Raw genomic sequence first — 72089 nt, 5'->3', positions numbered from 1 at the left:
GGTGTCGACAGAGCTTTAGAAGTTCTAGGTTGTGGAGCATCAAGTAAGACGTCATAAAGCATTCCAGATTGGGAATATACCAAATGAGGATACTAAGCATGCATGATGGCTTGCTCTTCAGTAACACATGCCCCCATAGCAATATCTTGGGCTATCAGACCAACAAAAGAGGTAGTAAACCAGTCAGTTAGAAGCTAATCAGGGATCAAAAAATTAATCAAATGAAGTCATTTTCTCCATTCATGAATATGATCAGAGATGTGGGTAGTCGTGTCCTATTTTAGAGAAGTGAGGAGATGCGTTCCCATTTCATAGCGAATCAGTAACTGAAAATGGGTAAGGAATGTCATCGCAAGAGAGTTAAAGTCTTGGAAAGTTCCATGAGTGAGTTCAATATACCATTTCGCAGCAAAACCAGTAAGAGTCCTCTGAAAAAGACAGAGACAGATAGAATCGTCAAGCAAAGAATTAGATGAACACCTAAGGTGATAAGTAATGACATGGACCTGGGTATCTTCTCCAGATTTGCAGTCAAATTTAGGACAATCACCCGGAATCTTGGTCGGAACTCGTGGCCAATATGGATTATGAAGTATAGGGTCATTTGTCAACTTCGACACATCAGGAAGTTCCAAAGTCTCAAGAAAAGGTAATTGAGGGTTGAAAGACATCATGGGCCTTTGATAAGGGCCAGTGTTAGGGTTCCAGCCAAATCCTTGTTGTCCCCATGGATTTTTTCGATAAGGATTTTATCCATAAGGGTTATAGTTGTGCAGATTAACACCAAAACCTAGTTTTTGACCCAGATTTTGACTGCCAAGAAACCATTAGTTACCATCTTGACCAACAGGGGCAACATATGGTTGCTAAAATTTCTGATAAGGATTAACCTGAGGTTGCTGATAGTTTTGATATAGAGTACCCTGAGGTTTCCCTTGGGGTTGCTGATGTACTAGGAAAGTGTATTGTGGCTAAGGTCCAAACTGTTCCTGGGGCCCAGGTTGCATATGATAAACAGGTTGGGCTTGGAATCCAACATGAGTCTGGGGACTGAGTTGAGTTTGGGGTCTAGCCTAAGTTTGGAGACTAGGTTGAGCTTGGAAACCAGCTTGCATGTGAGTGCTAGGTTAACTAAGAGCTGGATTGACTTGACCAAACTGATTTCCTTGTTGGAATTGTGGTTGAACCAACTGACTAGAAGGTTGGCCTTGTTGGAATTGAGGTTGACCTATCTGACTAGAAGGCTGGCCTTGTTGGGAAATAGGTTGGCCTTGCTGAAACTAAGGTTGTCCTACCTAACCAGAGGGTTGTCCTTGCTGGGCATCAGGTTGGCCTTGCTGGAATTGAGGCTGACCTAGCTGACTAGAAGATTTCCCTGAATAAACAAAGGAGGAACCTGTGGGGGCCAAAGGTTGTCCTTGAAAGGGTTGTCCTTGCAATCCTAAAGGTTGTCCTTGAAAAGGTTGCCCTTGAAAGCCTGAAGGTTATCCTTGGAGGTCATGGTAAATAGTGTTATTCAAGGCAACCGAAAGAGGAAAGTAATTCTCAACTGGGACCCCCTAAGGAAGAGACCTAGTGTAATAAATATGAGCTCCACGGTGATCATAGTAGTGCAGAGGGTTATGTGGAATGGACAGTGGTTGAGAACCTAGAGGGTTATGAGTCAGATTTTGAAGAGAAAACAGATACTGCTCATATGACAATCCCGTCGGAATGGAATTCAAAGAGGTCAATACATTACCCATAGGTTGACTGACTCCAGAAACCAGAGGCGAAGGACTGTTGCTAGCGGTTCCAGAAGATATCCCAGTAACAGTAGTAACTACTGAAGATGTGATAACCGTACTAATAGAAGGAGCTATAAATGCCACACACATGGTGGGTATTGATGGAATAGATGTAGCTGATCTAACCTGTGTCTGAGGAATGGAAGTTAAAGCCGATTGAGTAGACATTAAAGGTCCTAAAGTCGGAATTGTAGTACAAGACCATACAGAGCTCTGATGTAGAGATGTAGAACCAAGTATGTCAGCCAGAGCACAATAGCGAAGTGGTAACGAAAAATTTGGAGCAGTGTGGAAAGGGAAACCTTCCAGAGGAAACTGATGTTCCCCATTCGACACAAGGCTCTCTTGACTGCTAATGGGACTTGACTCATCCATGTCGGAAGTGGCCATCAGAATTGAAGCACCAAGAGGAGTAGACGGGAGGTCCTCATCTAAGAATTACCAAATGTTAGGAGTAGTCCAATTGATATCAAAATGTTCCTCACCCGGAGCTCAAGAGGCAAGGGGGTGAACACTCAGAACAATAGGAAGAGTACTAGTAACAAATGATACCTAAGAAGAGACAAGAGAAAGGGGATCTCCGCAACCTGGTAAGGATGACGGATTTGGTGAGTCTACCAGGATGGCCTAAACTCAAAGGTCTGAGAGAAAAGATATAATCAATAGGGTCGAAAAAAAACCCTTCAATATATTACTCACGATGTGGCGAAGATTAACAGGTAAGATGTTATCGCAGACAAATAAATTTTATGACATTGGAATGCAACTTTGCCTTTTCATGTTTAAAGAGTTGAGAAAAAGGAAAAAAGATGACTCTAGTATCCTCGAAGTTTAATGAGCCTGAAAGGACAAGCACTCAGATGATCCTTTTACTTTTAAAGAGTAAAAAAGGAATGAAAGTGACTGCTCTGGAATTCTAGGCAAAAGGTTTACCAGAAAAATCGTAAAACTACATAGACACCTTGGTAATAAAATGAAAGAGAAATTACCAAGGACTTCCTGTACGGTAGTCAATCTTCCTGAATGTTATGTTCAGTGCGTTGCGATTCGTAAGGCGGTAGAATCGGCTTCCTATGGATAATAGGATGATAACCTAGTGGGGTCTCCCAACATATACACGATGGTACAAGGAGCACAAATCTGTACTAGTATCTATTGAATCACAAAAGGAGGAATCACCCAACCTTAGTGAAGACAATAGCAACTAGGTTTAACGATGTCAGAACACGTCTCTAGCCTAGACCTCTAGATATGTGAGTGTTAGGTTCCAATGCATTTTTAAGTTTATTCAATAAATTTTAATGGTTAATCTTGAATTAAGTCTCGGTTTTAAGGCCCTATTGAATGTATCTTCAAAACTCCTAGAATGCAACTAAATGAGAAAAAAGACCATTCTTGTTGGATGAAAAACTAGCTAAGGAAGAGTGAGAGGTTCAATGCACAACAACTGAATGGCAAGAAAGCAAACCAATCAAGGAAAAAAGGAATACTTCTACCATTTATTCAAACTTCACGACTACTTCGCGATTATCAGAAAATAAACAGCAACGACCTCATATTAAAGGCAAAAAATGAAAGTTTGGCTGAGGGAAGGCCAGATATATCACTCATGCGAGTGAGAAGACTACAGGAGTAGTCCAACAACTTCCATAATAGAGCATGTTACCCAAACAGTAAGGGAGACAATAAAAAATCAAAACCAATCAACACAAAAAACAAAAGACAAGATCCGCAGTATGGTCGCCAACTTGTGACACAGGCAAGTTCCCTCTGCAGATAGAGGCAACCCCTCTAGTCGTAGAGTGGATCTAGTCACCGCAAAGACAATACCAAAGAACATTTCCTTAGAAAGTTGGTGTTATGAAGGCCTACCTTCAGTTCTTCATTCAATGAATACCTCGTCGTGTTTCTCCATCTCTTGTTCTTCTAGTCACTTATACCTGAAAACAACATGTAGAGAAACACCAAAAATGCAATAGAAAACGACCAAACAATCTACTTGAAGAGTCAAGGAACCTCAAGCTATCGACATACAATTCAACATACGATATAAGAAACAAGCTATTGATTTGTATTAATATAAATCAAAGTAAAACTTACAACCGAGCCTTGACGTCGTAAGTCTCCTTGAAGGGTCCCGTCGGCATGTCTCTGTAAGCATTTACTTGTGAACCATCTCCCAAGGGAACAAATGACTCTCTCTTTCGTTCAAAAGATTGATGCTATAAAGTTCTCAAACCAAATCTATTCAAACATCTCTTAAGCCAAAATACATGTGAGGCTACTTCCACACTCCAATAACACTTTCTACCTCTACTCCTCTCTTAGAAACCTGAAGCTACCAAATTACATCTAGCTATCATCAAGTTACATCCAAGCTAGCTGATCTCATTCATGGAGGAGACATTTATAGGAGGGAGAGGTTCCATAAGAGATGGGAGGAAGAGCTTATCTCTTAGGGAGGTTTCACAAAAGGTGGAACAACTATCCCAAAGGAGAGAAGCGAGCTCATCTGACCCAACAACCAGCCCTAGGACTGCCCATGAAGACATTTCATCTCGAAGCTTCGACGAGTTGTTGAAATTTTTTCCAAAAGTAGATCTTCATGCATGAAACACAGGGACTGATCTGAAAATGAGATCTAAGACAAATAATAAGGTATTACAGACTTGTGCCTAGATTTTTCTATGTTATTTTATGCAATGGATCGATAAGATTGCAAAATACACAGACAATGAAGCAGTAAACAAAAACATAATAGACAACACATAACACAACAAATTTAATGAGGAGTTCACCCAATACTCTTGGGCTACATCTCCTAGTCCAGCCTTCAGTGGTGGCCTCTCTATTATGTCTTCAAGCAGAGTTTTACAATAGTATGAGCTCAATTTGAGACTTAATACACAATAGATATAATAGTAAGAGTTTTATTGAACCTCTCAAGCCTTCTCTGAGTACACAGACTCTCTTAATCACTCTTTGTATCTGTCTTAGCTCTATCTCTGCACTTCCTACTCTATCTTCTATTTTTCCATGGCTTTAAAGCCAAACTACGTTGCCTGTTCATTTCAGCTTCTCGGCTTTCTGTCTCCCCAACCTCTATCCACTCAGAACCCTTTCTAAGCATTAGAAATCATTGCTAAATGCTTCCAGGGATGGCGGCCACCTGTACTATAACAAAATAGGTCATCAGGCCTTTGAAATCCTTTGGAATGCCAAAAACAATCATTTTATGTCAGAGAGACCTTACAACACTGTGAATTCCACCAAAACACTATTCATTTCGGACTTCAAAAGTCCTTAAATATGGTCTATTCCTCTATCGGATATGTCCTCATCGCTATCACAAGTCGCTTCGGCCTTGCTCCTTTGTATTTTTAAAATACATTAAAAATCATGAAAACAATGTAAAAAGGGCTTATGGTGGATCTGAAATAATATACAATAGCTTTAAGGAACCCTTTCGGGTTTGACTTATCACATCGACACTTCATCCTTTGTATTTCGTTTAATAAACAAAATACAAAAAATACATTAAAAATGCCTTTTTTGTGGATCTCAAATCTTATGAAATAATATTTATATAACCGTCAGGTCTGGTTCATCGGATCACATATATGTATGTGTATATAGCCTGCTCCTTTGTGTAGCCCCAATTGCGATATCGTGATGTGATTGATCGCAATCACACATTGCGATAACCCTGGGCCGTTGTAAGCGCTCTTGTAATCTCCTATAGCGATCCCGCAATGCAATGTGGGTCGTCCATCTGCGCGCTTGATCGATGGTCCTAGTTGACTCCGCTGGTCACCATCACAAGTTTTATATGGTCTGCACCGATATCTGTTATTTTCTTGTGCCGATTGTGATTTTTCGATCAGATCTGGATTGTTGATCGGTCAAATCTGACGGCTACTGTGCATTCACTGTTCACGCCCCCGATACTCTGTTTTACGTGTTTTTGGCCTCCCAATAGTGTTTTTCCACCATTATAAGGGCTTTTCTCATGCAATCATTTTGATCTTTGGCATGATTTTAAGAGGTTTTGAAGACTTAGAGAGAATTCTAGGATCCATTTGGATCACGCCTTCCCACTGAAAAAGGCTTTTGGACCACCAAAAGTTGTTTTTCAAGCATCGCTCAGGTGAGGATATAGTTGTCTCACTTGCCCAATCTCTATCCATTTTGCACTGTTGGGTTTTGAACCTTTGAGCCTGATCCTAAGGTACTCAACATCCCCTCTGCACATGGTTCTCGCCTTCCTATCCAAAACTATATCTTCTTGTAGCTCAATGAGATATTCAGCAACAGATCATCAATGGAAGGCAATTGAATTTGCTTTTCGGGATTTTCAATTAATGAAGGTTCAAACAGTCTTAAGTTTTTTGCATTTACCACTGAATAGATGTGCATGTATGCTGGCAGATCAAGGTGGAAAGCGTTCTCACCAATTTTCTCAAGTACCTTAAAAGGCCCATACCTTATTGGCTTCAGCTTTTTTCCTTCACCTTGCATTCTGTCCTTGCTGATATACAGCCAGACTTGATCACCAACTTGGAAGTTGTGCTCCACCCGATGCTTATCATGCCTTGCCTTGTACTTGGCTTGGCTCTTTTCCAGCTGTTCCTGCACTGCCTAGTGAATTTCTTGGATCTGTTCAATGAACCTGGTTGCTTTGTCCACATCACTATGTCCAACAATTGCTATGTCTTTTTGAAAGACAAAATCCAGGGATACCTTGGTGTAAATCCAAAACAAGTCTCAAAATGAGATCTCTATGTAGAAGAATGTTTAGAATGGTTGTAAGCATGTTTCACATAACATAAATTTTCATCCCAAAGCTTGGGATGCTTGCTGCAATAACCCCTGAGCAACTAGATCACTATCTTGTTGACTACCTCTATTTGGCCATTTGTTTGTGGATGAAAGACTTTGATTTTCTTTAGTCTGGTGTCCATTAATTCCCACATACTTGACCAAAACTTCCCAACAAATCAAGAATATCAATCAGATACTATGGAAGTGGGCAACCCAAAATGCAACTAGACATGCTGAAAGAACGACTTCGTTGTTTGATAAGTTGTAATCTGATTGTTACAAGGTATTAAAATACACATTTTGCTGAACCTATCCACAATAACATATAAATAGTCATGTCCCTTTCTAGATTTTGGCAATCCCCCAACAAATTCCATGGAAACACTTTCCCAAGGATGGAAAGGAATTGGTAGTGGAGTGTAAAAGCCTAGTTTTCTATTGCTGGGCTTACTTTTAGCACACATGGTACACCCTCTTACATATCTAGAAACTATTTCATGCATTCTTGGCCAATAGCAGTATCTTTGCAGTTGTGCAACTATTTTACTTACACCAAAATGACCTGATATCAGAGAAGTATGTGCTTCCCTAATTATGTTGACTCTTTCAGTTTGTGGAATGCATAGCTTTCCCAAATGATACAAGAGTTGGTCCTTAACATAGTAATCCAATTCTTCTACCTTTTTTCCATTACTTAGAGCTGCATATACATATTTAAAGTCTATGTCTTGAGCATATGTTCAATGTAGCTTTCATGCATTATTGAATTATGCTTAAGTATAGTAGATGCATTTATGATTGGTCTAGACAACATATCTGCAACTTTATTGTGTATGCCCTTTTTATATCTGATGACTAAATGAAACTATTGTAGGAAACCCATCCACCTATAGTGTCTTGATTGTTGCAATTTAGTTTGTGAGTGAAAGTACTGAAGTGGCTGATGATTAGTATGTATAATTGTTTCTTTGACCATTAAGTAAAGTTTCCACTTTTTCACACTCTGGACTAATGCATACAATTCTTTATCATATGTAGGATAATTAACTACTGTAGAATTAAAAGTCTCAGAATGGTAGCATATGGGTTTACCATGTTGCATCAACACTGCTCCCATGGCATAGTCACTGCCATTTGTTTCAATCTCAAATGGTTGTTGAATATTTGGCAATGCTAATACTCATGTTGTACTAATTTTTTCTTTCAAGGTGTCGAAGGCTTTCTGCTGTTTGCCTCCCCACTGAAACACCTTGTTCAGTCTCGTCAAAGCATGTAAGGGAGCTGCAATTAAGGAAAAGTTAGCAATAAACTTTCTCCAATATTGTGCTGCTCCTAGGAAGCTTCTAACTTCTGTAGCAGACTTGGGTTTAGGCCAGTTTACAATGACTACAACCTTAGAGGGATCTATCTTCAATTCACCACCCCCTACAATATGACCCAAATAATTCAAAGATGTTTTACCAAATTCACATTTTGATAATTTAACATAGAGATTTTCTTTTTTCAAAACATCTAGAGTCTGCTTTACATGCTTCAAATGTTCTTCCCATGTTTTACTGAAAACAAGAATGTCATCTAGATATACAATTACAAAATCATCAATAAAAGGCCTGAGTACATCATTCATAACTCTCATGAAAGTGGTAGGAGCATTAGTCAAGCCAAAAGGCATAACTAGCCATTCATACAGCCCTTGCTTTGTTTTGAAAGCAGTCTTCCATGCATCTTGCTCTGCTACTCTAACCTAATGGTAACCACTACGTAGGTCCAACTTGGAAAAGTAAACAGCTTCTTTCAACTGATACAATAGATCATCAATGCAAGGAAGGGGGTAATGATTCTTGTTCGTTATTTTATTCAGTGCTCTGTAGTCAATGCACATCCTCCACGAACCAGCTTTCTTCCTCACTAACACGATTGGAGATCCGCATGGTGATGTGCTTGGTCTTATGAACCCTTTCTGAAGTAGCTCCTGTACCTGCTTCTTGATTTCTGCATTCTCTAAAGTGGATAACCTGTACATTCCAATGTTAGGCAATGGAGCATCTTGTTGCAAATGAATATCATGTACAATTTCCCTTTTGGGTGGCATGCCTTTAGGTTCTTGAAATAGGATATCATATTCTGAAGCAACTTTTTCTAAATCAGTTTTCTATTTAGCATCATAGCCCTCAAATACATTGGTTTTATCAGGTTTCTTTTCCTTTACAACCATCAGTAAAAATTGCTTGCATGAATTTACAATTCTTTTCATCTGCCCTGAGTTTATGAGAGTATAATTATTTTTGAGTTTGTGAGCTCTTACAATATATTCTATTCAATCTTTGGTTAGTTGATACTTATTTTCTGCTCTATATAAAATGACTTTTGTATCATACAAGTAAGGACTTCCTCAAACAATTGCATAGATATCCAAGGGAATTACATCTAACTCAACCTCATCTACAAATGTTGAACCAAAGGCAAACATAAGTTTACATTGTCTAGTCACTTGTAGTTTTGCTTTACCACATACCCAACCTAATGGATATGGCTTCTTGTGAGGTGTGGTTAGTAATCCCAGCTTCTTTACAATTGCTTCAGAAATTAAGTTTACTTGTGAGCCACTATCAAACAAAGTATCAATCTTTTGATGCTTGGAAATAACTCTAATATGAAAAAGCTCATGCCTTTTCCTCTCATTTTCTTCACTATCAATAGTTTGGGCAGAATTACTAGTAGATGCTTTAGAATTTTTACCTTGTATACTTGTAGCTATTATTGTTGTTTCATCACCTGAGTCTGAACCCAAATCTTTCTGAACAACAGCAACAACCTTCTTCTTCTTGCCATCGAACTTCTTGGGTTTCAACTTTAGATGCAAAGACCAACAATGTTCATCATCATGCCCATCCTTGTGGTGAGTGCATGAAGGTTTGTCTTTCTGTACAACATTTGCCTTCCTCTCTTTCCATTTCTGCTTCCTCTTTTCCTTGTTTTTGTTTGCAGTGGGTTTTGATGATCCCCCAATTTCTGGGTTCACATTCTTGCCTCTAGCCTCTAAATGTGTAGCCTGGATAGATACCTCATCTATGCTAGTAGGGTTAAACATGAGAATGGTGTGCCTCAAATAACTATGCAGACTACCTATATACTTCAGCAAAGTTTCAAGTGAGTCTAAAGAAATGCCTAGAATAAAATCTCTTTTTCTAAATTCCTGGGTATAGCTTTGTACACTTTGCCCTTTTAATTGGAAAAGAGTTTGCCAACTCATCATAGCTTGTTGCATATAACCTAGTGGATAGAATTGTTTTTTAATTATAGAAACAAATTCACTCCAGACAGAAAGGATTTTACCATGCTTCTTCAAGTCAGCTTGTGTCCTACCTTCCCACCATACCAAGGCAGTTCCTCCAAGGCATAGGCTGGCTAGCTGAATTTTACTCCTGTCTGAATCAATATTCTGCACCCTGCAATACACATCAATCTATCTGATCCAATTATCTTTCTTTTTTGCATTTAACTCTCCATCATATATTGGCAAATCAAATTTAACATCTAATTTAATCAAATATGTTTTCTTCTTTTTATTTTCAGGGCTATCAGGAGGTGTAGGAAGCTTTTCTCCTTTCCCTTTTCCTTCTGGGGCATCTAGAGAAGGTTCTTCAACTCCTTTGTCTTGTTTGGAGGTTGAAGTGCTTTCACCTCGTTCTTTCTTGAATTTTCGATACATTTCTTCTACCATTGCTCTCATGGTCAGGAAACTGTCCATGAACTGATATTCTGATTCCAATGGGATCTCTTCTGCCATGCTTTTTCTTGGATAGACTCTCCCAATTTCTAGGTTAGCCTCAACCAGTTCTCCTTCTCTTGATTTGAGCTTTGACCTAAAGCTCTGATACCACTTGATCTGAAAATGAGATCTAAGACAAATAATAAGGTATTATAGACTCATGTGCCCAGATTTGTCTATGTTATTTTATGCAATGGATTGATAAGATTGCAAAATACACAGACAATGAAGCAATAAACAAAAACATAATAGACAACACATAACACAACAAATTTAATGAGGAGTTCACCCAATACTCCTCGGCTACATCTCCTGGCCCAGTCTTCAGTGGTGGCCTCTCTATTATGTCTTCAAGCAGAGTTTTACAACAGTATGAGCTCAATTTGAGACTCAATACACAACAGATATAATAGTAAGAGTTTTCTTGAACCTCTCAAGCCTTCTCTGAGTACACAGACTCTCTTAATCACTCTCTGTCTCTGTCTTAGCTCTATCTCAGCACTGCCTACTTTGTCTTCTATTTTTCCATGGCTTTAAAGCCAAACAGCACTGCCTGTTTGTTTTAGCTTCTCGACTTTCTGTCTCCCTAACCTCTGTCTGCTCAGACCCTTTTCTAAGCATTAGAAATCATTGCTAAATGCTTCCAAAGATGGTGGCCACCTGTACTGTAATGGAATAGGTCATCGAGCCTTTGAAATCCTTTGGAATGCCAAAAACAATTGTTTTTTGTCTTATATAGAGAAACGCTACAACACTGTGAAATTATGTCAAAACACTATTCATTTCGGACTTCAAAAGTCCTTAAATACATTTTATTCCTCTATCGAGTCTTTCCTCATCTCTATCGCAAGTCGCTTCGGCCTTGCTCCTTTGTATTTTAAAAATATGTTAAAAATCATGAAAACAACGTAAAAAAGGCTTATGGGGGATCTGAAATAATATACAATAGCTTTAAGGAACCCTTTCAGGTTCAGCTTATCGCATCAGCGCTTCATCCTTTGTATTCCATTTAATAAACGAAATATGCAAAATACATTAAAAATTCCTTTTCTGCAGATCTCAAATCTTATGAAATAATGTTTATATAACCGTCAGGTCTGGTTCATCGGATCACATATATATATATGTGTATATAGCCCGCTCCTCTATGTAGCCCCGATTGCGATATTGTGATGCGATTAATTGCAATCGCACATCATGATAACCTTGGGCCATTGTAAGCACTCTTGTAATCTCTGATAGAGATCTTGCAATGAAACGTGGGCCGTCGATCTATGCGTTTGATCGACGGTCCTAGTTGACTCCGCTGGTCGCCATTACAAGTTTTATATGGTCTGCGCCAATATTCGCTATCTGCCTATGCCAATTGCGATTTTCCGATCAGATCTGGACTATTTATCAGCCAAATCTGACGGCTACTGTGCATCCACTGTTCATGCCCCCGATACTCTGTTGTACGTGTTTTTGGCCTCTCGATAGTGTTTTTCCGCCAGTCTAAGGGCTTTTCTCATGCGATCATTTTGAACTTTGGCATGCTTTTAAGAGGTTTTGAAGACTTAGAGAGCATTTTAGGATCCATTTGGATCAGGGATAGAGCAACAAATTCTCTAGGGCTAGTGCAAACTTGACCATCTTCATAGGTGGGACCACTGGTGACCCACGACGACCTAGAAACTTAGGTAAAAAGGGGTCTGCTTCAGGGATAATGAATTGAAACATTCTTCCTGAGATTACAAGGAAGGTATTGACACATAATTGGTAACATGACACAGAATAGATGTCAGTAATATGGACTAGCTGTATCCAGGATCAGGGAATGCGGGGTCAGTGACAAATTACTCTGTAACACGGAGGTAGCAAAGTATGCTTCACTATGGGAAACCAGGGATGCAAAAAGGATAAGGGACAACAAAATATTTTGGGTGCTCATGGAGATGAACATCAGAATGGGGATTAATCGCAAGTTGTTGTTATCACCCACAGTCTACAATAGTCTACAGAGCTTCACGGAGTTCAAGGCAGATTTTCACCATGTCTACATCAGGGCACGGAAGGACCTCATGAAGACGTGGCACGAGTTACCTTATTTGGCGACAAACGATGTCATCTTTGTGGTCCTTGAGTTGTGGTTTCCAGAGTGGCGTGCTCTAGCTGGCTCCGCGGTGGAAGCAAGGAATTCTGCCACGCAGCGAAAGAAGGAAGAGGAAAAAATGTGGATAGTGCAGTTGGGAGAGAAACGTAGGAAGGAAGAAGCAGTGGCAAAGGACCAAGTGGTGCGTGACACTACGAAGTTAGCAGAAGAGTAGCAGAAGACAGTAGAAGAAGCGAGCAAAGGATAGAAGTTGCCTTCACCTGAGCCAGAGACCGATATAGAGCAAGGTGGCACAGACCCACAAACAACGTCCACTCAGCTAAAACATCTACACCCAAGAGAGAAGGTAGGGCTGCGAAAGAAGTCGAAGGCTTCAAATACTTCGTTCGACCCGATCAACCTCACTGAGGGGGGTCTACACAACATTGGTGAGACGGTGAGGGATGTCACCGTGGAGTCCCTCCAACAGTTTAAGGAGGAACACCGGATGGTGTTGGGGGTTCTCCAAGCACAGATATAGGAGTTGCAGGTGCGCACTGCGTCAACCAGCCTCGCAGTAGGCACATCCGCAACCGAGGAAATGCTGTGTGCCTAGATGACCAACACCATCGTGCTACTAGATGGAGCACTCATTACAGAAAATGAGGCCGATAGGCCTATGGTTAGTGGGTTGAAGGGAATCGGATTAAACGTAGTTGCGCTCCCTTAGGAGACACTCTATATTTTGCAGGATGGAGTTACTGCAGAACTACGAGCCAGGGAGGGTCACGCGCTCCAAGTAATGAGTAAGAAGTGCATCAAAATTGAACAGATGAGCCTGCAGTGTGATGACGTAGTGGGGTAGAACGGACAAATAGTGCAGGTGATAGAGGAATCCAGCCAGATGGTCCTGGAGTTGTCCATCTAGGCAGAAGAACCAGTGGAAGAGTGCGTCCAAAAATTAGCAGCAGGGGTGTGTGAGACAAAAGAGGAAATGGCCAGGGTTCAGTTGGAGCTGAACCTTTAGATAGCAGAATTGCAATTGAAGACGCAGCCTTCAACTCCGCCTAAGGTTAAGGAACAACGCGCCATCGTGATTACAGCAGCAATAGCGGAGGTTAACAGTGCAGTGACAGACTGCACAAAGTTGTTCGAGCAGTCGTTCGAGGTTCTCACCACCCTGCAAGAGGACCCAAACATACAGTGCCTAGAGACAGAGGTGCGTGAGCTACAGCAGAGATACGATGAAGTAAAAGGGACCACGCAGATGATTTCCCTTACACAGAGGCTCACAAGGATGCAGCAGGCTAAAGCACTCAAGGAGCAGGTGGACGCTGCTCAGCATAAGGAAGCAGTTTTGAAAGAACGCTTACAATTGTGGATTGATGAGGCATACACCATTACAGCCTCCATTGAAGCAAAGCTCACGCAGCTGCAAGCAATGCAGGAAAGGATCCAGGACAACAGTTCAGCCACAGTGGTCACTGAACAACGCGTCGAGGATGTACCGTAGGTAGTCGCTTAGTGCGGTGTCAAGCTTGCAACAATCCAATCAGAGTTGGGAGGTCTTCGCACAAAGATCTCCACACCAACAAAGTGTCTCAGGGGCGCGTCATGATGTTTGTGTTGGGGGCCTGTTAAGCAAAGGATCCCCTAAGAGAAGTTTTGGGGCTTAGAGCCCAGATTTTGACCAAAGATTGTAATTCCGATGTAAAGACTCCACATTTTGTGGGCCTAGAGTGCGTAGTTTGTAAAAGAGTCATAGTGTTGTCCGCCCTTAGTTTTATTATTGTAATGTTGCTATATAAATATATATCCATGGTTTGTGGACCATGGGATTGTATAAATAGAGTGAGGCTCTAAGAGATAACAAAAATTGATAAGAAAATATGAACATATGATGTATGCGAGATAGATTTGCGGAGTAAAGTCTACTTTTTGGGTCGTAGAGTAGGAGAAGGTTCTGCAGTTGAGTGCGTAGAGGCCTAGTAGTCCACAACTGAGTGCACAAACCCCTGTAGCTGAGTGCGTAGGGTGAGTTAAGTCTGTAATAGTGGAAGTATTAATAAAGAGTAGTTTCCTATCATTTCTGTGTGTTTATTTCCTATTTTATGCATTTGTTATCTTGGGTATTGTTAGCTCTGCTATAAGACTAAGCTTTTGATGGGTAAAAAATAGGTTTGGCAGTTCCGGTTGTGCCTTCAAGAGGTTTGCAGCAGTTAGTTTCATCTTCCCCTTCATTCTCCTTATTCTCCTTTAAACCCCTTTATCCCTGTTTTTCTCCCAAAACCCCGCTTAAGTCCCTTTATTTGGTCAAACCCTTCAGCATTGAATTTCAAAGCCCATACAATTATATTCACGTAACTGTGCGTGTTTATAAAATTAAATAACCCGTGACTTTCCCAGTCACATCACCCCCGTTAACCTTTTATATTTTCCACCGTCCAATCATACCCCCCACACGATCCAACGATATACATGCCTCCCGCCGCCGAAAGCCGCATGCACATTAGTACGCGGGGAAAGTGGTTTCCCGTTGGACCCAACTACCATGCGTCGTGGTTCTATTGTGTCACGCCCCTGCATACGGATACCACCTTCCTTCCGTGAGTGGTGCGGGGAAACCGCTTACCGCCCACACGTACACCCCCCGCTCATTAACGTTCGCACACCTTTCTCGCACGATAACCGTTGGATCTGCCGCGTCCAGATCCAACGGCCCATGTTCTCCCCACTCACATTCCTCCCGATAGCCTCCGTAAACTGTTTTCCACCGTTCAATTACACGATCTGACGACTGATGTTGTCCCGGTCTTGCATATGCCTCCGCCATGAAGTCTACGTCACCCTTGAATGCGCTGCACTGCCAAGGGATGAAGGTGGTCATCTAACAAATCTCTGCATAGATTATCTTCAACTACCTCAATCAAGAGATAGCACGGCCAAGGAAGTAAAGTACAGCCTCGAGCAGTTAAACGCCTTCAGCAGTTATGGAAATTCATTCATACAACACTCCACCTGTACGCGAAGGACGACTGAGTAGTAGAGAATTTCAAATGAATTTATTGAAGTAGTAGATTATATCAGAGACCCATATCAAACAGTTAATGTGGTTGGTGGTCCATTATGACCCCTCCATGCATAGGATAGCAGATATTTTGTAATCAACCTCCATATATACCCAGAAAGAAGATGTAATGAGGGTTGATGGATATTGTATTGATGTAAAGTTCAACTTCTGGAGACTGTAACTACTATGATACCTGCAGCGTCTGGTCTTCATTTTTAGCTAATACAATCTTCTTTTGCTGTTAATTTCTCACTTTCCACTTCTATTTTGTTCCAGGTTGTGCCTGTTATGCATTTATTAATGTGATCTTGATGTTTAGCATTAGAGGGGCTATCATCCCACCTCTGTGTTAGAATTTAGTATGTATTATTGAATGTGTATGCAGGTTTCTGTTATCTTGATACTAGAGAGTTGTCATCCTGTCTGGGCATTAGGAAATAGGTTTATAGACCTTTTTACTGGTTGCAGCTGGCCATCACAGGGTTCTGTGCATCTGCTGGTGTGGTCAGTATTCCCCATGTTCACCTGTTCCTCAAACTGTGAGTAATTGGTGGTCTAAAGCCTTGTAGTTTGGGGGTGTTCACCCATGTCTGGGGTTAAGCATAGTAGAAGTGGTTATCTGGCTTGAATATACATCATTCCTTCCATTCATCCACCATTTTCCAACATTTTTTTTGAGTTTGTAATGTTCCCAAGCATCTTTGAGATACAAGCTAGGAGAGTTTCTTGGGGTGATAACATTAATTGGCGCCGTTGCCGGGGAGAGGAGATTGAAGCTCAGCTTCCCTAGGAGAACAACATAGTTCTAGATTTTGATGATAGACAAGGTCTGGGCACATTTCTGGTTGTAATCATCTATCTGGCGACTCCACTGGAGGAAGACCAACCTTTGGCGACTCCACATTGAAGTTCTGGCTCAGTTTGTGAGACATACTCAAAGAAATCCTTAGAAATCACCAGCTGAATCAATGCCTGACCCTGAGAGGACTGTGAAATCAAAGAAAGCTTCACAGAAAGGGGCATCAGGATCAGGTAAGCCTAAGAAATCTCATGCATCTCTGAAAGATAAAGTTATAACTGAAGTTATACAGTTTGAAGATTTAGAGCCCAGCACTGTTAATAAGGAAATTCCTTCAGAGATTAGTACAGCCCCTTGTCCATCTAGTTCCCTTTTGAATCTCAGTCCAAAGAAAGCTTCCCATACAGTCCAAAACATCCCTTTATCTCTGCCATTCGTCACATTACTTCCTACCATTCAATCTGCTAGTATCCTTCCACATATGCCAATTATGGCAGGCCAACAAGCACCCACGAAGATAGAAAGAATTGTTGCTGCTAGATATGGACCCTTGGTCTTACCTATTCCTTTAAATCCCATGCCTATGGGAGAATATCAGAAGTATATGCCTAAGTTCACTGGCACAGAGGGAGTAACAGCAGAAGAACACCTTGAAGCTTTTTATAGTTATGCTGATAATTTAGATATAAGTGAAAATGATGTGTGGATGAGAGTTTTTGTACAGAGCCTTGATGGAGAGGCCAGAAAGTGGTTCAGAGAATTACCCCAAATATCTATAATAGATATTGAAGCCTTAGATGATGCATTTTTGAAGCACTAGGAGATAAAAAAGATTTGTTGTATTACCATACTGAGTTTCGTAATCTGAAGAGGGAAAATGGTGAATCTTTGCCTGATTTTAACAAAAGATTCAACCGTATGTATAGTAAGATACTAGCTGAGGTAAAGCCTACCCCCACCTCTTCCAAACTCACTTATGCCAATGCTTTTGACTCTGATTTCTGCCTGTTATTGAGAGAAAGGAGATGTAATACTCTGGCAGACAAGTAGGATGCAGCCCTAGAAGTGGAATATAATATCATGGCTGTAGAAAAGCTCAAAAGTCAAGCTGACAGAAGGAGGTAGAGAGGTCAGGCTTCTACTTCCTCTGCTTCATCTTCAGAGCCTAAATTAGACAAAATGACTAAGATGATAGAGTCATTAGCTGCTGAAATTTCTAAGCTAAAGGTTGAGTAGAATTCAGGAAAGACAAGGTAACGGAACACATTTGCTCCAAGAAATCCAAATCTATTCATAAGAGCAAATGAGTAGTTACAAATAATTCAGAGGGGTGAAGAATCAAAAGAAGAATTGAAAGTTAAATCTCCTTTCCAAAACGTAGTCATGGAGGAGGAACAGTTTGAAGATGAGGATGAAATTCACTGCATGGAAGATAAAGGCAGTGTTGCATTTTTTACATTGGCTGAATATGAAGAATCATTGCTGCAAGAACAAGATAGTCAAGAATGGGACAGAGAAGTTGTCCTACAAACTGGTGAATAGCAAAGATATAACCTGAGGTTGAATGCAAAAAATGTCAAGGATAATCCTACCCAAAGAGCTACTATCCAAACAGAGTCACAAAATATCAGACAGAGAAGACCAGCAGCTGAGCCAGTCATCCTCAAAGCTCCAGTTCAAGAGGTAAGAGGTTTTGATAAGTTACCTTCCTCTTTCAGCTTTGAGTCAGAAGTCCAGAAATTAAAAATGTTTGTGCCTCTGGTAGAATTGGTTAATAGTGAAGTATTTAGAAAGCCTATCCTTGAAGCCCTTGAGTTGGAAGTCACACAAACCTCCACTGACTCTGTCAATTTGCAAGATGACAAGCCTGCCATTGTGCTTAGCCCCATGATTGAACCTGCTGATAATAGTTCTCCATAATTTTATGTCTCCTTGACCATTCATGACAAAATCCTCCACAACTGCCTGCTAGATATAGGGGCCAGCCACAATTTGATGCCTAAAGCTGTCATGGAAGAGTTAGGCCTTGATATCACCAGACCCGATCATGATTTATTTTCTTTTGATTCAAGGAAGGTGAAATGCCTAGGATTAATCAAAGACCTGGCCATTACCCTAATTCAGTTGCCCATGAAGAGTATGATGATGGATATTGTGGTTGCAGATGTCCCTCCTAAGTTTGGCATGCTGCTGTCCAGAGGATGGACTAAGAGACTAGGTGGGACATTACAAAATGATCTATCTTATGCCATTGTCCTAGTTTTTTAAGGAGAAAGCAAGAGATTGTACAAAGAAGCACATTTGGCATATATCATCAGTGATGAGAAGAATCCTACTAATCATCCCATATATGCTGTGGACACTGATTTTGGAGCATGTATTCTCCAAATAGAAGAATCTCAGAAGGCCTCAATGCAGCTTAGGAAACCAACAAATCAGGCCGAGGAAGAGCAAGGAAGTCAGGTTTGGGAGATGTTCTTTGATGGAGCATGTTCCAGGGAGACTACAGGAGTAGGCGTGGTGCCAATATCTCCACAAAAAAAAAGCACACAACTGTCTTTCAACCTAGCGTTTCAAGTTACAAACAATGTAGCAGAGTATGAGACTTTGTTATTCGGCCTTAATGCAACAAAAGATAGAGGAATCAGAAGCATAAATGTTATAGACATTTTTGTGCCCTACAACTCCAAGCATGAAATGTCCATAAACCAAGGGCTCCTAAGTCCCTAAAATTGTTGTTCTAACCCCTAAAGGAACAAGGTCAATAGATTACAGCTTCTCCCAGAAGTTCTCCACCAGAAACGGCTCAGAATAAGTCAAAACAGGATCATTTCAGCTGCTCCACTGGCTAGGTGTGTTTCATTGCACCTAAATACACTGTGAGGGTGCATTTCATTTCAAAAGTCCCTTCTGTGGGGTGCGATGGGTGAGAAATGACAAATGGCAGTGTCATTCCGCGAGGTGGAGAGACAATGGAAGCTTCCAGAATATTCTCCTGTGACACTTGCCTCACTGAATTCGACCAAGGATGAGTAAGAGGCCTTCAGTCTCCAAGTGGAAGCAAGAACTGACAGAGAGAAGACACTAATCAAATCACAAGCTGACTCATCCTCCTTACAGATATCTATATATGGATCCCTCATCTCAGAGATCCAGAGGCTGGAATTTTGCATATTGTAAGGAATTGTTGTTGGTTTTTTGAGACAAACATCAGAGTATTGGGTGATCTATGCTTTGTTTGAGGTGAAGAGGGGCTTCTTTGCTGGGAGGTTGATGCTGGGTCAGGAACCACCGGTTGTAACTCCTCCTGGATATTTTCTTGTTTATCAATAAAAACTATTTGAGTTTTTCCTCCATGCTTTTGTATCATTGATGCTTGTTACATTTGTATGGTTAACTTAAATCTGATCCTAAGTTTTTTATGAATACAGATCCATGTCTTTGTATAGTGTTCTTCTTTTGTGATCTTACAGGTACTCTGTGAAGCTGGGCAAGTAAGGGAGCAAAGAAGAGAGGGATTGGATCAAAGGATTAGCGCAAGACACAGGTTGGTTCTTTCTATTCCTCTCTATCTATAGTTAATAAAGGAAATACAAAAGTAGTTTTCTCTGTTTGTTTCTAAGGCAGCTGTCATACCTTAGTGGGATAGAGCAGCTCTAAATAGACACTTTTCCCTGTAACAAAATGGCGACTCCATTGGGGAGTGTCTAATTAGTTTGATTGTGTATCTATTTGTTGTTTGTTTCATAAACTTATAAGTAGCATTCGAACTGCATTTGCCATAACAAATGCAAAGTAGACATCTGTTGCTTCAATCCATTCACTGGATCTGTTTATGATTTGAACAGCTGATTCACAAACTATCTGATTGCCCTTGTGATAGCTCTTAGATCCTCCTTAGATCTACCCCTGATTGTGCATTACTAATTGCTTTTACTCGGCCAAAAACCAAAGACTGAACTGCAAACTGTGACCCGGAACCCGGAAAAATTCTCGTTTCTGGCCCAGCGCAGGTACTGTTAAGAGATCCTGAATTTCAGCGCACTTCCTGAAAGGGCAACCTGCGCTGCATTTCAGTTTCTCTATGTTACAGGTGCACTGATCAGACTAGCCCTGTGCAGCTGTGGTTCTTGTGCTTCAATCTTTCCAGTTCTGTCTCTGAATTTTGCTGCCTGTGATCAGTATATGTCTGTTTAAAACCCCTTTTCCTTGCTGTTATTCTGCCTCCTTTGTACAAAAGAACTGTAGATGTTTTTGTGTGTTTGTTGAGTCACTTACAGTTTTCTATTGCAAAAGTAGAATAGTCGTACTGTCGTCCTTTGATTTGGATCTGTCGCAAGTGTCAATTTCGATTATAGGAGAAAGTTTGATTGCTGCTGATGGTCGTTTATAATGTTACTATTGCTTTGGTTTGAATTTCTGATTTTCTAGTGTCAAGAACAAGTGTTCATTTCAAAATCGCAAGGTGTCGTAATCATCTCTTTTTTTTTATTTCGAAAAAGAGCTTGTTTATATTTGTCGCTTGAAAAGAAATTCAGATTTGTACATCAACTTTCTTTTTAGCATCAATACTAAGAAAGTCAAAAACAAATACATGCATGTGCATTTGCATATAGACAGTCTGTTTGGCTTGATTTAGGAAAGTGCATTTACAGTGTGCTCTTTGCTCTTTGTGAAAAGATTGTGTCTTTCTTTTCCTCTAGTAGCTAGGATTTTCATTGCACAAAAGAGATAAAAGTTTGTTTATCATCTTTAGGTTGCATTTTAGGAATTACATCTACATCTCGTGGTGAACCCAAAAGGCAAACTTCATAAGAAAGATCAACTTAAAATAAATTCAATGAATCTAACAACGCTTTGGAACTTAACGCACAACATTTAGAGGTCTAGGCTAGAGACGTATTCCGGCGTCGTAAAACCTGGTAACTGTTGTTCTCACTGATGGTTGGGTGATTCCTCCACTTTGAGACGATAAGTGCCAGTACGGACTTGTGCTCCACGTACCGTCGAGTATATTTTGGGAGACCCCTATAGGCTTAAATCCTTTATCCATAGGAAGCCGTGTCTGCCACCCTGTCGATTGCAATGCACTAAACACAGCATTCGAGAAGATTGATTGCCGTACCGTAAAAAGTATTCTTCAGTTTTGCGATTGGTTTGGTACTCCCTCTATCTAGATCTCTAGAGTAGTCCCTTTCGTTCCTTTTCAGACTCCTTAACGGAAAAGGTCCATCTAAGCACTTGTCACTTTAGGCTCATTAAAAATCGAAGGCGACTAGAGTCATCTTTTGTTTTTCAACTGCTCTATCCCACTAAGGTGTGACAGCTGCCTTAGAAACAAACAGAGAAAACTACTTTTGTATTTCCTTTATGAACTATAGATAGATAGGAATAGAAAGAACCAACCTGTGTCTTGTGCTAATCCTTTGATCCAATCCCTCTCTTCTTTGACAGTCTCCAGCTACTTGCTCCCTTACTTGCCCAGCTTCACAAAGTACCTGTAAGATCACAGAAGAAGAACACTATACAAATACATGGATCTATATTCATAAAAAACTTAGGATCAGATTTAAGTTAACCATACAAATGTAACAAGCATCAATGATACAAAAGCATGGAGGAAAAACTCAAATAGTTTTTATTGATAAACAAGAAAAGATCCAGGAGGAGTTACAACTGGTGGTTCCTGACGCAGCATCAACCTCCCAGCAAAGAAGCCCCTCTTCACCTCAAACAAAGCATAGATCACCCAATACTCTGATGTTTGTCTCAAAAACCAACAACAATTCCTTACAATATGCAAAATTCCAGCCTCTGGATCTCTGAGATGAGGGATCCATATATAGATATCTGTAAGGAGGATGAGTCAGCTTGTGATTTTATTAGTGTCTTCTCTCTGTCAGTTCTTGCTTCCACTTGGAGACTGAAGGCCTCTTACTCATTCTTGGTCAAATTCAGTGAGGCAAGTGTCACAGGAGAAGATTCTGGAAGCTTCCATTGTCTCTCCACCTCGTGGAATGACACTGCCATTTTTCATTTCTCGCCCATCACACCCCACAGTAGGGACTTTTGAAATGCAACACACCCTCACAGTGTATTTAGGTGCAATGCAACGCACCTAGCCCGTGGAGCAGCTGAAATGATCCTGTTTTGACTTATTCTGAGCAGTTTCTGGTGGAGAACTTTTGGGAGAAGCTGTAATGTATTGACCTTGTTCCTTTAGGGGTTAGAACAACACTTTTAGGGACTTAGGAGCCCTTGGTTTATGGACATTTCATGCTTGGAGTTGTAGGGCACAAAGATGTCTATAACAGTTTCCCCCTAAAGTATGAGGGCATTAACCTTTTGGTGTCAGGTGAAATGCTTTATTATGAGGATCCGAAGTTCTTTCAATGCTGGGAGGAGACGTGTAATAAGATACAATACAATAAATTACCTTCATACTGTTTTCATGATCTAGCTGAGGTGGGCATTCCCATGCTCAGCTTTATAAATTCATTTTCATGTACATAGGACAGACAATCGTCTGAGGGTAGACTGATGATTCTGATAGAGCCATCATCCTTTTGGTAGGATGATTATCTGTGCTACAATGTTGTACATTTGATGTCTTTATTTCCCTGAATATATATCGCAGCCCAGATGGATGAAACTAGATCCAGGGTCTTCAATATCGTCTGATCTTTACTCGAAGTACAAGTCGATCCATGTGAGAAATGTTTTGAAGTCGAACATGGAAAGACATCGCTTGATTACCAGTCAATGATGTAAATTGTTAACAAGCGCGAGAGGAATCACCGATAATGATAATGATCCTCAAGGTACTACAGTACAACCCACGTGGTGTGAATAAAGGACTTGGTGTCGAACACCACACAAATTCTTTCGGTCGAAGGTCATTGATGTAAACCTGTCGCCGGAAGTGAGAAACTTGCCATTGAGGCATGCAAGCTTCAAAGTACTGAATCGGGTGTTCCTAGATCAACTTCTTGGATAATGAGCTGATGTCGACAAGAAGTGATCCGTCACAGGAGGGCCTTAATGAATCCCACATCAATGACATGGAACCGAGCAAATGATTTTGATGGAGGTGAAAACGATCTGATGATATAATGTTCAGGGTGGCAGTCATGAAGGAATGGAGTATAATGTATGGTAGTGGGTGGGACACAGGTGACTTCTCTGGATGACTTCTCTTGAACATATCGGCGACACTGATGTGATGGATTGGTAGCATTAACCCCAAATGTGGATGGTATGGCGTGACCATGGCGATGTGACCGGTGAATGAAACAAACCAACCCGACTCGGACACGGAGTGGAAGTGTCATGTTCAAGAGCGACTTGCTACCAATAAAGATTCTTTGAGTTTTCTTCCCAATTTTTCCCTAGTCATTGCTGATCAGTACCTCTTTATTTTTGTCAAGCTTGAGGAGGATAACATATGCTTGTTCTATAATTTGCCCTTCGGGCAAACCCATCGCTATGTTTTAACGAGCCTAGCGATAGTGAAACTCGTTCTCGTCTAAAGACAAGTTTGTCGCTATTAATCTTTTTAACGATTTTAACGACAAAGATAACTCGGTCCTTTTCAATTTTAGAGAGTCTGAAAAGAACGTAAAGGTAACTCCAAAATTCCTTTTTCTTCATCTAATCCCTTAAGTCCGAAAAAGTATAAAACAATACAGAAGGGATGAATTTTCGATAGCTTTAACGAGCCGAACAAAACAAGCACTCGATCTTTTTGTGCAATAATCCCTCAGGTCCAAAAAGATTAAAATCTAGAGGAGGGATAGCACTTCCTGTCCCTTTAACGAGCTGGAAGGCCAAGGACTCGGCAATCTTTTCATATTTTACGAGTCAGTTGAAAAGAGCTTAAAGGAGACTCGTCTTTTGAGGAACGAGTGATAAAACGGGTAGCAGCTGATTCCAGGTAAGGTTTGGAATTTTCCAATCACGGCAGTGTCACAAGGATGGCTAGTGAAATCACTCTTCGCAGTTGTTCCTCAAAATGGGTAAACAATCAAATGGAGGTGAATGATCGGCCAATGAAAAAGTGGAGGTGACAGTGCAAACACGACCAAGGCTTTAATGGCTGAAGTACTACATTCACGGTGGTTATTTACCGGGGAATAGTTCATTTTTTAACGAGCTTAAACACGGGTGAAAACATTTGCTCATGTCTTATGTTTATTTTTTAACGAGATTGAACTATGTGCTAAAACTTCTCGATGCAGGTTTATTTTTTAACGAGCTTGAACCTTGCGGTAACACTGCTCGATAAGTTTGCATGCCCCCAGCATAATAATGCAAATCGAGGTGCATGCCCCCCAAGCTTCATTGCATTCAACTTGGTGGTTGGAATGAAGGTTTACCTTTGAGATTTGGAAAGGGGATTGTTTCATTTTTTAATGAGGTTGACACATTAAAAGAACTATCCTCATGACTCCTTGTTTCATTTTTTAACGAGGTTGACACGAGATAAGAACCGTCCTCGGAATCCAAATCCATTAGATATAGAAGATTTCATATTCCACTGTGGCCACTTCCGCCAGATTACTCGGAGGCGGTAGGGCAAAAGCACCCATTAAGGTAGGGTCTTTTAGGATACCTACTCCGATATTTTGGAGCGAATGATTGCTTCCATGGATCATTGGAATGCTTCCCGTAACTTATGAACTGTTGGGGAGAAATGTTTGTTGGTCGACTATTGTAATTCCTCCTTGGAATGGAAATGCAATCTTCCTGAAGTAGGTTGACACAATTGCGGCCATGGCATATATCCAGGGTCTTCCCAGTAGGATGTTGTAATCGAGGTTTCCGTCGATTACTTCAACATCAATTTCTACTGTTTTACCCCCCAGTTCAACTTGCAAGTTACTTAAAATCCCGCATGGAGTGTATGATCGTCCATCAAATGATTTTAACATTGTTGATGATCACGACAAAGGTGGTGAGCCTAAAGTTTTCCAGCAACTCATCGACATAGTACATGTAGATGCCCCCTCATCAATAATTGTTCGATGAATAGTTTTGTTGAGGGTTTTCACTTGAATAAGGAAAGCTAGTTGAGCTGGTAACTGAGGGTCATATCCTTTATGATCAAAGGCCACAAGATTGGAATCCGTTGGGTCAATCCCACCTATTGCTGATAATAAAGCTTGCTCTTGGGAGAGGAAATTTTGTGGTACCTCAAGTGTCGACATAGCGGACGGCGATTGGGCCAGCTCCTCTATTATATTATAATTCTGTGCTATTTTTGCACGAGGATTAAATGTCGATTTGTGTACTACTCCCTTTGGTGACTTTATCATTGGTTCAGGAATGACAGGTGGCACAACTTCGGTCAAAGTTGTTGTCGAACTACTAGGTTGTTCATTAGCCTTGTTATTCGATAGCTGTGGATTCCTGTAATCTTTATTCCTTGTCAAAGCATCATTTTGTTGCTTTGAGATAGACAACATAAGCACTTGGGATTGGGAGGCATTTTGATTAGCAACCAGTTTGGTTCCCGGGTTTGGAAACGGATCAGTCAATACTGCTGAGGTTTTTGAATTCTTAAAGAGTTTATTAACTTCCACTTTATGTGGACAATCTCTCGTCCGATGATCCTCATCGCATATATGAAACCCCGTAGGGGGTTTCCTTTGCCCAGAAGGGTTTGTAGAAGGTTTTCCAGGAGATGACTCATCCTGCTTCTTTTTCTCCCTTTCTTTTTCTTCTTGCCCCCTGGTTGCTTCAGTTGTTTGCCCTTGTCGGTCGACACGGCATTTACTTCCGAGGCAAGAAGTTCCTCATTTGCATTTTGACTAGAAATCTTACAAGCCTTTTTAGATGTAGCCTTTCTCGATTTCGTGTCTGTTGCGCCAATCACGCCATTGCCAGCATGAGAGTCATTGTTTGATTTAGGAGGAGGAGGAACTGAGAATTCCGGTCTAGGGGTGTCAGGTATTTTATCGTAGAGCATGCCGGACTGAGTGTAAATCAAGTCCAAATATTGCGCACGAGCGATAACTTGCTCTTCTGTGACGACTCCCCCTTTTGCCACATCTTTCGTGATGGAAGGAAGTAATGACTTAATAAACCATTCAGCTAATAGCTGATCGGGAACATACGTTTTCACCATTCTATGACGACGTCGCCATTCATGTATATGATCAGATATGTGAGTGGTCGTCGTTTGTTTGAAGTTGGTAAGAAGTTCCATTCCCATTTCGTACCTTATCGGTAACTGAAAATGGGTTAAAAAGGTTGTGGCTAGGGTACTGAAGTTGTCGAATGAAGCTCTCGGCAATTCGATATACCATTTTGCTGCCGGACCAGTTAACGTCCTCTGAAAAAGGAGAAACCTTATCGAATCATCATTTAGGGTGTTTGATGAACACCATAGATGAAAGGTCATCACGTGATTCGATGGATCTTCACCCAGATTTCCATTAAATTTAGGAATATCTGACGGAAGTTTATGCGAAATCGCTGGCCACCAAGGGGCATAAGCAATTGGATCATTCGTCAGCCAGTTTAGATCTGGTAATTCTAGAGTTGCTATAAAGGGCAACTGTTGATTCAGGTTAGGCGAAGCATACCCAGGATAAGATGGAATCGCCTGAGCAGTGGGTCTTTGCATACCAGCATAATGTATTTGATGCTGACAACTTTGACAAGGTTGATGGGCATAACCATTATAGTATGGTTGTTGATAACCACTTTGGAAATGCAATTGCCCATTACTGACAAAGACTTGTTGCTCAGGTCCTTGATATGATTGTTGGAATTGCGGTTGTTGGGATTGAACCAACCTTGGTTGTTGGACCATTTGCTGTTGTCCAATACTGGATGATTGACCAAGATGAGGAGTCATAGTACTTGTTTGAGCCTGAGTCGCTCCAGATAGGGAGGCACTAACCTGAGGTAGTGATTGAGTCGTTGAGACAAGTGGCTGTTGTATTGCAACCTGAGAAACTTGGGGTTGACATACAACAGGTAGCGCTCGTACTTGCGATGCAGTCACCATAGCAGGTATAGTGGGAATATTCGACACAGGGTGGACTGGTTGCATTGAATATACAACCCTTGGTTGTTGAGGCAGTATTGGTACCCAACCGCTGGATGTAATTCCAGTTTGTCCTGAACTTTGTTGTAAACTTCCATATGGTTGTTCTTCGGGAGGGAACAATGAAAAGGCATACTTCCCTCCATATGGTGGAAATCCAGTACTTAAAGGGTAGATTGGCCTTTGAAGACACATTGGATCAACTTGTTGAGTTTCAACATAAGAAATACCAGATGATAATCCGGATGACGAAATAGGAACAGACCATGTCGTTGAAACAGTCCCTGATTGGACTCCGGTTTGTTGTTCATAACTTGTCGGGACAGATGGTATACCGGTGAACATTGTTGGAGTAGCAACAAGAGGTTCTGCTGCTGCTGTGTCGGATGACACAGTCCTAGATGTCGACGGTTGTTCAGACATATCTAGTCTATCCAAAAGATTTCCTAGCGATTCTACAAGAACTTGCGATGAAGGGAGACTAACTTCGAAGACCAACGAGGGAAAGATGATGATTATTCCATTTAAAATAAATTTTAGACGCTTTGACACAACTTGTTTTGATACACTCCACCGTCGTGGTATCAATACAGTTCTGAGAAGGTGCCTCACCCATGAGGAGGCCGAAAAAGTCCTGAATGATTGTCATTCAGGCGCGTGTGGGGGGCATCAATCTGGATATGCTACAGCACAAAAAATTTTACGAGCAGGATACTTCTGGCCAAAAATGTTCAAAGATTGCATAACCGCGGTCAGAAGTTGCCATGCTTGTCAAATTTTTTATAGAAAAACCAGAAGACCACCCGCACCTCTGCAACCAATAGTTGCTGTTAGGCCATTCGCCAAATGGGGCATCGATTTCATGACATGTAACCCCACCTCGACCGGGGGGCATGGGTATATCATAGTCGCAGTTGACTGTTTTACCAAATGGGCTGAGGCGATGCCTACATTAGATAATACTGGTGAAACAGCTGCCCTCTTCTTTTTCAATCATGTAGTCGCCAGATTCAGCGTACCACAGGCTATAGTCACAGATCATGGATCGCATTTTCGCAATCACATGATGGTCGAATTAGCTGCCAAACTAGGGTTGTCTCACGACAGCTCTACTCCATATTATCCGCAAGCCAATGAACAAGTTGAAGCAATCAACAAGGTCCTGAAACGCGTGCTACAAAGGATGATTGGAGTTCACAAAAGAAGATGGCACCTAATCCTATACTCAGCTTTGTGGGCTTACCGAACATCGATAAGGAATGCAACTGGGTTCACACCCTTCCAACTGGTATATGGCCTGGAAGCAGTCTTACCAATCTAGTGTGAAATCTCGTCTCTCAAACTCGCAATTGATCTCCTCCCCAGAACTTCAGAAGAAGAGGCTCGTTTCTTGGAATTAATCCAATTGGATGAAACCCGTCATGACGCCGCGTTGGCTAACGAAGCCCATAAGAAATGAGTCAAAGCGCAATTTGACAAAAATGTCAAACCCCGTGTCTTCTCAGAAGGTGACTTGGTCTTGCTTTACGACCAAGAATCTGACAAATTGGGAGTAGGTAAATTTAAGTCTTTATGGATGGGCCCCTATATTGTTAAACGAGTGTTAGCAAAAGGAGCCTACGAGTTAATGGATTATGACGGAATTCCACTGGCGCAACCTCGTAATGGGTCGTACCTCAAGCGTTACTATGCGTAATGGTAACCAGTATGCTTTTGTTATGTTTTTGTTTTTGCTAAAGTGTTTGTTTTGGTCAAGTAATACACTTTTTACATTTATTGCAGATGTCAAACCTATTGGAGTCATGTGTTGGATATGCCGACAGAGCTAGTCGTAGTTTGCGGAACCTGTCCTCCGCAGCCTGGGCCATTTTTTATCCAAGCGGCGAGTTAGTAAGTTTCAGAGGTGTATGTATTGGCCGATCAATGAATAACATCTCTGAGTATAGCGTGTTGATAGAACTTCTCTCTGATGCCATCGCTCATGGTATACGCCGACTAATTGTCAGGCTAGACTCACAACTCGTAATACTACAACTCAATGGTATATATTCCGTCTGAAACCCAGCTATTTATCGCATGTTCCTAAGCGTTAAGATTTTGGAAAGACAATTTGATCTTATTCAATATCAACATATTTCCAGAAACCTAAACACATTAACTAACTCATTAGCAAACTATGTGTTAGATAGACATTTGCAACATTTATAAAAAGAAACACATCATCGATGTTTTGCATGTGGATCATGTAGCTCAACCAAAATAAAACTCCGAAAATCAAAAATATATATAACTGTTTATGGTATACACATAATGTTCTATAACCAAGACAAAATCGGTCAAACGACCCAAAAACTCAAAACGCTAGGGGGCACCCTAGTCTAATGATGCTCATGATAGCAAGTCACAGCCTGTGCAATCATGCGTAAGAGACGAGTCCATCGTCTGGGCACACCAGTAGTATGCTGCTGTAACCGCAAAGGTAGCTCGTCGGTCCTCACATCTAGAATATCGAGAGTGAGGCCCTCAACCTGCTCCTGCAATGCTGTGAGAGTCTCGGCCACATCGAGATCACGAAGAATAGCCCTTCCGACGGCCTCTCCTGCTGGGGCAGCAGCTGGTACTCTCAGGCGGACTACTGGACGAACGAGACCAACATCTGCATGTACACATGAGTTTGATTAAAGTCTTGATAGAGTAAAGCACAAGGACATTATAAGAAAAAATGATAAACAGGAATATGGTCAAACATTTTACCAATGGCACCCCACTGTTCGCCATCCGGTAGTACCAAATCTGGATCACCCCGGAAGTCCATGCCAGCGTATGGATACTCAGAATAAACCATCTCCTGACGATCAAACCACCTGAAGAAGGTATCAGAAAATGAAATTTGAGACTGGCCAGCATGCCTAGACATATGGTCAACCCATCTCTGCATACGTGGTTCAGTAGGAGAAGGTAAATCGAGTGCAATGTACTGTGGCTGCATCAGTGGTATCTTCTCCAAGGCAAAGGCAGTCAAAATAGAACCATACCCAAAGTTCTTCGACCTTCCGCTCTTTATCTTGGTCAATTGTTCTTTCATCCAGACGGCACCGAGAATCATCCACAGAATCTCCCGAAATCAGCTGATGAAAATCGAGGGGGAAAAATTGGGAAGAAAACTCAAAGAATCTTTATTGGTAGCAAGTCGCTCTTGAACATGACACTTCCACTCCGTGTCCGAGTCGGGTTGGGTTGTTTCATTCACCGGTCAAATCGCCATGGTCACGCCATACCATCCACATTTGGGGTTAATGCTACCAATCCATCACATCAGTGTCGCCGATATGTTCAAGAGAAGTCATCCAGAGAAGTCACCTGTGTCCCACCCACTACCATACATTATACTCCATTCTTTCATGACCGCCACCCTGAACATTATATCATCAGATCGTTTTCACCTCCATCAAAATCATTTGCTCCGTTCCGTGTCATTAATATGGGATTCATTAAGGCCCTCCTGTGACGGATCACTTCTTGTCGACATCAGCTCATTATCCAAGAAGTTGATCTAGGAACACCCCATTCAGTACTTTGAAGCTTGCATGCCTCAATGGCAAGTTTCTCACTTCCGGCGACAGGTTTACATCAATGAACTTCGACCAAAAGAATTTTCGTGGTGTTCGACGCCAAGTCCTTTATTCACACCACGTGGATTGTACTGCAGTACCTTGAGGATCATTATCATTATCGATGATTCCTCTCGCGCTTGTTAACAGTTTACATCATTGACTGGTAATCAAGCGATGTCTTTCCATGTTCGACTTCAAAACATTTCTCACATGGATCGAATTGTACTTCGAGTAAAGATCGGACGAGATTGAAGACCCCGGATCTAGTTTCATCCATCCGAGCTGCGATATATATTCAGGGAAATAAAGACATCAAATGTACAACATTGTAGCACAGATAATCATCCTACCAAAAGGATGATGGCTCTATCAGAATCATCAGTCTACCCTCAGACGATTGTCTGTCTTATGTACATGAAAATGAATTTATAAAGCTAAGCATGGGAATGCCCGCCTTAGCTAGATCATGAAAACAGTATGAAGATAATGTATTGTATTGTATCTTATTACAGGTCTCCTCCCAGCATTGAAAGAACTTCGGATCCTCATAATAAATCATTTCACCCGACACCAAAAGGTTAACGGCCTCATACTTTAGGGGGCAACTATTATAGAAATTTTTGTGCCCTACAACTCCAAGCATGAAATGTCCATAAACCAAGGGCTCCTAAGTCCCTAAAAGTGTTGTTCTAACCCCTAAAGGAACAAGGTCAACAGATTACAGCTTCTCCCAGAAGTTCTCCACCAGAAACTACTCAGAATAAGTCAAAACAGGATCATTTCAGCTGCTCCACTGGCTAGGTGCGTTGCATTACACCTAAATACACTGTGAGGGTGCATTGCATTTCAAAAGTCCCTTCTGTGGGGTGCGATGGGCGAGAAATGATGAATGGCAGTGTCATTCTGTGAGGTGGAGAGACAATGGAAGCTTCCAGAATCTTCTCCTGTGACACTTGCCTCACTGAATTCGACCAAGGATGAGTAAGAGGCCTTCAGTCTCCAAGTGGAAGCAAGAACTGACAGAGAGAAGACACTAATAAAATCACAAGCTGACTCATCCTCCCTATAGATATCTATATATGGATCCCTCATCTCAGAGATCCAGAGGCTGGAATTTTGCATATTGCAAGGAATTGTTGTTGGTTTTTTGAGACAAACATCAGAGTATTGGGTGATCTATGCTTTGTTTGAGGTGAAGAGGGGCTTCTTTGCTGGGAGGTTGACGCTGGGTCAGGAACCACTGGTTGTAACTCCTCCTGGATCTTTTCTTGTTTATCAATAAAAACTATTTGAGTTTTTCCTGCATGCTTTTGTATCATTGATGCTTGTTACATTTGTATGGTTAACTTAAATCTGATCCTAAGTTGTTTATGAATATAGATCCATGTCTTTGTATAGTGTTCTTCTTCTGTGATCTTACAAGTACTCTGTGAAGCTGGGCAAGTAAGGGAGCAGGTAGCTGGAGACTGTCAAAGAAGAGAGGGATTGGATCAAAGGATTAGCGCAAGACACAGGTTGGTTCTTTCTATTCCTCTCTATCTATAGTTCATAAAGGAAATACAAACGTAGTTTTCTCTGTTTGTTTCTAAGGCAGTTGTCACACCTTAGTGGGATAGAGCAACTCTAAATAGACACTTTTCCCTGTAACAATAAAGGTATTTGGAGATGCTGATTTGATCATTCAGCAAGTAAATAAAACATTTCAAGCAAAGCACCCAAGGCAGAAAGCATACATAGATGAGGTATGGAGAATCAGAGACTCTTTTGATTATTTCTGTATTTCATATATTCCTAGAGCCCAAAATCAACTTGTTGATTCCCTTGCTGTGTCTGTTAGTCTATTTATTCCTCCCATGCCTCCGAGGCTAGTTTATGAAGTCTAAATGAAGTATAGACCATCTTTGCCTGAAAATGTCCACCATTGGAAAGTTTTTGAAGATGATGATGAATTAAATAGGTTCTTACAAGTCATTGATGAGTTTTTTGAAATGCAAATTAACCAAGATAATGAAGCCTTGTTAGAAAGCCCCAAATCCTAGCTTAGAAATAAAATTGGCAAAATAGCATTGTCCAGCTTCCTACTAATCATATTCCTAAGGGTCTAATTCCTTTAGAAAGACTGTTTTACGAAAATGATGTGCCTTACAACGCTGCCCAAAAAGAAGACCAATCCGTAGTCTGTAAGCATGATATAGGGAGTCCAAGTTAGTCTAGATACATAAATTTGTCTACTCATTTTACTGCTGACCAAAGTTCCGAATACTGCAAGTTAATGAATCAATTTGTTGATGTGTTTGCCTAGGAATATAGTGACCTGAAAACTTATGATAAAAAGATTATTCAACATAAAATCCCTTTAGAGAAAGACACCATTCCTTTCAAACAGAAGATGATACCAATAAATCCTATGCTTCTTCCTCTAATTGAAAAAGAAATTAAAAAATTGCTGGCTGCCAAGATTATAGTTCCTCTTAGATATTCCAAATGGGTAGCCAATTTAGAAGTGGTGAGGAAGAAAAGTGGAGAAATCAGACTGTGTGTTGATTTCAGAAACTTGAACAAGTGCTCAAAGAAAGACAATTACCCTCTACCCAAGATGGAGCACTTACTGCAGAAGGTCTCAGGAGCCAAAGTAATGTCTTTCCTAGACGGATTTTCAAGGTTTAAGAAAATTGTTGTACATCCAGATGACCAAGAGAAGACTACATTCACCACTCCTTGGGGCACTTTTATGTATGCCAAGATGCCTTTTGGATTGATGAATGCTGGAGCAACCTTTCAGAGATCTATGGATATAGCATTTGTAGGAGAGAAGGATGAATTTTTCCTTATCTACCTTGATGACATAATAGTATACTCCAGCAGCCATCAAAATCATTTGTAGCATTTAAAAAAGGTGTTTCTTAAGTGCAGAAGGTTTGGGATTTCAGTCAATCCTAAAAAATCACAATTTTCTTTAGAAGAAGGCAAGATGTTGGGACATGTTGTTTCTACTACAGGTATCCGAATTGACCCAGAAAGAGTCAAAGCAATATAGATTTTGTCTATCCTGATATCAAAGAAGGATATCCAGTCCTTTCTGGGCAAGATTAACTTTGTAAGGAGGTTTATCCTGAATTTTGCTGAATATGTGAAGCATATTACCTCCATGTTGAAGAAAGAAGCAGAAATCAAATGGAATGATATAGCAAGAAAATATTTTGAGTCCATTAAGAAAGCTATTATGGAGGCTCCTACCTTAATAAGTCCAGATTACAAAAAGGAGTTCCATATATTTTCATTTTCCTGTAAAGACACCATTGCAGCAATTCTATTGCAAGTAGATGAAAAAGGCTCAGAGCATCAGGTGGCATTTTTTAGCAAAAACTTGAGGGATGTTGAACTGAGGTATGATATTATTGAAAAACATGCATATGCCCTTATCAAATCCTTGAAAGCTTTCAGAGTTTATATCTTGCATTCCAAGATAATTGCATATGTACCCTCTGCTGCAATAAAAGATGTCTTGACACAACCTGATGCTGATGGAAGAAGGGCTAAATGGATTGCAAAATTGATTGAATTTAATATAGAACTAAAGCCCACCAAGCTGGTCAGAGGTCAGGGTCTTGCCAAATTATTGGCTGAAGAAAATTGCAGATCATTGGATATTGATTTCCCGTGCATAATTGCAGAAATTGATCAGATAGATAAAGAAGAGGAAGCAGCTGAACCAGAGAGAAAGCAGTCAGTGGCCGAAAATCTAGCCTTTTGTGAATGGTATTCTGCAATAATTAATTTCTTGCTGAATCTAGAAATCCCTTTAGGATTCACTCAAATCCAAGCCAGAACTATAAAGCTTAGGGTAGCAAAATATTGTATCTATGAAAATCTGCTCTATTGGAGGGATCCATCTGGAGTGCTTTTGAGGTGTTTGGAAAAAGAACAGTCAACAGAAGTCATGCAGCAGTTTCATTCCAGCATGTGTGGAGGGCACCATTATTGGAAAACCACTGCCCATAAGATTCTTAGAGATGGGTACTATTGGCCCACTTTATTTTGTGATGTATTTTATTTCGTTAAATCTTGTGACAGGTGCCAAATATTTGAAGGAAAACAACAGTTGAAGTCCCTGCCCTTAAAACCAATACTTGCAAAAGGACCTTTTCAGCAGTGGGGCTTGGATTTCATTGGAGAAATAAATCCACATTCTAGTGGCCATCACAGAAGGATATTAGTAGCCACTAATTATTTTACTAAGTGGATTGAAGTAATCCCTACCAGGAAGGCTGATCACAACGTGGTCATGAAGTTTTTATTTGAAAATATCTTTACCAGATTTGGTTGTCCATATAAATTAGTCATTGACAATGCAGAAGCCTTCAGGGCAAAATAATTGGTGGAAATATGTGATTCAATGGGTATTAAACTTATTCATTCCACCTCATATTATCCTCAAGGAAATGGTCTGGCAGAATCCTATAATAAAATCCTGATAAGGATAATTAAGAAGCTGTTAGAGGACAACAAGAAGAATTTGGATTCTAAGCTCAAGTATGCACTGTGGGCTGACAGAGTGACCATTAAGAAATCCACATGGAATTCTCCTTTCAAGCTGGTATACGGCACTGAGGCTGTACTCCCCATTCAATTAACTCTCCCTGTGGGAAAATTCCTTCAAGAAGAGAATGATGAAGAAGAAGACATGGCAAAAAGGATCACTGATTTGGAAGAGTTACATCAGGTTAGAGAGCAGCTGGTTGAAAGGGCTGCAGCACATCAGAAAAGGATCAAGGATGCTTTTGACAGGAAGACAAAGATTGATAATTTTCAGGTTGGAGATTTGGTGCTGAAGTGGGATGCATTGAAAGAAAAGAAAGGCAACCATGGGAAATTTGATGCTTTCTAGACAGGGCCTTTCATCATTTCTCAGATTCAAGGGAACAACACCTTCATACTGAAAAGTATGGGAGGAGAAGTAGTTTTTGATGGCCCAGTTAATGGGTGTTTTCTGAAAATTTATGTGTTTTAAGGTCTTTTGGCCTTAAAGTTGTAAATATTTAATTTTATCAGTTTATTGTAGGCAAAGTAGACTCCATGCCCAATGGAACACTAGGAAATTTTGTATCTTTGTTTTCATCGGAAAGGCATTTATTTGTAGGTTCTTGAGACCTCACAGGGAGGATCTCATCCCCAGAAGGAGCCAGTGTTAGCTCTGCTATAAGGCTAAGCTTTTGATGGGTAAAAAATAGGTTTGGCAGTGCCGGTTGCACCTTCAAGATGTTCGCAGCAGTTGGTTTCATCTTCCCCTTCATTCTCCTTATTCTCCTTTAAACCCCTTTATCCCTGTTTTTCTCCCAAAACCCCGCTTAAGTCCCTTTATTTGGTCAAACCCTTCAGCGTTGAATTTCAAAGCCCATACGGTTATATTCACGTAATCGTGTGCATTTATAAAATTAAATAACCCACGGCTTTCCCGGTCACATCACCCCCGTTAACCTTTTATCTTTTTCCATCGTCCGATCGTACCCCCCGCACGATCCAATGATATATGCGCCTCCCACTAGCGAAAGCCGCACGCACATTAGTACGCGGGGAAAGTGGTTTCCCACTGGACCCAACTGCCATGCATCGCGCCCCCGCATACAGATACCACCTGCCTTCTATGAGCGGTGCAAGGAAATCGCATACTGCCCACACATACACCCCCCGCTCATTAACATTCGCACACCTTTCTCGCACGATAATCGTTGGATCTGCTGCTGTTACAGGGAAAAGTGTGTACTCATAACTGCTTATCCCACTAAGGCGTGATAGCTGCGTTAGAAACAAACAAAGTAAAGCTACTTTCGTTTTTCCTTTATGAAGTATAGATAGAGAAGAACATAGAAGACCAACCTCTGTCTTGAACTGATCTCCTGGTTCAATTCCTCTCTTCCTTGATAGTCTTTTGCTACTTGTTCCCTTGCATGCCCAGCTTCACAGAGTACCTGTAAGATCACAGTAGCATAACACTATACAAGAACATGGATCTATAATCATAAACAATCTAGGATCAGATGTAAATTGACCATACAAATGCAGCAAATATAAATGACACAAGAGTATGGAGGAAAACTTGAATAGCTTTTATTGATAAACAAGAAAGAGCCAAGGGGAGTTACAACCAGTTGTTCTGACCTAGCATCATCCTCTCAGCAAGGAAGCCCCTCTTCACCTCATACAAAGCTTAGATCACCCAACAATCTGATGTTTGTCTCAAGAAACCAACAACAATTCCTTAGAATATGCAAAATTCCAGCCTCTGGATCTCTGGGATGAGGGATCCATATATAGATATCTGTAAGCGAGATGAGTCAACTTGTGATTTTATTAGTGTCTTCCCTCTGATAGTTCTTGCTTCCACTTGGAGATTGATGATCTCTTACTCATCCTTGGTCGAATTCAGAGAGGCAAGTGTCACAGGAGAAGTTTCTGGAGCTTCCATTGCCTCTCCACCTCGCCAAATGACACTGCCATTTGTCATTTCTCACCCATCACACCCCATAGAAGGGATTTTTGAAATGCAACGCACCCACACAGTGTGTTTAGGTGAGATGCAACGCACTTTGCCTATGGAGTAGCTGAAATGATCCTGTTTTGACCAATTCTGAGCAGTTTTTCATGGAGAACTTCTGGGAGAAGCTGTAATCAGTTGACCTTGTTCCTTTAGGGGTTAGAACAACACTTCTAGGAACTTAGGAGCCCTTGGTTTATGGACATTTCATGCTTGGGGTTGTAGTGCCCAAAAATTTCTATAACAGTTGCCCCCTAAAGCATGAGGTCGTTAATCTTTTGATGTCAGGTGAAATTCTTTACTATGAGGATCCGAAGTTCTTTCAAGCTAGGAGGAGACCTGTAATAAGATAAAATAAAATACATTATCTTCATAATATTTTCATGATCTAGCTGACGTGGGCATTCCCATGCTCAACTTTATAAATTCATTTTCATGTACATAGGACAAAAAATCGTCTGAGTGTATACTGATGATTCTGGTAGAGCCGTCATCCCTTTGATTGGATGATTATCTGTGCAGCAACAATGTACATTTAATGTCTTTATTTCCCTGAATATATATCACAGCCCGGATGGATGAAACTAGATCCGGGGTCTTCAATCTCGTTTAATCTTCACTCGAAGTACAAGTCGATCCATGTGAGAGATGTCCTGGAGTCAAACATGGAAAGACATCGCCTGGTTACCAGCCAATGATGTAAGCTATTAACAGGCGCGAGAGGAATCACCGATAATGATAATGACCCTCAAGGTATTGAAGTACAATTCAGGTGGTGTGAAGAAAGGACTTGGTGTCGAACACCACGCAAAATCTTTCAGTCAAAGGCCATTGATGTAAACCTGTCGCCAGAAGTGAGAAACTTGCCATTGAGGCATGCAAGCTTCAAAGTACTGAATGGGGTGTTCCTAGATCGACTTCTGGGATAATGAACTGATGTCAACAAGAAGTGATCTGTCACAGGAGGGCCTTAATGAATCCCACATCAATGACACAGAACGGAGCAAATGATTTTAATGGAGGTGAAAACGATTTGGTGATATAAGGTTCAGGGTGGCGGTCATGAAAGAATGGAGTATAAATGTATTGTAGCGGGTGAGACACAGGTGAATTCTCTGAATGACTTCTCTTGAACATATCGGTGACACTGACGTGATCGATTGGTAGCATTAACCCCAAATATGGATGGTGTGATGGGACCATGGTGATGTGACCGGTGAATGAAACAACCCAACCCGACTTGGATGCGGAGTGAAAGTGTCATGTTCACGAGTGACTTTCTACCAACAAAGTTTCTTCAAGTTTTCTTCCCAATTTTTCCCCAATCATTGCTGACGAGTACCTCTTTATTTTTGTCAAGCTTGAGGAGGATAACATATGCTTGTTCTATAATTTTCCCTTCGGGCAAACCCATCGCTATGTTTTAACGAGCCTAGCAATAGTGAAACTCGTTCTCGTCTATAGACAAGTTTGTCGCTATTAAAATTTTAACGAGTTGAACGACAAAGATAACTCGGTCCTTTTCAATTTTAGAGAGTCTGAAAAGGAACGTAAAGGAAACTTCAAAATTCCTTTTTCGTCATCTAATCGCTTAAGTCTGAAAAAGTATAAAACAATACAGAAGGGATGAATTTTCAATACTTTTAACGAGCCGAACAAAACAAGCGCTCGATCTTTTTGTGTAATAATCCCTCAGGTCCAAAAAGATTAAAATTTAGAGGAGGGATAGCACTTCTGGTCCCTTTAACAAGCTGGAGAGGCCAATGGCTCGGCAATCTTTTCATATTTTACGAGTCATTTGAAAAGAGCTTAAAGGAGACTCGTCTTTTGAGGAACAAGTGATAAAATTGGGTAGCAACTGATTCCAGGTAAGGTTTGGAATTTTCCAATCACGGCAGTGTTACAAGGATGGCTAACATGATCACTCTTCGCAGTTGTTCCTCAAAATGGGTAAACAATCAAATGGAGGTGAAAGATCGGCCAATGTAAAAGCAAAGGTGATGGTGCAAACATGACCAAGGCTTTAAAGGTTGTGTTACATTCACGATGGTTATTTACTGGAAATTGGTTCATTTTTTAATGAGCTTAAACTCTGGAGGAACATGTGCTCATTGCTTATGTTTATTTTTTTAACGAGCATGAAGTCTGTGCTAAAACTGCTCGATTAATCCAGTCGTATAATAAGAATGTCTCATATATAAAAACGACAATTTTTAGAGTTTGGCCCCACATCTTTTCTTTATGCAAGTTAGGAAATGACCAATCCTACGAGTTTAAAGGGTTAGAGGACCTACAAATTTAAAAAATAAATAGTCTCTCTTCGCTTGCACGCCAAAAGGTTTGCATGCCCCCAGGTATAAAACAGAGTTTCAAGGTTACCCCTTCTTCCTTCCGTTAAAACATTTGTTTTACCGGGAGAGGTCTACCTCTTACAGGTTACCAAAGATTGTTCTATTTACGGCGTAAACAAAACATTTCTTTGATGATGTTTATCGAAATAAACAAAGGTGAGTGGCAATGCCTGCCAACCCACATAATTTTGACAAGAGAATCTTATTCCAGAATAACCCCCTCTTCCAATCATGGATGGGAGTACAGACTAGTCATACTTTCTTGCGGAAACCTACCCTATACCCGAAGTTTTCCTGCCGAAGCAGACCAGGGTGCATGCCCCTTGGGTTTCAGTCATGTCCCCCGAATCACTCGCGCTCATCAGGCGGACGGACTAGAGATCGAGACATTTCTTGTGTGAAAAGACCATTCAGGGATGGTATATGACTATTTTCTCTGTGTGATCCGGGAAATGAAAGCTGGTCTATGAGCTTGATCACTCTTCCTTCGTGCGGAAAACACATTACTCTAAAGAGTGAGGAGACAATCGCTCCCATGCAATAAATGTAGTCTCGTCCAAGGAGTAGATTATAATCCAAAGGTCCTTGAACTACCATTACATTCATTTGAACGGTTTTCCCTCTCAATGTTATGGGTACATTGGGAAGGATCCCTAACGGTCGAGTGGTTCCTTTGTCAAAGCCTATTAGATTTCTTATCTCAGGTAAAAGCGATGGCGAACCAAGCGCTTTCCAAGTAGTCGAGGAAAGGATACTCACAGAAGTCCCTTCATCTATGATGGTACCAGCCATAACCATTCAATATATTTGAACAATGATTTGGAATGGTATACTAGCCGGTAAACGGGGTCTGCCTAGTTGATTCCAGTCAAAGGAGACAACTAGGTTGCTTGGAGGTGGGACTAAATAGACAGGCGGGTATGACTCTGACGAACTTCCTTCCTGCGGTAAAGGAACGGGTAAATTGCCCCCATGTTCATCAGAGTCTGTGCTTATGAAAAGAATTTGGACAGCATCATCCTTGTTCTCTTCGGTGACTGTATCATCTGAAGACGGCACCTCTGAAGGCAAGACTAGGTCAAATGTCGCCTCGACCTTTTGACTTTCCTCTGGTATGGGTTCAGATGGTTTGTCTTCAATGATAGATGCCTCAGCCGACCACCTGAGCGGGCCAGCCGGATTTTCAACTAGTGATGGACTCGGCAAGAGTTTTTTATATCCAGGAGGAAGTCGTAACAGTGAAACCGGACGATCGTCCAAAACTCTTTTAGCCTCGTCTAAGAAGGGACAACGGTGGACGGCATGATCGCTTTCGCACAGTTTACAAGGAAATCTATATTTTCCTTTTTGTCCTGGGGCTTCACTTTCACTAGTCGATGGTGTGTTTTCAGCATGATCATCAGAGGTTGACGACACCGGGTTGTGCAAACGAGGATACCAGTCCCTTAAGATCCGAGGGATGCAAAGACAATCTCTATGATAGTGGTCTCCTTTGCAAATGACACATGGAGATTTAGGCCTGGTCGGCGCAGTGTGTGGATTTTCGCTAGACGACGCTTGGTTGCCCCCTTTTGCTTTTGGCTCCTTCTTCTTCTTCTCTTTCTTCTTCTTTTCCTTCTTCTTCTCAGGTACTTTACTTTTGGCTTTACCAACCCCATCAAGCGAAGAGGAAGGATGAGAGAAAGAATTAGAGGAAGTAGAAGGTTGGTGGATAACTCTGGACTCGTCTAGTTGCTGACTTGATTGTTCAAGAATTGCGGTGTTCTGAACGACAGAGGTCGAGAAGAGCCATACAGGCAAGCCGATTGTCAGTCCTGGAAGCGATAATGTGGCCATATGGGGTGCACCAACATCTCCCCAAGAGGAGAAGGGACTAGGATTTCATCCAAGGGGAATTCCTTGGTTGGTGGATTCCATCTTCTCAACCCAAGATCAACGTAGGAAAGGGTGATGAATATTCCGTTTAAAATAGATTTTAGACGCTTTGACACAACTTGTTTTTTCAATTTTTAAGAGTCGAGAACAAACAAAAGATGACTCTAGTCGCCTTCGATTTTTAATGAGCCTGAAGTGACAAGTGCTCAGATGGACCTTTTCCGTTAAGGATTCTGAAAAGGAACGAAAGGGACTGCTCTAGAAATCTAGGTAGAGGGATTACCAAACCAATCGCAAAACTGCAGAATACTTTTTACGGTACGACAGTCAATCTTCCCGAATGCTGTGTTTAGTGCATTGCGATCGATAGGGCGGCAGACACGACTTCCTATGGATAAAGGATTAAGCCTATTGTGGTCTCCCAAAATATACTCGACGATACATGGGATCACAAGTCCGTACTGGAACTTATCGTCTCAAAGTGGAGGAATCACCCAACCATCAGTGAGAACAAAAGTTACCAGGCTTTACGACGCCGGAATATGTCTCTAGCCTAGACTTCTAAATGTTGTGCGTTAGGTTCCAAAGCGTTGTTAGATTCATTGAATTTATTTTATAGTTGATCTTGTTTATGAAGTTTGCCTTTCAAGTTCACCGCGAGATGTAGTATAATTCCTAAAATGCAATCTAAGATGATAAACAATCTTTTTATCTTCTTTGTGCAATGAAAATCCTAGATACTAAGGAAAGAAAGACAAAATTCTTTCACAAAAAGAAAAGAGCACACTCTAAATGCACTTTCCTAAATCAAACCAATTAGACTGTCTAAATGCAAATGCACATGCATGTATTTGTTTTCGACTTTCTTAGTATATGAATGTTACACAAAAATATCGTCACCATGATTATTTGCAGTCAGTATGGGTCTATCATCACTTGTACTGTCCTCCTAAGCAAGTCTTAGACCTCAGCTCTTCAAATCAAGCTTTGGAAATGAGAGAAAGACATTAAAAATCAATGTAACTCTAGTTCTGCACTTTCTCTCATAGTCACCTGCGGTCCCGCACCTTCTGTGTACAAAAGCTGCATACTTGTCCGCTCTATCCCTAACAGTGTAGGTGCGGACCCCTGTGAAAGTCAAAAGGCGCAAGTTTTATCTTAAAAAACTCACTTTGGGTTAATTCTAGAGGTTTCTAGAAGGAATTTTGACGTGGATTGTTCGCTCTGAGGTGGTTCATGCATCCCAAAAGAGAAGGAGCTAATCCCTTGATGAGAGGAGCTATCCCTTTGAAGGAGGGCTTTATCCCTTTGAAGGAGGACCTAGTAACCTCCCTCCATTGCACTATAAATATAGGCATTGGGCTGGTTGCTGGGGAGGTTAGAAGCTGAACATTTTTTAGGGTAAATGCTGGTGAAATCAAGACTTCCTAGTTAAGCCTAAAGAGGAGAGATCACATACCTTTTTAGTTTCATTGGGGAGTGAGTGAAACTTGTCAAAGTAGAGGAGACTTCTTGTTGGACCCTGGGAGGAGCTTGTACAGCGTCAAGGCAAAGGTTGTAAGGTTCTTCTTTTGAATTAATACAATCAAACTCATTTTTCTCAACAAGTATCTTATGTTATTTGTTTCATGGACTCCTTGACTTTCATGTTAAATATGTTTTATGCAATTGGCTTTTTAGGTGCTATTTAATTTGTTTGCCTTGTTTGCGTTTGCAGATTCGCGAAGAGGAGCTCATTTGGATCAAAGGAGCGAAGGCATCCACAAGCTAGCGTTGGACCTAAGGTAGGCCCTAAAAACACTTGTTTGCTATTGTTTATTAAAGCATATTTAGAGAAAGATAGTGTCTGGTTGGTTTGCTTGTCATTAGGTCTTCTTTAGATTCTAGGAAGGTCTATCTTGTCCGCAAGATCGACTTATTCTGTGTGACAAAATGGCGACTCCATTGGGGAATTGATTGTTTTCCTTGTTTATACTTTGACCTGAGAAACTCTATTTTTGTTTCTGTTTTTGGCTTGATGATTGTGGGATTGGGTGGATTTAGTTAATTTTGAGTTAGTTTTTATTTTTCATAGTTTTGGGAGAAGTACGCACCCTCTGAGTTAAGCACAGTGCGTACCTGTACGCGCTTTTTCTTTGTGCACAGAGCGTGAACGCACCTGTGTAAACAGGCTGCCTGCGTACCCTGTCAAAATTTTGAGAAATTTTAAAATTTTCTCTTTTTTATCAGTTTAGAATTTGTTTATAGGTTTTAGCCATTACCCAGACCTGCATGTACCCTGTCAAAAACTTTCCTTGGTTTAATTTCACTAGTGTTAGGGTTTTAGGTGAAATTACTAGGAGTTTTTCTTGTTGGGTTTGTTTTTCATTTTGGTTGTGTAGTGGCTTTGAGCTTAGAAGCTGTAGGGACTTCAGATCACCGGAGTGTCTACCAGATTTCTTATGAGTCTGACCATGTATGAAATCTCCCCTTGTTGAGGAATCCGCTTTGTATTTTCTCATTTCAAAACTTCGAAAAGCCTGCATTTGAGAGTTTGGATTTTCATTTTCAAAAAGAAAACGAAATTGGTTGTTCTTGACTGATTTGTGATTCTGCATAAATTAGTCCTTAGCTTGCATCTAGCTGGGTAAAACATCCTTAAAAAAGACTTTTAGTAGGCTTTGACTTCAAATAGGTTTTTATAATTTGTAGATCTCAAAGTTAGTTATTTTCATTAGTTTTGAGTGTTTTGCAAAAAATATATAAAATAAATCTCTTTTGGAAAAGTTTGTTTTTTGTAGTGATTGAGTGCTTTGAAATGAAAAAGGGAAATTTCTGTGAAATAATTAGTTGTCTCGTTTTGAGTGCTTTGGAAAGGAAAAGCTCTTCTTTTAATTTGTTTAATTGAGAAAGATTGTGTTTCTAAAGTATTTGCATTCTCAAACTCTTTCTTAGTTTAGAAATTCATCGAAGAGAAAAAGGTTGTTTAGATCATCTTAGGTGCATTTTTAGTGATTTTGAGTCGAGTCTTCATACCACGAGTTTCATCTCCGCACCTTTGGACTTAAACAAAAACCACTAAAATTAACGCTTAAAGTAAAATTTACCTAGTAACATTTTTATTTCTAGGGCTCTGATACACCAACTTAGCTTAGGCTAGTGTCTTGGAGTAGGAGAGTAATTAACTCTCCAAGACAGTAAAAATAAACAAGTTGCTATATCTTGTTGTAGGGAAGAAATACAATTGTTGCATTTATGCTCTGGGAAAGCTCCTCTTAAAGGAGAAGCACAAGATCGTGTCCGAACCAGTGTGGGAATCAATCCTTCCTCATTGGGAACGACGCCAGATATTCACGTATTAAAAACGGTAAACCTCGAATTAACCATTGTCGAGGAGCCTAGGGTCACTTGCTGGTAAACCTTGGATTATGTCAAGGAGCCTTCAAGGGGATTGAGCTTTCTACTTTTCCCTTGCATGCGCATCGGATCGTACACTGTTCCCCCAGGTGTATTTATCTCATTTGGTAACCTTAGTGGCCATACTCTTTAGGACTCTTCCTGAAGTGACAGTGGTGGGAAGATCCCACTGTACCTGGAGCAGACGTCGGCTAGACTCACTTGGATATTCTGGGGGGTTCACTTCACTCTAGACGGTTAAGTGGAGGAACTTGTGCCAGTCTATTGATTAAGCAGGTTGCCGGGGTAACTATTCCAACCGCCATTTCTGTACTGAACTCTGCGACGTTGGATTTCATCACCAACTAGTGTTTTCGGTCTGGAAAGTTACTGTTTGTGTGTGTTTGATCTCCTAGATTCTTTAGGCGTGTGATTCAAATTTGTTTGGTTATTTAGAGACCTTAGGTGCTTTTTATTGAGATTTTACTTTGTTTGTGTGTGAAGTAGTTAAAAGTCTTTAACTGTGGTTGAATTACCAAGATAGTCCTGTAGACTTCGGGGCCAGTCTCCTGAGATTATAAACGTGGCTGAGTTACTGAGGAAGTCTCGTAGACTTCGGGGCCAACCTCCTGAGGAAGTACCAAGCCAACTTGAAGGCTTAAAAGTCCTCGTAACTCCTAGAGACAGTAGAGTTGGGTCACCGGAAGAAGGAGAATCTTCTTTGATAGTACATCCTGATTTTCAAACGCCAGTAGCATGATATAATCTACAGTCAGTGTCTGTCTCCGAAATCGCTGGTAGCTTTTCATCTACTAGTGATATAGGTGAAGAACCCGAAATATCCGAGCCTGAAAGTGAATTTGCTGCTACTTCGACATCGGGGTTTGTTTCTCCAAATTTTAGTGGTCCTGGTTCACCTAGGGTAGAAAGAGTAATCACTCAAGATCTTCCTTCTGGACTTATTTCTATTGAAGAATTTGCTCCGGAAGAAGAAGAATTAGGCATCCCTATCCCTGAAAATCAACCTGTCATTGAACTAAGGGAGTGTGAATCAATTTTTTTACAGTCCACCTAGGAGTAGTTCTTGGTATCTTTCTTTAACTAATTATTTAGAAAACTCAGGTTAAGTTTTTCACCACCTCGTGCTCCTTATCACTCAACACCTAGAGGTTTTTATACTCCCGTAAATATGTCAGGACAGTCGTCCATGTTTACTCAATCGCCCGAATCTTTTTTGTACGGCGGTCCATCTGTTCCCTCTGGGTATCAGTCTCTTTCTGGTACTTTTTTGGGAGCATCTCCTCAACCCATTGAGCAAGGGTTATTAACTGGAAGCAATGGTACAAAGCCATTGAGCGTAGAAGACATTCTTATGATGTCAGGTTCTATTCCCAATCCTCAACCTCAAGGTGGCCAGTTACCGCCTGGGGGGCAGCCTCAATTAACGCCTGGGGGGCAACCTCAAGGTACACAATTTGCATCTGGGGGGCAACCTCAAGGACAGTACATACCTACGGGACAATACATTCCTCAAGGTCAACCCCAGACTCAATATGTACCCCAAGGTCAACCCCAGTATCAATTTATACCTCAAGGTCAACCCCAGTATCAGTATGTGCCTCAAGGGTATCAACCCCAAGGTCAATACTCGAACCAAGGTTTCCAACCACCCCAAGGTCAAACGTATGTTCAAGGAATGGGAAATGTACTTTTCAATTATCAATCCTACCCTCACCCCAGTTATGGTCTGCAGTATTCTCAACCTGTTATGGGTCAGTACCTCGGAATGAATATAGTGTGGGATCCATCGCAAACTCAACAGGTGTTGCAGCCAAGTGTACAGTTGTCATCTCAAACTGGACAACCCCTAGTTTCTGGTACACCCCAGCAACCAGTCCAGTCTAACATTCAAACTTCTGTACCTTTGGTAGTTTCTCAGAATGGGCCCAATACACCTCGTACTCCGCCTCAAATGACTGCTACAACTGCAGCTACATCTGTTCAATCTACCCCACCTACTTCTGGAGTATCGACAGCTCCAGTTTCTACTGTTCCTATATCTACTCCTCAGACATCTTTACCACCGTCTGGATCTACGATTCAAACTTCGGTTCAAATGCCTGTAGGACAACCTGGTTTAAGTACGGTTGTCACAAGTCAACCACAATTCACCTATCAGCCGTACCAAGGACAATACCAATTTGGTCCTGATGTCCAGCAGCCAGTTTATCAATATCAACCGTATCCTGGGTACACTTATCAACAACCTCAACAACCCCAGTACGGTCCGGTTAATCCTGGTTTTCCAGGAGGATAAAATATCCCGAACGCAATTCCTATTCCTAGTTATCTTGGATATCCTCCTCCTGGGGCTAGTCTCATGACCCAGAGTTTCAGGGATCCTAATCGGCAGTTACCGTTTATTGCAACTTTGGACTTGCCTGACTTGTCGCGCCTAACGAACGATCCCATTAATTATCTTCCGTTTTGGCCGCCAATGCCAAATAAGTTGCCCAGTGACATTCCCAAGTTCGAAGGTAAATCAGGAGAGGACTCGTCGAACTATGTGATGACTTACCACCTCTGGTGTGCGTCTAACTCCATCACAGATGATTCAATTTGTCTTAGACTTTTCCAGTGCACTCTAATTGGTCTCGCGGCCAAGTGGTACATTGAGTTACCGCGAGGAACTTTTTATAATTTTAGTCAGTTAGCTACCTCGTTTTTAACTCATTTTCAGTTATCAGTCCGATATGACAATGGCACGGAATTATTAACTTCACTAAAACAATCGACATCCATGTACATTTCAGATCATATTCATGAGTGGAGACGTCGACGTCGTTTAGTGAAGGTATTTATTCCGGATCAGATCTTGGCTGAGTGGTTTATAAAATCTTTGTTGCCAAAGATCACTGAAGATGTTGCTAAAGCTGGAGTGGTTACTGAGGAGCAAGTCATTGCTCAAGCACAGTACCTTGACTTGGTCTATACTCAGTCAGGTACGTTACATAAAAAAATCCCAGATCTTCCCAAGAAAAATCAAATCGCTGCAGCTCCTTCGGGATCTCATGCCGCCGATGGTATGATTGGCACGATTAACACTAAAAGTAAGAAGAAGTCTTCCAAGAATTCTTCCCCTATCATAACCTTGTCTGATTCCCCAACATGAGATTCTTCTGTAGAGATTTCCGCCGATATTCACGTTGTAGAATCATCTACAGCCAAATCAAAATCCGGTGGGAAGAAGAAAGGAAAGAAGAAGCATAAAACGGACAAAAGTTCAAAGGAGAAACCTGAAAAGGTGGAATCCAATGATGAAAAGTGCAAACCTCGTTATCCTTGTCTCATTTGTGACGATGAATATTTTACAAGAGACTGCCCTCATCGTGCAGAGGTTGCGAAAATTGTCAAGGGTTCCCAAACTCCTGCTGTTTTGAAGGATCCTTTTCCGGCTCAAGACAGTAAGATGATAGGTTCATCCTCGGGTGCCAATGAAGAACCCATACTGATGATGTCCCATGTTAGGATTGCGACTCGATCGCAAGATTATGGTAGTAAGAGTCATGTTGATGGTAAAGAAGCAGAATCTTCCCATTCTAATCCATCAACCTCAGCTCCCGGTTTTGATCCACTACAGATCGAGAAACCTAATCCAGACTTGGTAATCAAACCACCCGCCAAGGGTATACTTTGAAAGTCAGCTTTCAATCCACATGCGAGAGCGGCTTAGAATTATAACATTGTTGAGGATTTAGCTGTTTCACCCTCAGCAATGTCGGCTTTGGAAGTGCTGTAATCATGCCTAGCACAACGTAAATTACTTTTGTCGGCTATAGGAGCTGTTGATGTTCAGGACCCGAACCTAATAATTTTCGATCTAGAAAATAGTACACAGCGTTTGCCTCATCAAATGGCTTTCCAGATTCCAGTGATAGTAAAAAACAGGCCTATTCATCGGACTGTAATTGATGAGGGAGCCTCAACGTGTATTATGTCGATACAGTGTTGGAGATAGCTTGGTTCTCCTTCACTAAATCAATTCCCGACGATTCTAAAGGCCTTTGATGGCTGTGGGTTTCATCCTTTTGGCATTCTACAGGATTTACCTATAGGGGTTGAAGGGAAAACCGTTAGTCTAGATGTGGAGGTGGTTGATGCCCCTCTAGACTACAACCTTCTCTTGGGTCGAAGTTGGTCTTACGCTATGACAGTGGTCGTTTCATCGGTCTTTCGAGTAATAAAGTTTCCACACAATGGGAAGATCGTAACAATAGACCAGTTGGCTTACTTTTCATCCAACCCAGCCTCTTCGAAGAGTATTCACCATGTTGGTAAAACGACTATCCCATATGAGGATGTTGGAGTAGGATTAGTTAAAGATGCCGGTTTACTGGGAACTTTTCCTTTTCCTCCAATCAATGCATCATCTTCATTTGCAACCATTCATATGATTACATCAGACACCATTATTTATGATGATCCTTGGATCGTCCCTTCTGAATCTGGGATAGACTCATTTGGCAATTCCATGCCTTTGAGTCCATATGAAATTGCCTATGAAGCCATGCAGTCTTTTGCCAACCCGTGTTCAACCAAAAATGACTTAATGAATGTGGTCCGTGAGGAATCACTTTTCACATCAACCTCGGATTTAACTACGTTTTCTGAACTTGTTCACTCTGATGAGCAAATTCGTGAAATCCTATGTGTAGATGATTTACCATGGAAAGATCTCCATCACAGATCTTCGTTTTTACCTGAGGATGATCGTTTTGAAAATGATTTCTCATCAATTTTTACAACTGAATATGTCAAGGAACCTCAGAATCCAATGAAACATCCCGATTCAGAGTTAAATTTGGGAAACATCTCTCGAACTTTTCCTATTGACATTTCGGTTAAGCCGGGAATTGTTGAGAACATTCATATAGGTGCCTCGTGTACAGATGACGAAATTCAAATATATAAGGCCTTATTTCAAGAATTCCACGACGTGTTTTCCTGGTCCTATGAGGAAATGCCAGGAATTGATCCCGCGATTGTTGTTCATGAGATCAAGACTTACCCGGACGCTAAACCCGTCCGGCAACGTTTGCGTCAGATTCACCCACGAAAAGCTGTTGCAATTAAAGCAGAAGTTAAAAAACTGTTGAAAGCAGGTTTCATTTATCTGATCCCGTTAACGAATTCGGTATTGAATATTGTTCCGGTTAACAAAAAGCAGGGAACAATAAGAATATGCATCGACTATAGGGACATTAATCGAGCCTGTCCAAAGGACAATTACCCAACTCCCTATATCGATCAAATCATTGATGATTGTGTCGGCAACGAAATATTCTCCTTTATGGATGGTTTTTCCGGATACAATCAAATCAACATTCTACCTGCCGATCAACCAAAAACGGCTTTCATTTGTCCATGGGGGACATTTTCTTATTGTAAATTACCTTTTGGGCTTAAGAATGCCGGAGCAACTTTTCAAAGAGCGATGTCTTATGCGTTTCATGACATCAAACACATTGTGCAACTGTATCTCGATGATTTGCCTGCTCATTCATTACATCGAGCTGATCACCTTGTCCATTTACGAGCAATCTTTATGAGGTGTAGGCATTATCGTATTCGGTTGAACCCACACAAATGTGTCTTCTGTTTAGAAACGGGTCGATTGCTGGGATTTGTAGTTTCGAAAGCCGGCATTCGCGTTGATCCCTCGAAGGTCGAAGCTATCATCAAATTGCCTCCTCCTTCGAGTCTTCACCAACTCCAAAGTTTGCAGGGGAAAGCAAATTTTTTACGACGATTCATTCCTAAATACGTCGAGGTTACAAAGGGTTTTACCCGGTTGTTGAAGCAAAACACTCCATTCTATTGGGATGAGATAGCTCAGAAATCTTTTGATGCACTCAAACATGCCTTGACCCATGCACCGTTGTTGCATCCTCCCAACTACAACCAGGATTACTTCTTGTATCTCGCCGCCTCTCGTTCCACCATTGGAATGGTCTTAGTTCAGGAAGATGAATCAGGAACTGAACATGTGATATATTACCTTAGTTTAACGTTAAATCCAACTGAGCTAAAATACTCACATGTGGAGAAATTGGCATTGGCAGCCGTCCAAGCTGTCCAACGTTTTCGTCACTACATTCTACTACGTAAAAATACGGTAATTTCGGATTGCAACCCTATGATCTACATTTTTACCAAGCAATTTCTAGGGGGCAAGTACTCTAAATGGATCATTATCCTGCAATAGTTCGACTTGGAATTTGAGAAATCTAAGTCTAAGAAATCTTTAGTTTTTGCGGAGTTAATGTGTGACTTCCCACGTGTTGACAGGGAAACTGTGGCGGAGGAGCCCATTGCAGACGAATCCTTGTTTCTAATCATCACTTTAGATCCGTGGTATGGGGATATCATCGTTTATCTCCAGACCCAATCCTTTTGGCCAGAAATTTCAAAGTCAGAACGTCGAAAAATTCGATTCCAGTCCCAACAATTCAGGATTATTGGAGATACTCTTTATCGCCGTGGGGTGGACTCTGTTTTTTGACGCTGCTTAACTCACGAGGAAGCTGAAAGGGTTCTAAATGACTGCCACTCTGGAGTGTGTGGCAGTCATATGTCTAGGTATGCCACAACCCAAAAGATATTGCGGGCTGGTTACTTCTAGCTGTCTTTATTTAAAGATTGTATTACGACGGTCCGAAAATGCCACAACTTCCAGATTTTTTATCGTAAGATGCGTGCTCCACCTGCTCCTCTCCACCCTATAATTTCTGTTGGTCCTTTTTCCAAATGGGGTATCGATTTTATTACATGTAACCCTCACTCAGCCAGGGGGCATGCGTATATCATCCTTGCGGTAGATTATTTTACTAAGTGGGCAGAGGCGATGCCTACATTCGAGGCAGACGACAAGACAACTGCAATTTTCATGTTCAATCATATAATTGCTAGGCTTGGTGTCCCACAAGTGATAATCACTGATCATGGGCGTCATTTTCAAAACATTATGATGACCGAACTTACAGGCCAGCTTGGTTTACGTCACGATAGTTCAACCCCTTATTATCCACAAGCGAATGGTCTGGTTGAGTCCATCAACAAAGTTTTAGTTATCATGATCCGACGAATCATTGGGATTCATTAGTCGAATTGGCACAACATGCTATTTTCAGCGCTTTGGGTGTACCGAACTTCAGTAAAAACATCAACAGGGTTCACTCCTTTCCAACTAGTCTATAGTTTGGAAGCCGTGTTACCCATTGAATGCTAAATCCCGTCACTGCAAATGGCCATCGAGTTACTTCCAGCCACTTCCGAAGAGGAAAAGCGTTTGTTATACCTGGCTCAATTAGATGAGAATCGACATGATTCTGCATTGGTGATCGAGACTCACACAAAACGAATGAAAGCTCAGTATGATCGAAATGTGATCCCTCGAAATTTTTCGGAAGGGGATCTAGTCTTAGTTTATGATCAAGCTAATGATAAATTAGGCGCTGGAAAATTCGTTCCTATGTGGCATGGTCCCTATGTTGTCAAGCGAAAGCTGGCCAAAGGGGCTTATGAATTGGTAGACTTTGATGGGGACTCTTTGGGTAAACCCAGAAATGGCCTTTACTTGAAGAGGTATTATGCTTAAAAGAATGGGTATGGAGATTTTTAGTTAGGATAGTTTTCTTTCTAGCTGGTGTGTTTTAGTTTAAACAGTGTGCTTTGATTAGAGACTGTTTTTTCATCATTATTCCTGCTTATCTTGGTTTTACTCTTGATATTGCAGATGTCGATGCCTCTCCAAACATACATTGGTTTCGCTGATGGTGCTTGTCGTAATACACGGAACATCTCTTCCGCAGCTTGGGTTATCTATTCGCCCTCTAACGAGTTAGTATCTATGCATGGGGTAAGCCTCGGTCAAACAACAAACAACATTGCCGAGTACAGTGCAGTGATTGAGTTATTGTCTGAATCTATTTCATTTGGGATTCGGAGTTTGATAGTGAGGTTAGATTCTAAACTCGTTGTATTACAACTTAATAGAGTGTATGCCATTAGAAATCCAGTGTTATTAAGATTATTTTTGAGAGTGCGTCTCTTGGAACGTGAATTTGATTACATTGAATATCAGCATATTCCAAGATCTTTAAATACATTAGTAGATGCAATTGCTTCTCGAATGTTAAATAGACATTTGCAATAATCATACATGTAAATTTAAAATCATTCCATAACATGATCAACAAGATAAGCCGGTAATAGTGATATATATATATATATATATATATATATATATATATATATATATAGGAGTGTGTCAAAAAATACATCGTCCTCGATCATAGGTTGAAAAACACCTTATGATCGGCAAAAATGATAAGTACAAAAAATAAAAATGTCACATGTGCCCACAATAGGCGATCATCCTATCACTGGTGATGATCTCTATAAGAAACCACTGCACGGGCCACCTTGCAAAGGAACCTCCTAAAAGGTCCCGGGACTCCAATCACATAGCACTGAAGTCGACGAGGAATGTCGTCTATAGCGGTCTCAGGAATATCTCCTGTGAAGTGCTCAAGATGACCCTCCAACTCGGCCAAAACCTCTGCTGATTTGTCCTGTGGGGCTGGCACGGGTGCAACTGGTTTCCTCCTCTCAAAAGGCCGGAGAGCGGCTGGTCGCTGTGGACCCACATCTGCATTTTAAAATTTTTACTATCAGTTTTGAGACGATGGAAAAATAAAAAAAAATTAAAATAGGAAAAATGTTGAAAAGGATTTTACCTAACTCGTCCCACTACTCTCCTGGTGGAAGAACCATGTCTGGGTCACCACGAAAATCTATCCCAGCGTAAGGGAAATCCTGAATGGAAATGACCTGGTTTTCCAACCATTGGAAATACTCAGGTTTGAAGCGAGCAACCTCTGTCCTCTTGTCCGAGTGACGGGTCATGACTGCAACCCATCACATCAGTTTGGGCTCTCGAGGAAGCCCAGCTCCAACAGTAAGGTGCTATGGGATCATCATAGGAACCCTCTCCAGGCCAAAACTCACGACCAAAGCCCCATAACCAAAGGTCTTTAGTCGTTCGTTCTTGGCCCTGGTCAGTTGGCCTTTCACATTGGCCAACACGGCATCGCACCAGTTGAAGGTGGTGCCTCGAAAGCAATCAACTGCCATACGCATCTGGGATCCGGTGGCAATATGTAATGCGGCAGCTCCGCAAAGTCTGGTGACAATGAATGCAATCACCATGAGCTCAGGATGGGATATCATCTTTATGTCTATCCCTTTGTCTCTAGCCTGGCTGTTGCAGTACTCTAGTCGGAGGTTATCGAAAGACTGGCCACCTGGCCTAGTCCCGTGTAGAGTCAAGTATTCGCCTCTCTTAGGCAAACCAGTCAAGAAATAAATGTCCGCTGGCTCGATTTCGAGCTGGTGGCCGCCAATGAAGAAGCACTGGTCCTGTATGTTCCATCTGTCAACCAGCCACTGTAAGAAATCCACCTGAGCCCTCATGCCAGGAATGGCCCAGAATTTGTACAGTCCGCACGCCCTCAAAGCATCAAGTGAAGGCTGATGATTCCATGCGGCAGCATCCACGTCCTCGTGCTCTCGTTCACGCCAATCTAGCATGATGTACTCTCTGCATCAAGTATAAAGATAAATTAAATTGCTAGAAAATATTTTGATTAGTCCATTTTTGAGAATTTTTGGGTTCAAAACCCTTGCGGCAGGGTACGCACCCTCCGGGTTAGACACAGTGCGTGGGACCGCACTTTGTCTACACGGAAGGTGCGGACCCCGAGCTTTTTCCCAATGGAGAAAAAGTCGGGGTCCGCGGGTCCGCAATGGTAAACCTGCGGGCCCCCGCGCGCGGGTTTTGTGCCTAAAAACCCTCCCAAAAGTGAAAATAAAGGACTAAAACAAAAAATTAAATGGTTAAAAATGAAGAGGAGGATGATGTGGATTACCTAGAGAAGATGGCACTCAATTCCGACGGTTGGATTTTCTGCAATCTTCACGAGAAGTTTTCTAAGCAAAAACACTATTTTCTCACCCAAACTCAAACGGTAAAAGTGAATTTACAAAGGCCCTTTTTATAAGTTTTTTGAGTAAATAAATCGCAAATTTGTTTATGTTTCACTTTGAAAAGGTATTTTGCAACATTTTTATCCATTTCAAACATGTATGAGTAATGTTTGTGTTTTTGTGCAGAGTAAAGGATTATTCAGGCGAAATCTATTATTTTCAATGAAAAACCATGTAGAGTCATCTTTAAGCTCTTTTCTGACTCCTAAAACATGAAAAGATTGCCAAGTGTTTCCTTTAGACTTGTTAAAACGGAATTAAAAGACAGTCCACTTACAGCTCTTTTCCGACCGTAAAAACATGAAAAGATTGCCGGATTTTTGTCGTTTCAAATTCGATATTGGTTATAAAACGACATGTCATTGATCGCTTTTTTAATTTTTCGGGTCAAAGGCACTAATGACAAAAAGTACTCCTTGGTCGTAAAAGATCAAGCGGTTCTCTCAAGTATTATTTTATACTTTTTCGGGCTTGGGAGACACAAATTTACGAAAAAGGTCAACCCTGGAGTCTTCTTAAGTTTTTCAGACTCTCTAAAATTGAAAAACACTGAGTTTCTCCTATACTGGACTCGTTAAAATTTCACAGTAAAGGACCTATTCAATTACAAACAGGAACGAACCACTCCTTCTTAGGGTTCGAATTTAAACTAAGTTGGACTCATCCGAAGGATGAGCTTATAATCAAGCAAATGTTATCCTCCTCAAGCTTGTCAAAAATAAAAAGGTACTTGCCAGCAATGGTGGGGGAAAAGAGAGCAAATTGAGCATGTTTGTCATACTTTGTAACCACTCTTGAACACGACACTTTTATTCACTTGGGTTGGGAAATCCTTTGCCTAACAATTGATCAAACCACATTGAAAGTCTTCAGCCGGTTTCTGGGCATTAACTTTGGGTCAATTATCACCAAACCATTTGTCGTGTCGTTATGTGTTCAAGAGGTCACTGCCAATAAGCCATTCATCTGCAACATATCTGTCATCCATCTTGACCATCCCTGAGTCAGTTCTTGCAACTAAATTTCTTCAACTTGATCTATGATTTCGTGTTGTGGGCTTTCCTACGACAGATCGCTTTCTATCGACATCAGCTCATTATCTAGAAAGATGATCTAGGAATCGTCAGTACCTTGAGATCTGCATGCATCAATGGTAGGTTTCTCACCTTTGACGACAGTTTACATCATTGAATTTCGATCAAAGGATTCCGTGACATGCTCGACATCAACACATTTATTCACATCTCATGGATTGTACTGGGTACTTTGAGATCCATTGACATCACTGGTGGTTTCTCTCACACTTGTTAACAGTTTACATCATTGACTGGTAATCAGGTGGTTTCTACCATGTTCGACATCAACACATTCATTCGCATGGATAGAATCGTACTGTTTCAGGAAGTAGAAATGAAGACCCTGGATCTAGTTTCCACAATCCAGGCTGCGAGGAATTTTGTATTCATTATATAATGGACTATTCATAAACAGATGGTTGCGCCCATACTGTGTCCACATGAGTCTATACTTGTGATGTTTTACAAGATCATTCCTGTATCAGAAAAGTAGTTAGTTTCTAGTCAGTTTTTTATCTGAGTATGGGAATGCCTACCTCAGCGATGATATGATCTCATATATATATATCTTGCATTGAATTTTTTTACAGGTTCCGACCGGGTTCTCCACAAGATGATCCTCGAAATGATAAAGTACTTCACTCTTCCTAAATGATAAGAAATCCTCATCTACTACAGACTTCGCACTTTAGGGGGCAATATGTTACACAAAAATATCATCACCATGATTATTTGTAGTCAGTATGGGTCTATCATCACTTGTACTGTCCTCCTAAGCAAGTCTCAGACCTCAACTCTTCAAATCAAGCTTTGGAAATGAGAGAAAGACATTAAAAATCAATGTAACTCTGGTTCCGCACTTTCTCTCATAGTCACCTGCGGTCCCGCGCCTTCTGTGTAAAAAAGTTGCGTACTTGCCCGCTCTGTCCCTAATGGTGTAGGTGTGGACCCCTATGAAAGTCAAAAGGCACAAGTTTTATCTTAAAAAACTCACTTTGGGTTAATTCTAGAGGTTTCTAGAAGGAATTTTGACGTGGATTGTTCGCTCTGAGGTGGTTCATACATCCCAAAAGAGAAGGAGCTAATCCCTTGATGAGAGGAGCTAATCCCTTGATGAGAGGAGCTATCCCTTTGAAGGAGGGCTTTATCCCTTTGAAGGAGGACCTAGTAACCTCCCTCCATTGCACTATAAATATAGAAATTGGGCTGGTTGCTGGGGAGGTTAGAAGCTGAACATTTTTGAGGGTAAATGCTGGTGAAATCAAGACTTCCTAGTTAAGCCTAAAGAGGAGAGATCACATACCTTTTTGGTTTCATTGGGGAGTGAGTGAAACTTGTCAAAGTAGAGGAGACTTCTTGCTGTACCCTGGGAGGAGCTTGTACAGTGTCAAGGCAAAGGTTGTAAGGTTCTTCTTCTTTTGAATTAATACAACCAAACTCATTTTTCTCAACAAGTATCTTATGTTATTTGTTTCATGGACTCCTTGAATTTCATGTTAAATATGTTTTATGCGATTGGCTTTTCAGGTGCTATTTAATTTGTTTGCCTTGTTTGTGTTTGCAGATTCGCGAAGAGGAGCTCATTTGGATCAAAGGAGTGAAGGCATCCACAAGCTAGCGTTGGACCTAAGGTAGGCCCTAAAAACACTTGTTTGCTATTGTTTATTAAAGCATATTTAGAGAAAGATAGTGTCTGGTTGGTTTGCTTGTCATTAGGTCTTCTTTAGATTCTAGGAAGGTCTATCTTGTCCGCAAGATCGACTTATTCCCTGTGACAATGAATGATAAAAAGAAAGTTGATGCACAAATCTGAATTTCTTTTCAAGCAACAATTATCAACAAGTTTCTTTTCAAAATCAAAAATAGAGGCAATCACAACACCTTACGATTTTGAAATGAATACTTGTTTTTTACACTAGAAAAATTACAAATTCAGACCAAAAACAATAGTAACAGGATAACCGACTATCAACAGCAATCAAACTCTTTCCTATGCTTGAAAACGACACTTGCGACGCTTTCAAATCAAAGGATGACAGTACGATTACACTACTTTTGCAAAGGATAACTGAAAATGACTCAACAAACACACAAAAACATTTACAGTTCTTTTGTACAAAGAAGGCGGAATAACAACAATGAAAAGGGGTCTCAAACAGAGATATATTGATCACAGGTAGTAAAATTGATGAATAGAACTGGAAAGAATGAATCACAGAAACCAAAACTGAACAATGCCTAGTCTGATCAGTGCACCTGTAACACAGGGAATTTGAAATGCAGCGCACCTACTACACTCGGGAAGTGCGCTGAATTTCATATTCTCAGAATAGTACCTACGCTGGGCCAGAGACGAGACTTTGCTTGGGTTCCGGGTCACAGTTTGCAGTTTAGTTCATGGGTTTTGGCCAAGTAAAAGGTAATCAGTAATGCAACAATTAGGGGTAGATCTAAGGAGAATCTAAGAGCTATCACAAGGGAAGTCAGAGAGTTTGTGAATCAGTTGCTTAAATCATAAACAAATCCCGGAGATTGACTGAAGTGGCATTTATCTACTTTGCATTTGAATAGAAAATGCAGTTCGAATGCTACGTGGCATGACTTCAGACTCCGTCTGTAAGTTTATGAAATAGACAACAAGGAAGATAAACAAACTAACTAATTCGTCCCCAGTGGAGTCACCATTTTGTTACAGGGAAAAGTGTCTACTTAGAACTGCTTATCCCACTAAGGCGTGATAGCTACCTTAGAAACAAACAAAGTAAAGCTACTTTCGTTTTCCCTTTATGAAGTATAGATAGAGAAGAACATAGAAGACCAACCTCTATCTTGCGCTAATCTCCTGGTTCGATTACTCTCTTCCTCGATAGTCTTTCGCTACTTGTTCCCTTGCACGCCCAGCTTCACAGAGTACCTGTAAGATCACAGTAGCATAGCACTATACAAGAACATGGATCTATAATCATAAACAATCTAGGATCAGATGTAAATTGACCATACAAATGCAGAAAATATAAATGACATAAGAGTATGGAGGAAAACTTGAATAGCTTTTATTGATAAACAAGAAAGAGCCAAGGGGAGTTACAACCAGTTGTTCTGACCCAGCATCATCCTCTCAGCAAGGAAGCCCCTCTTCACCTCATACAAAGCTTAGATCACCCAACAATCTGGTGTTTGTCTCAAGAAACCAACAGCAATTCCTTACAATATGCAAAATTCCAGCCTCTGGATCTCTGGGATGAGGGATCCATATATAGATATCTGTAAGCGAGATGAGTCAACTTGTGATTTTATTAGTGTCTTCCCTCTGATAGTTATTGCTTCCACTTGGATATTGATGATCTCTTACTCATCCTTGGTCGAATTCAGAGAGGCAAGTGTCATAGGAGAAGTTTCTGGAAGCTTCCATTGCCTCTCCACCTCGCGGAATGACATTGCCATTTGTCATTTCTTGCCCATCGCACCCTATAGAAGGGCTTTTTGAAATGAAACGCACCCACACAGTGTGTTTAGGTGAGATGCAACGCACTTTGCCTATGGAGCAGCTGAAATGATCATGTTTTAACCAATTCTAAGTAGTTTTTCATAGAGAACTTCTGGGAGAAGCTGTAATCAGTTGACCTTGTTCCTTTAGGGGTTAGAACAACACTTTTAGGGACTTAGGAGCCCTTGGTTTATGAAAATTTCATGCTTGGGGTTGTAGTGCCCAAAAATGTCTATAACAGCTGCGTCCAAATCCAACGGCCCAGGTTCTCCCTGCTCACATTCCTCCCGATAGCCTCCGTAAACTATTTTCCACCATTCGATTACACGATCTGACGGTTGATGTTGTCCCGGTCTTTCCTATGCCTCCACCATGAAGTCTACGTCACCCTTGAATACGCTGCACTTGATCCGAAAATGGAATGTACTTGTTTAAGGGTGCAAGGTATCCATTCTCAATAATTTCAACTGTGAGCTAGACACTCCAAATGACCTCTAAAAATGTATAAACTTCTTATTTCCTATACAGGGATAGACCGTAGGGGCATTCACTGGACATGTCACCTCTAAAAAGAGGATGAGTTCCAGAGGCTACCTGGCCCTCTACAGGCTCTGCCTAAAGAAATAACAAAGTAAACACTTAGAAGTCTCTGACATACACATACTTGAAGTTTAAGGTCTTGCGGAATAAGACAAGTAACTTTCTGCAGCTGAACAAGTGATTATGTGTGTATGCAAGTTATATTTATTTGTTGTTTAATACTTTATATCAGTTTTGTTTAGCATATCATCTTCAGCAAATAAAGACATCAAAATGATAAAGCAGTTCACCCCCCCTCTGGGCTACATCTGCTGGACCAAGCCTCTCCAACTAGGCTTGTACTCTTGTATTAAAATTTCTACAAAGGCTAATACAAGAATATGGGTGTCTCAAAGGACAGATCTGACTGTAAATATAGAATTAGAAGATAGGAATTAGCCAAACATGCTCTTTCCCAAACACTAAACAGTGAGTTTTGTACCTTATACAGGACTTTCCCCAATTGGCCCTGGTGGCCCTTTAAACTTGCATGGAGAATTTTGAGGTGAATATGACCTCAATTGGTTCTGAAACCTCTGCCATTAGACTCAAAAGGTCGAAAATAGCAGACATAGGCTTTTGAATCACTAAAAACGGATGAACATAGCCCCCAAACAACTCAATCACTGAAATGGCCCTGGTGGCCCTGAAAGCTTCCCTGAAGCTAAACAGTGAAAAGAATGCCTCAAAAGGAAAAACGAGCTGCAGAAATTGATTCAGAAGGTTGGAAAACTTCAGGAATGACCTTCGTTCCACTTCCAATGGCTGCGAAATTCCCAATGCAGCTCCCAAACTGATTTGGCCCTAGTGGCTCCTGGAACTTCCACGAAGCTAAAACACCTGAAAATGACCTCAGATGTCTATGAAACTTATGCCAATGGCTTCAAAAGGTCGAAGAAACCCAAAATCAAAAACAAATTCGTCCAAAACCGACTTTCCTAGCCAAAGTTATAGCCATTTAAAGTTTCTCCAATTTGTCCCTAGAAAAACTCCAGCTAACTTTAGTTAACTCCAGTTAGCTCCGCCAATTATGGCGGGTCTGCCAAATTTGGCGCTCCTGCCAAAATTCCGCCAACTTAACTGCAGTTAAATTTAATGTTTTGTGGTTGCCTCAGATTTCGTGCCAGGCGGAATATTCCTTTTTTAATTTTTTTTTGAAAAATTAAAATTTCTAATGTTATGGACAAATTCTTCTTTTTGCCATAACTTCCTCATACGACGACTGTTTTTCGAACCATTTGCGGCGCAGGAATCGGGAAGATGAGAACTTTCAATTCATTCAACTTTGAACCAGTTCTAAGCACTTTAAATTTTGAGCATTTTACGATACTTGGTACGGAGCTCGTGATCACACCTCCCAAATGAGAAGACTTTTGGTCCCCAAAAGCTCACTGAATCTCTGAACTGAACTGTACAGCACTTGAGGAACAGAAATATCCTCTTCCATTCAACCAATAGAGCATATTGATGCCAAAATGTCATGCCTTATCAACTGTCATCATGGCAACTTTTCGCTGCATAAGCCAAACACTTGTCGAATCTCGACCAAGCTTGTTCGTCAGACAAACTAAAAATTTGCCGCAACCAGCAATGAAACTTGCTGATATAGGAGGTGAAATATTCCCCTGCGCATGTGGGCTTGCCAAATATCATGATTCCCATCCATGGCACCTCTGCTCCAGAAGAAGAGCTACCTCCCAAATGAGAAGGTTTTTACAAAGATGAAACACTTCATTACTTCTCCTCTTTCAATCTTGGAGATCGAATTAACTTTTTCCAAGTCAATATTACATTACATGCATGGTTAAAAACAAAGTAATCAACCCTTCAAGTTAATCACACATACATGTTTAAAAAACAAGGAAATCATCATGATCCCTGTGCTCATGCATATCATTCTCATGCATGCAGTTTATCCTTCAATTTTCCCTTAGGTACAATCATAAGTACAAGATCCTCGATCACATGTACATGTACTTTCAAAGCTGAAATGAATATAACTTTCGCTGCAATAGAGTGAGTCTCATACTCAGCTTTTCCATCCTGCAACTTGCATTCCCTTAACAAAGAAATGCATTCAATCAAAGACATGCAACTTTAATTGGATAAGAATTCTAACCATTTCTTACCAATCCATTTCAAAGGCGCTTCCTTTAACTGCACATCGATATCAACATGTGTATCATCCTGACACATATCAATGATGGAAACTTCCTTCCCATTTTTGCCATACTCTTTCTCCAATTTCTTCAACTTTCGTGGAAGCATTGTTGGATTCAGAGTCCAACGCCTTTCAGCAGTATGTCCATGCTTATGGAAATAAGTGCAACACATGTTCATCTTCTTGACAACATGATTTTCATTGTTCAATGGAACTTTGGCTTCTTGCCTCCTTTCCTTCAAAAGTTTCCTGCATGTTGCCATTCCTTTCCAACATCTAGAAACACTATGGTTAAACAAACCACAAAAAGAACATGCAATTCTTTTCCAATGCTTGTGTGGAAATTTTCCATGCTTTACATGATCAAAGGAAATATGATTGAAATCAGATTTATACATTTCCCTTTCACCTTCATTACCTTCATGAGGAGGTGAATCAAACGAAGAAGAAGCTCCTTTTGGAACACCATCAATCCCTTCAATGGTTTTAGAGCGTTCACCACTTCCTTGTTCAAGTGCATGCTTATGCACACCTTCTTCCTGCAATGCATGTTTCAAACTATTGCATTCCTCAAGGATACAACCTTTACAACCTTGAGATAGAGAACTTGAAATGAAACTCCTTCTAGGAACTGTTTCAATTACCTTCATGGCTGCTTTAGAACATTCTCCATAAGATTGTCCATAGCCAAGACCCAAATTCTTAGGCCTTACCTCAACCATTATTGGCTCAACTATACCCTGTGCATGTTTGCCCAATCCTTTTCCTTCATATCCCATTTTGGACATCAACTTGGACCCTATGCCTCTGGTATGTTTCTCAAAAGAACCAACATAAACATTCTTATCAGAATTTGAAGACAAACTATAATTGTTTACCTCTTCTTCAAGCTGATACTTGGCTAAGGCTTCTTTGGCAACAAGGAGTTATGTCTCCAACTCATGCATCCTTTCCAGCTTCATGTTTGCAATATGAAGTTGGCCTTCCATTTCCTACAATTGGTTAGAAAGCAACTGCTTCTCTTCCCTCATGGAATTCAACTGCTCTTGAAGTCTAGAGCTCTTTCTTTCATCCTCATACATTTCTCTCACCATATTCAGCATGATGAAAAATTCTTGCTTCAAGCCTTCATCAAAGAATCTTGTGAAGGAGGACGATTTTGAGAACTCACTTATGGAAATTGTCATTATACAAATGAACAAAAGAGCTTTAGCAAACTCAAACAACAAGTAGTAAAGCAGTCAATCTTCAACACTGCTTAAGACACCTTTCAAGCTACAGAATCAAGATAGTGATGTCAGTCAAGCAAACCTAGTGCTCTGATACCATCTAATCTGAAAATGGAATGTACTTGTTTAAGGGTGCAAGGTATCCATTCTCAATAATTTCAATTGTGAGCTAGACACTCCAAATGACCTCTAAAAATGTATAAACTTCTTATTTCCTATACAGGGATAGACCGTAGGGGCATTCACTGGACATGTCACCTCTAAAAACAGGATGAGTTCCAGAGGCTACCTGGCCCTCTACAGGCTCTGCCTAAAGAAATAACAAAGTAAACACTTAGAAGTCTCTGACATACACATACTTGAAGTTTAAGGTCTCGCGGAATAAGACAAGTAACTTTCTGCAGCTGAACAAGTGATTATGTGTGTATGCAAGTTATATTTATTTGCTTTTTAATACTTTATATCAGTTTTGTTTATCATATCATCTTCAGCAAATAAAGACATCAAAATGATAAAGTAGTTCACCCCCCCTCTGGGCTACATCTGCTGGACTAAGCCTCTCCAACTAGGCTTGTCCTCTTGTATTAAAATTTCTACAAAGGCTAATAAAAGAATATGGGTGTCTCAAAGGACAGATATGACTGTAAATATAGAATCAGAAGATAGGAATTAGCCAAACATGCTCTTTCCCAAACACTAAACAGTGAATTTTGTACCTTATACAGGACTTTCCCCAATTGGCCCTGGTGGCCCTTTAAACTTGCATGGAGAATTTCGAGGTGAAGATGACCTCAATTGGTTCTGAAACCTCTTCCATTAGACTCAGAAGGTCGAAAATAACAGACATAGGCTTTTGAATCACTAAAAACGGATGAACATAGCCCCCAAACAGCTGAATCACTGAAATGGCCCTAGTGGCCCTGACAGCTTCCCTGAAGCTAAACAGTCAAAAGAATGCCTCAAAAGGAAAAACGAACTATATAAATGGATTCAGAAGGCTGGAAAACTTTAGGAATGACCTTCGTTCCACTTCCAATGGCTGCACAATTCCCAATGCAGCTCCCAAACTGATTTGGCCCTAGTGGCTCCTGGAACTTCCACGAAGCTAAAACACCTGCAAATGACCTCATATGGCTATGAAACCTATACCAATGGCTTCAGAAGGTCGAGGAAACCCAAAATCAAAAAAACATTCATCCAAAACCGACTTTCCTAGCCAAAGTTATGGCCATTTAAAGTTTCTCCAGTTTGTCCCTAGAAAAACTCCAGCTAACTTTAGTTAACTCCAATTAGCTCCACCAATTATGGCGGGTCCGCCAAATTTGGCTCTCTTGCCAAAATTCTGCCAAGTTAACTGCAGTTACATTTAATGTTTGGTGGTTGCCTCGGATTTCATGCCAGGCGGAATATTCCTTTTTTAATTTTTTTTTGAAAAATTAAAATTTCTAATGTTATGGACAAATTCTTCTTTTTGCCATAACTTCCTCATACAGCGACCGTTTTTCGAACCGTTTGTGGCGCCGGAATTGGGAAGATGAGCATTGTCCAGTCATTCAACTTTGAACCAGTTCTAAGCACTTTAAATTTTGAGCATTTTACGATACTTGGTACGGAGCTCCTGATCAGCACTACCAAGGAATGAAGGCAGTCATCTAATAGCTGTCTGAAAGATTATCTTCAACTACCTTAATCAAGAGGCAGCATGGCCAAGGAAGGAAAGTATGTTAGAAAATTATATATTATGGAGCAATGGAACACATAAAAGATTGCAGAAATATAAACACAGAAAACGTACAAAACAAGAGAGACACAGATATACGTGGTTCACCCAGTTTGGGCTACGTCCACCCCGAACAGCCAGTCCTTCCTTTCTATTATCCAGCAAAATGAAGAGACACAACCTATAGCAAATCCGCTGTAATATCCTCTGTTTTCTCTCACAGTCTCACCTCTCTGTTTCTCGCTCACAGAATACACATCTATCACACATCCTCAAATACAATACCCTCATACAAAGAGAGGGGTTGCCTTCTAGGGAAAAAAACTCTAAACTAAACATAAGTTCTATCGTCAAATCATCCGCCTAATGAACGGCCCAGATTGACTAGAAATTACTATACTTTTACAAGGCAATTTTACAGCTGTTTTTAGCTTCGAGGGCGCTGCCCCCGAAACCCCCCGCCAGGGGGGGGGGGCTCCCAAAGGTCGCAGCCGCCCCCCCTGGACCCCCCCTGTAGCGAATATTTTACTTTCGAACTGGGGTCCTATGTGGCAATACCTTTGAATATAGAAGATAATCAGGCTCCACACCCAACAAAGTACAACCTCCAGTAGTTAAACTCCTTCAGCAGTTATGGAAATTCATTCATACAACACTCCACTTGTACACGAAGGACGACTCAACAACAGAGAATGTCAAATGAATTTATTGTAGCAGCAGATTATATCAGAGACCCATATCAAACAGTTGATTTGGTTGGTGGTCCATTATGACCCCTCCATGGATAGGATAGCAGATATTTTGTAATCAACCTCCATATATACCCAGAAAGAAGATGTAATGAGGGTTGATGGATATTGTATTGATGTAAAGTTCAACTTTTGGAGACTGTAACAACTGTGATACCTGCAACGTCTGGTCTTCATTTTTAGCTAATACAAGCTTCTTTTGCTGTTAATTGCTCACTTTCCACTTCTATTCTATTCTAGGTTGTGCCTGTTATGCATTTATTCATGTGCTCTTGATGTTTAGCATTAGAGGGGCTGTCATCCCACCTCTGTGTTAGAATATAGTATGTATTATTGAATGTGTATGTAGGTTTATGTTATCTTGATGCCAGAGAGCTGTCATCCTATCTGAGCATTAGGAAATAGCTTTACAGACCTTTTTACTGGTTGCAACTGGCCATCACAGGGTCCTGTGCATCTGCTGGTGTGGTCAGTATTCTCCATGTTCACCTGTTCCTCAAACTGTGAGTAATTGGTGGTCTAAAGCCTTGTAGTCTGGGGGTGTTCACCCATGTCTGGGGTTAAGCATAGTAGAAGTGGTTATCTGGCTTTCATCCACCATTTTCCAACATTTTTGTTGACTTTGTAATGTTCCCGAGCATCTCTGAGATACAACCTAGGAGAGTTTCTTGGGGTGATAACAGGTATGAAATTCACTTCTAATACTTATATGATGCACGAATGTTTATAATTGTATGGATTAAGTGAATGCAAGATAGAATATCTATTTATGTGAAGTTAACTAAGATATGTTAAGAAGATAAGTAAGATACGCGGTGTAGTTTGGGGGAATAGTATAGTTCGCTGCCCTAGTAGTGTGAAAGCATCTCAGCCCCTAGTTAGGGCTACGTGAAAGATGATTATAACAGATTGCGTAGGTATTGAAGGTTGGAACAATTGCGCAAAACAACCTGTGCAAAGACAGATCTAGTTGGACTAAGTCGACATCTTAGACATCTCAAGGGTGCAGAAATTTGGTTCCAGTATCCCCCCATACTGCTTCGGGTGAGACTTTAGTCTGTCCTCCGTGGGATGATGCCAAAAGGGCCAATATTGTAGGGATTTGTTTAGCTAAATAACTCTGAACCTGGGTCACGCTACTATAAGCCAACATGACAGCCGAGTAGGATATGCCGGAAATTGTTATGGAGGCCGAAGAAGCTACTCCAGAGGTTGCTGAAGGATTAGCGGAAGTCCCCAAATCACCAAGGACGTTGAGACGAAAGCCCACCCCAACCAATGAGAGCATGAAGGTTAAGAAGGGCAAGCAACATGCAATACCAGTGTGTGCATTTTTGAGAAGAAACCCACCGAAGGACAAGCCCACCGCACAAGAAAATGGAAAAGCCATCAATCTAGAGCTGAAGGAGGAAGAAATTGAAGACATCCCAATGGATGATGAGGACGTGGGAATAGACGTTGAGGAAGTTAGTGTCCAGGGTGTTGACCCTATTACTCAGTTGCCTGAGTACGTCCCTCCACCCAAAGGCAAGACCAAGGCACCAGAAGATATCGATGAGAGCAAGGTCCCCTTGCCAACCCCTCTACTGTCATATGAGATTGCTTTTGAAGGACCATGATTGGGGTGGGTTCTTCTGTTAAAACTCGAAGACTGGAACTTGGCTGACCATGAGACGCTCCCACACTTGGTGACTGAGCAACTGATGCATTTCATTATTGATACAACCATCGGGATGGCCGAATTGGAGCCATGAAGGTGGCTCAGAGCAGTAGACAAGGAATGTTTTCTCAACCTGCTATGGATGCAACACTATAACTGCACCCCGATTATAGTCTTGGTCATCAAGCAGTTGCTATTCTTGGTGCATGATGGGTGTCTGTGGCTGGAGAAGCCAATACCGGTCACTGACCGATTGATCCACAGGATCACACGGTTGCCTTACACAGGAGAAAATCCGGCCATGATATTTGGTAGAAAAGGTGGTGAGGAGACCCTTGCAGAGGCATGAAGGAGAAGTTTAAGTTGGTGAAGAATCCGCGTGGATATGCCATATCCAGTATCAGTGAACTTGCTGTAAATGTGGCCACACACATTTTGGCAAAGAAGGTGATGAAGAAATGTCACGCTGATGAGGTACCGGCGCCTGTTGTCACACTAGCAGCCTAGTGCACCAAAGGAGTCTAGTTCAATTGGGTGGACTATCTCCGCATTGAGTTCCTTGCAAACTGTCGTGAGGCATAGGAGCTCAACAAGACATTCCACTACACATGGCTCTTGCTGTCTATTGTGCTGGTAGCATGGGAGCTACCAGAGGATAGTCAATTCCTTTCAGTCTTGCCAGACCTACCCGAAGTAGTGAAGTACACTTCGCTGTAGACGACCAAGGATCTGCAACGCGTCAAGGACAACAAGATCTTCTGGATCTTGATGGAGATGATCATCTGCATGGTCATTAATCACAAACCCTGGTTGTTGCCTACAGTGTTTGCCAACTTATAGGGCTACGCAGAGTTTAAGGCGGATTTTCACTATGTGTCCATTAGGGCGCGGAAGGACACTACGCGAAAATGGTATGACTTGCCTTACTTGGCAATGAATGATGCCATTGATGTATTACTTGATCACTGGCCAATATAATGGTGCACTATAATATACTTGGCGCTGGGAGGGAGCAAGTCCTCTGCATAGCGCAAGAAGGAGGAGGCCAAGCTCAAGATGGTGTAGCTGGCTGAAAAGAGAAAGAAGGAGGTTGATGACAAGGCCCAGGCAGAGCGCGATGCCACTCAGTAGACGAAGAAGAAAATAGGTGGAACAAAGTGTGGCTCTGACAAAGGCACGAGGTTGCCTTCACCCAAGACAGAGGAAGAGATGGATAAGCAGATAGAGTAGCATGACACGGACCCAAAGGCGATGTCCACCCACATCAAGCATCAAAGGGAACAAGAAAAAGGAGGGTTGAGGAAGAAGTTCAAGGCCACCAGGACGTGGTTGGACCCAATCACCCTCAAAAAAGGTGACTTGCATGACATTGGAGACACGGTGCGAGATGTCACCACGGAGGCTCTACAATAGTTTGAGTATCAACAACAACTAATATTGGAGGCCTCGGAGGCCATCCAGACAGGTCTGCAGGAGCTGCAGACCCACGTGTTATAGGCTGGCACGATGTCCACTAGCCTTGTTATCGGTACTTCAGACGCTGTCGAGATGCTGCGCCCAAAGGCCTCCAATGCGATAGTGCTACCTGATGGAGCACTGACCATGGAGAATGAAGCTGACAGGCCCATTGTTAGTGCCCTCAAGGTAATAGGGTTGAATCTGGCAACCCTTCTTGGCGAGGCACTCCACCTATTGCAGGATGGAGTGATTACACAGTTGAGCGCGCATGAGCGCCATGCTCTACAGGTGATTAAGGAGCAACGGATTAAAAATGAGAAGATGGCACTACAGCGAGACTCTTCCATCGCCACCATGACCAAGGTGACCAACTAGAACAAGTGTATACTTCAGGTCATGGAGGAGGCATGTCGAATGGTCCCAGAATTGGCCATTCTTGAGAAAGAATGAGTTGAGGTGCGCATCTACAAGCTGTCTACAAGGGTGCGTGATGCTCATACAAAAATGGCAAGGGTTTAGTTAGAGTTGAACCTGCAAATCACTAAATTATAGTTGAAGGCCCAGCCTTCAACTCCGCTAGAAGTAAAGGAGCAGTGTGTAACTACTATCACAAAGGCAATAGCGGTGGTTGACAGTGCAATAGCGGACTGCACACAACTCTTTGAATAGTCATTCAAGGTCTTGACAAGCTTGCAGGAGGACCCTAATGTACAATGACTGGAGACAAAAGTAGGAGAATTGCAGCAGTGCTATGATGAGGTCAAAGGCATAGTGTGAACCTTCACACTCACACAAAGGCTAGAAAAGTTGCAGGAGGCCAAGCAGCTGAAAGAGCAGGTAGATGTAGCGTAGCATAAGGAAGCAGTGTTGAAGGTGCGATTGAAGTTGTGGCTGGATGAGGCTTATATGGTCACAACCTCTATTGAAGGAAATCTTGTGACTCTGCAAGCAATGTAACAAAAGCTTCAGGTCGACAGTTCAGGAGTAGTGACCAAGCAAATGGTTGAAGACGCAGAGCAGGCAGTCGTACAGTGCGCTACTGAGGCTGTGGTCATATAGGTCGAGCTGGGAGGTCTTCACACTAAGATCTCTGCACCTGAAGAGTGACTCGAGGGCGAGTCACGACATTTATGTTGGGGGCCTGTTGGGAACGGGATCCCCCAAGGATAGTTTTGGGGCTAAAACCCCATGTTTTGGGTCAAAGTTTGTAATAAAGTTGTAAAGTCTTTGAATTGTGTGGTAGCGAAGCATGAAGGTGTCATGAGTCATAAAGGGTTGTCTACCCCTATTTTGTAAAGCAAAGTCAGCTGTAAAGATCTACCCACAGTCCGCGGACCATGGGATTGTATAAAAAGAGCTAAGTAAGTAAGCTCTAAGTAGTTTTTGAAGAAGTAAGAAGTTTTGAGTGATAAGGAGGAAGTCTTTAGAGAAATCTAGGATTCATGTCTTAGGATAGGTAGAGGCTCTGCAGCTGAGTGTGCAGAGGCCTAGGGTGGAATTCCACAATTGAGTGTGTGGACCCCTGTAGCTGTGTGCACAGGGCGGATAGAGTCTGTAATCATCTGAAGATATCAATAAAGAGAAGCATTCTACAAATTTTGTGTCTTTGTTTCCTGTTAAAGCATCTTGTCATATTGAGTATGAATTTCATTTAAAATTCTTATATGATGCGCGAACATACGTAATTACATTGGTTAATTGAACGCAAGTAATAATATATGTTTGCGTGGGGCTAACTGCAATCATTTAATAATATAAGTAAGACACTTAAGATAATTTGGGAATCTACACAATATGTTGTCCTAGCAACGCGAAAGCACCTGAACCGCAGGTTAGGGTTGCATGAAGGTCAATCATACCCCTTCACAGAGGTACTGAAGGGCAGAATAAAGGGATAGACAGACAGAGCCCTAAAACTTAATGACCTGCATGAAAGTAGGAACAGGAGGAATAAAATGACATCATGACCATCTCAGGGTGCAGAAACTTGGTTCCAACATCCCCCCATACCGCTCCAAGTGAGACTTCGGTTCGCGCTCCGTGGGCTGATGCCGAAAGGGCTAGTAGTGTAGGGATTTGTTTGTCTAACTGACGCTGAACCTAGGTCAGGCCCCACGTAGCCAACACACATCCATTTTTTCTACCTCCAAATCAAAAGCAACATCAACAGATAAAAGTAATCTAATAGAAGCTACCTTGGAAATAGGAGAAAAAATATCACCAAAATCAATTCCCGGCACTTGGGAATAACCTTTTGATACCAATTGAGATTTTTATTTATCCACCTTGCCTTCTGCATTCATATTCTTCTTAAACACCCATTTGTTTCCAATGGGTTTCCTTCCAACTAGAAACTCCACCAGATCCAAGGACACATTTTTGTGCAAAGATGTGATTTCATCAACCATGGCCTCTTTCCAAAGTTTTCTGTCCTCTAAATCTACTGCTTCCCTCACAATTCTGGGATCATCATCAGTAATAGATAAAGAAAAAATTGAACAGAAAGAAGATGGACTATACCTTTCTGGCTGCCTTGTTTCTCAAATTGATCTTCCCATGACTGGAGTTGGTGGCTCTTCATCTTCTGATTCCTCTTCTATTGTAGAGTCTGATTCTTCCTCCTTTAGCTCAAAATCTATATTCTCAGGTTCCTTTGGTAGGACTTCATGCTTACTAACATCTTTCACCTCTCTAAACACCACATCTTAGATGTAAACAACCTTTCTTGTTTCTGGGTTCC

This window comes from Pinus tabuliformis, chromosome 5_2 (genome assembly GCF_031772625.1).
Source record: "Pinus tabuliformis cultivar Carrire ecotype Pingquan chromosome 5_2, CPIR1, whole genome shotgun sequence".
In the NCBI taxonomy this organism is placed as follows: domain Eukaryota; kingdom Viridiplantae; phylum Streptophyta; class Pinopsida; order Pinales; family Pinaceae; genus Pinus; species Pinus tabuliformis.
The sequence above is the reverse complement of the archived record's forward strand: the minus strand, read 5'-3'. Positions refer to the sequence as shown.